At 40.4% G+C, this 50,822-nt stretch overlaps 1 pseudogene; it reads right to left on the bottom strand.

Annotated features, from left to right (window-relative positions):
• Positions 1 to 1,934: 1,934 nt before the first annotated feature.
• Positions 1,935 to 45,970, bottom strand: LOC127490050 (vomeronasal type-2 receptor 116-like; annotated as a pseudogene).
• Between the last annotated feature and the right edge of the window lie 4,852 nt (positions 45,971 to 50,822).

The following is a 50,822-nucleotide window of genomic DNA, read 5'->3' as shown; positions in this document are numbered from 1 at the left end:
GGTGAACTCAGGGGGCTTCCATAGCCTTGGCAGCTCATGACAAGAGCCTAGGGTGATCACTGATGCCATAAACAAGAGTGTCAATTTGTTAAGTCAACAACAAGAGTCACTGTGCACTTACTCCTCATGTAGGATCTCTGTCCTTAGTGTGCTGTACTGTATCTTTGTAATATGCTTTGAAATCAAGTATTGTGAAGCCTCCAACTTGATTTTTTTTTCCTCAAGATCATTTTGGCTATTCTGGATCTTTTGTGATTCCATATGAATTTTAAGATTGCCCTTTCTACCTGAAGAATACCCTTAGTACTTTGGCAGGTTTTGTACAGAATGTGTAGATTTATTTAGTTACTATAGATATTTTAAAGATACTGATTTCATGAACAAGGAATATCTTTCTATATTTTTGTGTCCTTGATGATTTCTTTCATCAATGTTTCATAACTTTCATTGTAGAGATCTTGCATTTCTTTGGTTAAATTTATTTCAAAGTATTGGATTGTTTTGTGGATATTATGAATGAGATTTCTTTCTTGATTTCTTTATCGATGAGTTCATCATTAGGGTGTTAAAGAGCCCATGGGCTTTTTGGTGTTTATTTGTAACCTGCAACTTTACTGAACTGGTTTATCAGTTCTACAGCTTTCTGGTGGAGTATTTAGGATTTTCCATGTACAATGTCATGTCATTTGCAAACAGATGGTTTGACCTCCTCCTTTCCAATTTTTTTAAAGATTCATTCATTCATTCATTCATTTTAAAGAGGTATTTAATTTATTTGAAAGTTAGAGTTACACAGAAAGAGGAGAGGTGGGGGTGAGGGGGTCTTCCACTCGATGGTTCACGCCCCAGTTGGCCACAATGGCCAGAGTTGTGCCTATATGAAGCCAGGAGCAAGGATCTTCTTCTGGGTCTCCCATGTGGGTGCAGGGGCCCAAGGACTTCTGCTTTTCCAGTCCATAGCAGAGAGCTTTATAGGAAGTAGAATAGCTGGGACTCAAACAGGTGCCCATATGGGATGCTAGCACTTCAGGCCAGGGTGTTAACCTACTGAGCCACAGCACCGGCCCCAAGATTTATTTATTTATTTTAAAGTCAGAGTCACACAAAGAAAGAAGGAGAGTCAGAAAGAGAAAGATCTTCCACCCGCTGGTTCACTCCCCAAATGGCATCAATGACCAGAGCTACACCAATCTGAAGCCAGGAGCCAGGAGATTCTTCCAAGTCTCCCACATGGGTGCAAGGGCCCAACAACTTAGGCCATCTTCCACTGCTTTCCCAGGCCATAGCAGAGAGCTGGATAGGAAGAAGAGCAGCCAGATCTCAAACCAGTGCCATATGGGAATGCCAGTACTGCAGGGGGTGGCTTTACCTGCTATGCCACAGTGCTGGCCCCTTCCTTTCCAATTTTGATGCCCTTTACTTCTTCCTCCTCCCTAATTGCTCCTGCCAACATTTCAAGTTGTGTACTGAATAAGAATGTTGAAAGTAGACATGCCTATTGTGTTCAAGATCTGAGGGGAAATGCTTTCAGCTTCCCTCCATTCAGTATGATACTGGCTGCCAGAACATTAGTGACTACTGAGGCATAGACACCTCTCATTCTATACCTCATGCTTCTACACCCCAAATGCCTATACTTAGGCTGTGGCTAGACCCAAAACAGGGAGTAAAACCAGGATTCTCATATGGGTGGACAGAACCAAGTTCCATAATCCATCACCACTTCCTTCCAGGGTCCCCAAGAGTCAAAAGTACAGGCCAGGTGTCAGAGCCAGAAACTGATCCCATGTAATCTGCTAGGCTAAGTGTCTTACCTAGAAGTCATTTTCAAAGGAAAAGTTAATTTTAGTTATTTTATATATATGGAATGTTATATCAGTTTGGTTTTTGGCACCAAACTCTGAAAATGTGACAACAAAACAAGCAGAAAAATATTAGAATCCCTTAGAACTTGCTCTTTTCTTTAAGCCTTTCAGAGAATTCTTTTCAGGCCTTATAAGAATAATGTAGCACTTGGGGACAAAAATGCACCCCAGGAGTCCCGCACTGGAGGCCAAGATGGAGAAGACCTCCACGGCCACCATGACCTTCCCCTTGGTGCTATGGTAGACAGGCAGGAAGGTCACCCAGACACTGCAGAACACCAGCATGCTGAACGTCAGGAACTTGGCTTCATTGAATGTGTCAGGCAGATTCCTGGCTAGGAAAGCTACAGTGAAGCTCGCTAGGGCCAAGGAACCCAGGTAGCCCAGGACACAGTAGAAGGCAGTGACTGAGCCCTTGTTGCACACCAGGATGATGTGGTCAGGCTCAGCATATGCATCTAACTCAATAAAGGGAGGAGAGATTCCCAACCAGATGCCACATAGAGCTAGTTGGATCAAGGAACAGATGGGAATGATGAAGTTAGAAGCTCCAGATACAAGCAATCGCCTGATAGTTCTTCCAGGTTTCATAACCTTGAAAGCCAGAATCACAGTGATGGTCTTGGCCAGCACAGCAGAAATAGCCACTGTGAACACAAGACCAAATGTTATTTGTCGGAGGAGGCAGGTGGCTGTGTTGGGACGGCCAATGAAGAGTAAGGAGCACAGGAAGCACAGGAGGAGGGCGATGAGCAGGATGTAGCTGAGAGACCGGTTATTGGCCTTGACGATGGGAGTGTCTCGGTGCTTCACAAAGACTCCCAAAACTGCAGCTGTGGTTACAGAGAAGCACAGAGCCATGCAAACCAGAGCCATCCCCAGGGCATCCTCAAAGGCTAAGAAGGTCATCATCTTGGGGAGGCAGTGACTTCTCTCCATGTTCGGATACTCATGCTCTGCACACTGGATACACTGTTCTGCATCTGTGGAAGAAGAAAGGCTGAGTTTCCATTACTGAAATTCTGAAATTTTTCCTGTTGGGAGAAATGGTCACTTTGCAATACCATTTTGAGTATAAAATACTCTGATGTAATATGAGGCCACACCCAGATAACCATGCCATCTTACCAGTTAAAGTGATCAGTTTAACTTCAAAATTGATCATAAAGATAGGATTAAACATCAAAGGGAACACATAAATAAGACCATTGTCTGCGAATAATAATTGATAGCATTAAACAGGAGAGAATGATCCAACATTAGAAGTGGGATACACAGCAGACTCATAGAATGGCAAATGCCATAAACAGCACTCTGGCCTCAGATTCATTCCTTAAGGCATTCCAATCTGAATAAAAAGCCCATGAGAGTTTCTCAGGCATGGAAACCCAAGACACACTGTGGTAAAAAATGACCTAAATGAAGTATCTCTGTGAGTGAGATCCCAGCAGAAAGAACAGGCCATCAAAGGAGGTATCTTTCTCTGAAGGGAGGCATTTCCATTATGACTACGGCCTTGTCTAAATAAGGTCGGAGTTTGTGAACTCAAGAGGCTTCCATAGCCTTGGCTGCTCATGACAAGAGCCTCGGTTGATCACTGACATTATAAATAAGAGTGTCAATTATTAAATCAACAACAGGAGTCACTGTGCACTTACTCCCCACATAGGATCTCTGTCCTAATGAGTTGTACTATGATAATTAATGGTAAAATTAGTCTTCAAACAGTACTTTAAATTTGTGTGTCTGCGTGGGTGCAATCTGTTGAAATCTTTAGTTAGTTTATACTAAATTGATCTTCTGCATATAAAGATAATTAAAAATGAATCAATGAAGAATGGGATGGAAGAGTAGGAGATGGGATTGTTTGTGCATGGGGTAGCAGTTATGGGCTGGGAAAAACTGCTATAATCCAAAAGTTGTACTTTCAAAATTTGTATTTATTAAATAAAAGTTTTCTTAAAAATATGAGGCCACACCAGAGCAAGTTTCTACATTCCTGTCCCAGGGAGAATTCTCATCTACAAATGGGAACAAACTATTTCAAATGGCATCTTTAGCAAATGAGTGGTTAGGGTGGCTCATCCTGTGGCACAGTGATGTCCATTTGCATTCTTCTGAATTCCTCCCCCTGCTGTCTCCAGTCTTTCTCGTGCTCAATCCTGCATCATCATGGCTTAGAACATTTGCCTAGGATAATCAGCTTTAGAGCTTTACTTCTCTTGCAGAGAAATAAAAATGCAAAATGCCTATGAAATCCTTACAACAATCAATATCTAGCATTTCTTCATTGATACTATTTGATATCTGGTAAAAAAAAAGTCTTTCCTTGTTTTATATTTTCATAACTCTAGGACAATTTTTGTCAGTTATTCAATGCAAAGGTTGAAATATATTTTATCAAATCAAAAACATTTGGATTTTATGGAGGAGTTTGACTTTATTATAAGTCATTTGGGTATAACTGATATTTTCAACAAAATTTTCAAGGAGAAATTAGGTTTTTGAAACTTTCCAATTTCACCTGAAATAAGGGCTTATTACCCTTCTGCCTCATGGAAGGAATGGAATACTTTGAGCTCTGCACACCACATTGTCCCTCATGAAAAAACTCTTGTGCCATTACACAAGAAAGAAGTCCTAAATAGAGGTCAATGAATGGGTATTTCTCTGCTTCAATGACATTTCAGTTAAATACAGAAAATGGTATTGATTTGGCTACCTTTATCATAAAGGTATTATACAATTTTTGCAGGTGGTACTCATTCAATCATAAAATATTCAGAAACATTTTAAAATAATTCTCCCTGGCAATTTTTATCTGGAGATACTCATTCTTCATATATTCAACAGGTGTGATCTCAGAGACATTCTGAGGGCACACAAGCAAATGCTGCTGCACAATGGGCTTCAAGTGTATGTTCATTCATTTTTCATACATTTTTATACATTAGTGGGTATTCCCAAACCCATTATGGATAAGTTAAGTCATTGTTTCTTTACCTTTCTATTGACTAACAATATAAATTTCCTCTTGGGAAAGATTGAAACCAAATGGTTGCTACTGATAACATCATTGAATCAAATGACCTCAAGGTCTATCTCTTAATATTGTGAACAATGGAAATAGTTCTTATTGAGACCTAGTATATTTTTATACTTCTCAGTACATTCATTTTGATTCATAATTTTGAAAGGTAATTTCTTGTCTTGTTCAAAAGTTTTTATAGGGATACTAAATTGTGTGCTTAATTAGGTTGTGGTATTCATATATCACTTGGAACATTTCTCTTAATAAATTCCATAGACCTGAGAGAAAGTGTTGTGGTTTTAATTAGTCATCCTTAGTCTCACATATAATATTAAAGATACAGTATTAAAAGGAATGCACAGAAATAAGACTGGAAGATGGCGGAATAGTGAGGGCGCACACCGATAGTCCGGGAAAAGATAGTTTAATAAAAGTGAAGCTACGGTAGCCTCAGGAAAAGGATCAGGGAAAAACTGCAGAGGGAACTCTTCCAGATGTAGTGGCTGTGACTCTGAGGACCTACAGGGAGAGCAAGGTCACCCACCGCGTGGAAGCCAAGCTACAGGAGCCTCTGGAGCCACCAGACCCCCCAGACCGGCTGGACCCGCCTAACCTGCCGGAGCTGCAGTCTTCGTGCCAGCACAGGAAGGGGAGGTGAGAAAAAAAAAAACCTCTCAGTAACCTGAGACATTGGTGGGGAAAGCCAGAAATACCCTGCAGAGAACGAGGCCTGAAACCCCATTGGGGAAAGTTCACCAGGATGGCTGGAGGAGAGAAAAAAATCAAATAAATAAGGGGAACTGGCATGGACATTTAGCCTCTCTCTACACTCACCTTACAAAGCCGAGCAAGACAAAGGGCAGGCGCCATTTTACGTCAGTAAAGTGGTGCGTACCATTTTGCATATGCAAAGTGGGTGCGCCTCATTAGCCAAGCAGAAAAACCTGACTCTGGTAAGCAAACGAATAGCCACAGGGGCCACATTTCATACATCAACTACTCTCAATTCCACTCAGATGTGTGGAATTACTTCCCAACTGAGTCAAAAAAGAGAGAGAGAGAGAGAGAGAGAGAGAGAGGGCAAGAAAACAATCAGGGTGAATCACCTTTGGCACACCCTTAACCCTGTAGATCCAGAGCTCTCTGGCCACACCCATCACAGCCTCTAAGGATCCATCAAAAGCAGACAGTCCTCTTAATCTAGAGTCACAGTATAATGAGAAAAAAAACAAAGAATATCTCCAATATGACAAACAAACGCAAAAGCCGAGGTAACAAAAACAAGGAAGACACTATGACACCCCCAAATGAAATAGACACCCCAATTCAAGATTATGAAGATAATGGGATAGAAGAAATGCAAGAAGCAGATCTCAAAAAATTGATAAGAACATTAAGAAGTTCTCAAAAACAAATTCTCGAACTACAGAAATCCTTAATGGACAAGATAGAAAATCTCTCTCATGAAAATGAAATATTAAGGAGGAATCAAAATGAAATGAAAAAACTAGTAGAGCCTCAAAAACAGAATGGGTGAAACAGAAGAGAGAATATCAGACTTAGAAGACAGAGCACAGGAAAATATACAATCAAACCAAAGAAAAGGAGATGAAAGTAGAAATCTAAAAAATATTGTCAGGAATTTTAAGGATACTATTAAAAAACCCAACATTCAGGTTCTAGGAGTTCCTGAAGGCATGGAGAGGGAGAAAGGATTAGAAGGCCTTCTTAGTGAGATATTAGCAGAAAATTTCCCAGGTTTGGAGAAGGACAGAGACATCCTAATACAGGAAGCTCACAGAACCCCTAATAAACGTGACCAAAAGGATCGTCACCACGACACGTTGTAATCAAACTCACCACAGTGAAACAGAAAGAAAAGATCCTAAAATGTGCAAGAGAGAAATGTCAGATTACTCTCAGAGAATCTCCAATCAGACTCACAGCTGACTTCTCATCAGAAACCCTTCAAGCTAGGAGGGAATGGCGAGATATAGCCCAGGTACTAAGAGAGAAAAAGTGCCAGCCCAGAATATTATATCCTGGTAAGCTCTCATTTGTGAATGAAGGTGAAATAAAGACCTTACACAATAAACAGAAATTGAAAGAATTTGTAGCCACTCGTCCAGCCCTGCAAAAGATGCTTAAAGACATGTTACACACAGAAACACAGAAACACGGTCTTCAGTATGAAAGAAGGTAAATGAAGGAAATCTACACACCAAATGATCACAGGAAGTTCAAAACATATATCAGAAAATATCTTTGGCAAATTGCAGGGCAAAGCTACTACTTATCAATAGTCACATTGAACGTGAATGGCCTGAACTGTCCAGTTAAAAGACACCGAGTGGCTGATTGGGTTAAGGAACGAAACCCATCTATTTGCTGCTTACAAGAAACACATCTTTCCAAAAAAGATCCATACAGACTGAAAGTGAAAGGCTGGAAAAAGATATACCATGCCAACAGAAATGAAAAAAGAGTGGGCATAGCCATCTTAATATCGGACAACATAAACTTTACCACAAAAACTGTTAGGAGAGACGAAGAGGGGCACTATATAATGATTAAGGGATCAATTCAACAGGAAGATATAATGATTATCAATGTATATGCACCTAATTACAGGGCACTGGTTTATTTCAAAGATTTGTTGAGGGACTTAAGGGGAGACTTAGACCCCAATACAATAGTACTGGGGGACTTCAATACCCCACTCTCAGAAATAGACACATCAACAGGACAGAAGATCAACAAGGAGACAATAGATTTAAATGACACTATAGCCCAAATGGACCTAACAGATATCTACAGAACTTTTCATCCTACACAGAAAGCATTTACATTCTTCTCAGCAGTACATGGAACCTTCTCTAGGATTGACTACATACTAGGCCATAAAACGAGTCTCAGCAAATTCAAAAGAATTAGAATCATCCCATGAGGCTTCTCAGGACATAAAGGAATGAAGTTGGAAATTAGCAACTCAGGAATCCCTAGAGCATATGCAAACTCATGGAGATTAAACAACATGCTCCTGAATGATACACCACATTGACAGACGGCAGAAGAAAAACCATATGATTATCTTAATAGATGCCAAGAAAGCATTTGATAAAATACAACACCCTATCATGATGAAAACTCTAAGCAAACTGGGTATGGAAGGAACATTCCTCAATACAATCAAAGCAATTTATGAAAAACCCACAGCCAACATCATATAGAATGGGGAAAAGTTAGAAGCATTTCCACTGAGATCTGGTACCAGACAGGGATGCCCACTCTCACCAATGCTATTTAATATAGTTCTGGAAGTTTTAGCCAGAGCTATTAGGCAAGAAAAAGAAATTGAAGGGATACAAATTGGGAAGCAAGAACTCAAACAATCCCTCTTTGCAGATGATATGATTCTTTACTTACGGAATCCAAAGAACTCTACTAAGAGACTATTGGAACTCATAGAAGAGTTTGGCAAAGTAGCAGGATATAAAATCAATGCACAAAAATCAACAGCCTTTGTATATACAGGCAATACCACGGCAGAGAAAGAACTTGTAAGATCAATCCCATTCACAATAGCTACAAAAACAATCAAATACCTTGGAATAAACTTAACCAAGGATGTTAAAGATCTCTATGATGAAAATTACAAAATCTTAAAGAAAGAAATAAAAAAGGATACCAAAAAATGGAAAAATCTTCCATGCTCATGGATTGGAAGAATCAATATCATCAAAATGTCCATTCTCCCAACACCAATTTACAGATTCAATGCGATACCAATCATGATACTGGAGACCTTCTTCTCAGATCTGGAAAAACGATGCTGAAATTCATATGGAGGCACAGGAGACCTCGAATAGCTAAAGCAATCTTGTAAAACAAAACAAAGCTGGAGGCATCATAATACCAGATTTCAGGACATAATACAGGCAGGTGTTATCAAACCAGCATGGTACTGGTACAGAAACAGATGGATAGACCAAGGGAACAGAATTGAAACACCAGAAATCAACCCAAACATCTACAGCCAACTTATATTTGATCAAGGATCCAAAACCAATCCCTGGAGTAAGGACAGTCTATTCAATAAATGGTGCTAGGAAAACTGGATTTCCACATGCAGAATCATGAAGCAAGACCCCTACTTTTCACCTTACACAAAAATTCCCTCAACATGCAATAAAGACTTAAATCTATGACCTGACACCATCAAATTATTAGCATTGGAAAAACCCTGCAAGATTTAGGTACCGGCAAAGACTTCTTGGAAAACACCCCAGAAGCACAGGCAGTCAAAACCAAAATTCACATTTGGGATTGCATCAAATTGAGAAGTTTCTGTACTGCAAAAGAAACAGGAAAGTGAAGAGGCAACTGACAGAATGGGAAAATATATTTGCAAACTATGCAACTGATAAAGGGTTGATAACCAGAATCTACAAAGAAATCAAGAAACTCCACCACATCAAAACAAAAAACCCACCCATCTCTTAGATGGGCCAAGGACCTCAATAGACATTTTTCAAAAGAGGAAGTCCAGGCCGGCGCCGCCGCTCACTAGGCTAATCCTCCACCTAGCGGCGCCGGCACACCGGGTTCTAGTCCCGCTCGGGGCGCCGGATTCTGTCCCGGTTGCCCCTCTTCCAGGCCAGCCCTCTGCTGTGCCCAGGGAGTGCAGTGGAGGATGGCCCAGGTGCTTGGGCCCTGCACCCCATGGGAGACCAGGAAAAGCACCTGGCTCCTGGCTCCTGCCATCGGATCAGCGCGGTGCGCCGGCCGCAGCGCGCTGGCCCCGGCAGCCATTGGAGGGTGAACCAACGGCAAAGGAAGACCTTTCTCTCTGTCTCTCTCTCTCACTGTCCACTCTGCCTGTCAAAAAAAAAAAAAAGAGGAAGTCTAAATGGCCAACAGGCACATGAAAAAAATGTTCAAGATCACTAGCAATCAGGGAAATGCAAATCAAAACCACATTGAGGTTTCACCTCACCCCGGTTAGAATGGCTCACATGCAGAAATCTACCAAAAATACATGCTGGAGAGCATGTGGGGAAAAAGGGACACTAACCCACTGTTGGTGGGAATGCAAACTGGTCAAGTCACTATGGAAGTCAGTCTGGAGATTCCTCAGAAAGCTGAATATAACGCTACCATTCAACCCAGCCATCCCACTCCTTAGAATTTACCCAAAGGAAATTCAATTGGCAACAAACAAGCTGTCTGCACATTAATGTTTATTGCAGCTCAATTCACAATAGCAAAGACCTGGAACCAACCCAAATGCCAATCAACACTAGACTGGATAAAGAAATTATGGGACATGTACTCTATAGAATACTATACCGCAGTAAGAAACAACGAAATCCAGTCAGTTGCAACAAAATGGAGGAATCTGGAACACATCATGCTGAGTGAAATAAGCCAGTCCCAAAGGAACAAATACCATATGTTCTCCCTGATCGGCGACAACTAACTGAGCAGCAAAGGGGAAACTTGTTGAAGTGAAATGGACACTATGAGAAACAGTGACCTGATCAGCTCTTGTCCTGATGGTTGATATACAATGTAATACTTTATCCATTTTAGTATTTTTTTGTTCTAGTACTATTGGTTTAACTCTGTAATTAACACACAATTATTCTTGGGTGTTTAAATTTTAATTGAAAAGTGATCCCTGTTTGGAATTTGGAAGGCATTATGCTGAGTGAAATAAGCCAGTCCCAAAGAGATAAATACCATATGTTCTCCCTGATTGGTGACAACTGAGCGCCAAAAAGGAAAACTCCTGAAGTGAAATGGACACAATGAGAAACGGTGACCTGATCAGCCCTCACCCTGACTGTTGATGAACAACTTAATACGTTATCCCTCTTAGTATTTTCTTTTGTTCTACTTAATACTTTTGGTTGAATACGGTAATCAATACACAGTTATTTTCAAGTGTTGAAACGTAACTGAAATGTGATCGATGTTAAATATAAGAGCGGGAATAAGAGAGGGAAGAGATGTGCAATTCGGGACATGCTCAAGCTGACTTACCTCAAACGGAGAGTTAGAAACATACCAGGCGATTCCAATTCAACCCCATCAAGGTGGCATATACCAAGGCCATGTCACTAGTCCCGGTGATCAATTTCTGTGCACAATTGATCATAATGATAGGACTAAGAGCCAAAGGGAGCACATAAACAAGTCTAGTGTCTGCAAATACTAGCTATAGAATAAAAAAGGGAGAGAATGATCCAACATGGGAAGTGAGATACACAGCAGACCCATAGAATGGCAGATGTCCTAAACAGCACTCTGGCCTCAGAATCAGCCTTTAAGGCACTCGGATCTGGCTGTAAAGCCCATGAGGGTATTGCATGCATGGAAAGCCAAAACACTCTGGCAAAAAAAAAAAACTAAATGAAAGATCTCCACAAGTGAGATCCCAGTGAAAAGAACAGGTCATCAAAGAAGGAGGTACCTTTCTCTGAAGGGAGGAGAGAACTTCCACTTTGACTATGACCTTGTCTAAATAAGATAAGAGTCAGTGAACTCAGGGGGCTTCCATAGCCTTGGAAACTCATGACAAGAGCCTAGGGTGATTACTGATGCCATAAACAAGAGTGTCAATTGGTAAAGTCAACAACAGGAGTCACTGTGCACTTACTCCTCATGTAGGATCTCTGTCCTTAATGTGCTGTACATTGTGATTTACTGCTATAACTAGTACTGAAACAGTATTTTACACTTTGTGTTTCTGTGTGGGTGCAAACTGTTGAAATATTTACTTAATATATGCTAAGCTGCTCTTCTGTATATAAAGAGAATGGAAAATGAATCTTGATGTGAATGGAAGGGGGGAGGGAGAAGGAAAGGGGGTTGCAGATGGGAGGGAAGTTATGGGGGGGAGCCATTGTAATCCATAAGCTGTACTTTGGAAATTTATATTCATTAAATAAAAGTTTAAAAAAGGAATGCAATAATTATATAATGAAATATGTGCAATAGCTTTGTGCTTATCATGTGTGTATAAAAATGTATTCATTTCAAGACTTCTAGGCACCAACAGGAAGCCTAGGTGTTTACACATCTTATATGTCTTAGAATATAATGTGTTTGGCTGGCGCCATGGCTCACTAGGCTAATCATCTGCCTTGCAGCACCAGCACACCAGGTTCTAGTCCCAGTCGGGTGCCGGATTCTGCCTGGTTGCCCCTCTTCCAGGCCAGCTCTCTGCTGTGGCCAAGGAGTGCAGTGGAGGATGGCCCAAGTACTTGGGCCCTGCACCCTATGGGAGACCAGGATAAGTATCTGACTCCTAACATCGGATCAGCGTGGTGCGCTGGCCGCAGCGCGCCAGCCGTGGCAGCCATTGGAGGGTGAACCAGCGGCAAAGGAAGACCTTTCTCTCTGTCTCTCTCTCTCACTGTCCACTCTGCATGTCAAAAAATTTAAAAAAAAGAATATAATGTGTTCTACCTGCAAATCAGAGTAGAATACTGTCTTATCTAGCACTTTCAGATATATTTTAGAAGGAATATCACTAGACAACAGCTTACACATAAAGAAGTAGCAGTAATAATCATGCATGGATATACTGAATGAATGAGAATAAGCTGGCATTGAGAACCGTGGTGCAGTATGAAGTCACTGCAAATCTCTTTGGTTTCTTTTTTATTGAGAAATAATTAGGACAGTAAAGCTGTCAATCTGAAATTCTGTATTTTCTACCTGTCTGATTGGAAACATCTCTCTCTGGACAAAAAACACAAGTATAGCAACAGACAGGTCTTCCTTCCTGTGACATTTTCCGAAATCCTGGACCACAGCTCTGGCTACACACAGATTGAGGAGTCTGAAGGAAAAAGAAAAGCATTGATCATGGTTTTCCACATTATCAGCCATTATAATGGGTGTCAATACTATCCCCCTTACAGCATAACACTGACCTTCAACTGAAGGCCATGACTATGACATTTAATGCAGGTTTCTATGATCATCATTCCCACCTCATCATTTATTTATCAAGTATTACAAAAATACATGATCAGTTTTATTTCATATAGTATCAGTTAGATCCCTTGGGCATTTGTCATGCATATCAAGTGCTTTATCTAAAATCTTTAAAATGCATTATTCTATGTGGTAAAGGAATATGGGAATAGTATCTGCAAGAAGATGAATAAGTCAACCCATTATGTATTTCTACTTATCATGCATGAAAATATAACAAGGGCAGGGCCGGCGCTGCAGCTCAATAGGCTAATCCTCCGCCTAGCGGTGCCAGCACACTGGGTTCTAGTCCCGGTCAGGGCACCGGATTCTGTCCCGGTTGCCCCTCTTCCAGGCCAGCTCTCTGCTGTGGCCAGGGAGTGCAGTGGAGGATGGCCCAAGTGCTTGGGCCCTGCACCCCATGGGAGACCAGGAAAAGCACCTGGCTCCTGCCTTCAGATCAGCATGGTGCACTGGCCACGGTGGCCATTGGAGGGTGAACCAACGGCAAAGGAAGACTTTCTCTATCTCTCTCTCTCACTGTCCACTCTGCCTGTTAAATATATATATATATATATATATATACATATATATATATATATATACATATAAAACAAGGGGGACAGTGTTGTGGTGTGCCAGATTAAATCACCTCCTGCTGCACCAGCATCCCATATGGGCACCATTTCTAATCCCAGCTGCTCCACTTCCAATCCAGCTCCCTGCTAACATGCCTTGGAAAGCAGCAGAGAATGGACCAAGTGTTTGGACCCCTGACCCACATGAGTGACCCAGAAGAAGTCCCTGGCTCTTGACTTTGGACCTGCCCAGCCCTGCCTGTTGTCCATTGATGGAATAAACCAGCAGACAGAAGATATCTCCCCCCACTTCATCCTCTCTCTAACTCTGCCATTGAAATAAAAAATTTAAAAAAAAATAAGAAAGATTGTGACTTATGAGATTAAAAAGTTAAGATTATATACAGAGATATATTAAAGATCTGTATATCTATACCTGGGTCTCTGCCTCTATTCATTAACTTTGTCTAGTTTTAACTCAACTGCTACCCCAATAATTATGACAAAAATGAAAAGGTAAGGCTATGCACTCATGCTCTTCTGATAGGTGTTAGCTCAGGATATGTGTAAGGAACACCATCAGTTAAGTGCCAAGATGGGAAATGGGAATCACATGGTCACTTCACACTTAATCTCCCAAGGCTCTACTCAGATCTCTCTGTAGTTATCCAACATAAAAAGAAAACTGCACCTTTTTGAATCCAACAGGCCATTCTATAATGTCTTCATTGATCAGCAAATCTTGGTCATGTGGACTCTTAGAGGAAAATTCTCCAATTTTAACCAGCAACCGAAATCCAGCAGGAAAATTTACAATGTTCTGAATATCATAATGTACCACATGGTGTCTTGTTTCATGGAAACACATCATCTCCAGCACGGTTTGTAAACTGGATTTTCCTCAGGATTGGATGAAGCTGGAGAACAGGAATAAGTGGTAACAGGGAGACCTTTCAAATTAGAGGGAGATGTATATGCACTGAACAAGCCTTTTCTACCCTCCTCTCTATGTTCCAGGTTTAATTCTTTGGATGGTCAACAACTTCTAGTGAAGAGAACATTTGTTCCCCGCCCCCCAAATATAAAAGTAGAATGGTTGTATCCAGTCAGAAAAATTGTAGTTTGTGGGGTTCAGAGGGGAACTATTGCAAGGCTCTGCTGCAGCCAGAAGGTTTAGGTGGGGCTTTATGGAAGCTAACCCTAATATAACCAATTGAGTACAACATGGTTGGTCTTTTAAATACCTTGACAGTTGTGATATGTCACAGTTATGTGCATACACAGGGTCTTCATGAGGTTCAAGAACAGAATGAAATATCAGTTATTTTGATTGAAAAATTAGATATCTATGTATGCTAATTTCATCATATACATTTTCCATGAACTGACTCAAGACCCCTCTTAGCACTGAGATCCATATTTATAAAAATGTGTGCATGTCTTCTATATATGCAATGATACATAGATATATGCATTTATATCTTAGAGCTTGAAATAATACATGAGTGTTTTTTCTCTAAATATTTTGGGTCACTTTTTATGGTAAGTGTGGTTATCTTTGACATTGCAGGTAGGACTGTATGGCCAAAAACAAATATACTGATGGTCCTGAGGTTACTGATAGTATATGTTAACCCTTGACATTCTGGGTACAACACACCTGCTGCAGGATAAAACTAAGTTTTTATATTTAAATAGCTATCAATTAATTCTTAAATAATTTTCAGAAGATTTCCAAATAATCCATAGTTATTTCTGGGGAAGAATTCTGTTTACTTTTCTAAAGTGTGAATCTAATCACAAATAAAAAAAATCACTCGGCCGGCACCGTGGTTCAATAGGCTAATCCTCCACCTTGTGGCGCCAGCACACCAGGTTCTAGTCCCGGTCGGGGCACTGGATTCTGTCCCGGTTGCCCCTCTTCCAGTCCATCTCTCAGCTGTGGCCCGGGAGTACAGTGGAGGATGGTACAAGTGATTGGGCCCTGCACCCACATGGGAGACCAGGAGAAGCACCCTGCTCCTGCCTTCAGATTAGCGTGGTGCACTGGCCGCAGGACGCTGGCCACAGTGGACATTGGAGGTGGACCAACAGTGAAGGAAGTGCTTTCTCTCTGTCTCTCACTCTCTCACTGTCCACTCTGCCTGTTCAAAAAATAAAAAATAAAATAAAAAATAAAACACTCCTATAAGTAATATAGAAGATAGATTATGAAGTGAACTTTCTGAAGTTATTTTTTACATATACATATTTGTCTTCTACATAACACACCTATTTGTTCAACAAATTTATTCATCTATTTGTAATTTTCACATGCAAACAGAACTTCCTAAATATATTCTATATATGGGGAAACAGTAGATTCAAATAAGCTGTGAGGAAATCTAGGCAAAACCATCTGTAACCCAGAGGACATATCCTGTGCTAACTAATGTGCATCCTCAATAGTCTCATATATAAGAAATATGACCACAATTTCTGCTCCTTGATTCTTGCAGATTTTGTAACACACTGTATTTCCCAGAGTCATCTTAGGATATTATGTAGAACTCATTTCTACTTTCAAAAAATGTATCTCCTAAGCACATGGGCCACAGTGTATACAGAAATACAAATGTAATAACTACTATCCAATATGTCCATATATTCTGGTTTTTGCATAATTTCAAAAAATTTGACCCATTTGTTTATCTTTGTTTTCTCATGAGTTGCATTCGAATTCTTGAAGCACTTTGTCCTGTGTAACATATCAGATGAAGTTCAACAGAAATCCCTGAAAAAGTAAGTCAGCAAACAGAAGAGAATAAATGTAATGGGCTCTTAACTCCAGAAATCGATCCCTGCATCCACAACCAACTTATATTTGACAAAAGAACTAAAATAAATCCCTGAAGAAGGCACAATCTCCTCAACAAATTGTGCTGGGGAAACTGGATCTCCACTTACAGAAGTGTAAAATTAGACCCATACCTTACAACGTACACAAAAACACACTCAAAATGGATCAAAGGCCTAAATCTATGACCCAATACCATCAAATTACGAGAGAACATTGGGGAAATTCTGCAAGACTTCGGCATAGGCAAAGACTCTTGAAAAGACCCAAGAAGCACAGGCAATCAAAGCCAAGATTAACAAATGAGATTACATCAAGCCGAAAAGCTACTGCACCACAAAAGAAACACACAGCAAAATGGAGAGACTATCAACAGATGGAAGAAAGTATTTGCAAACTATGCAACTGATAAAGGGTTAACATGCAGTATCTATAAAGAGCTTAAGAAATTCAACAACAAAAAATACAACCCCATTAAGAAAGAAATGGGCAAAGGACTTGAATAGGCATTTTTCAAAAGAGGAAATTCAAATTGCTAACAGACACTTAAAAATATGCTCAGGATCACTAGCCATCAGGGAAATGCAAATCAAAACCACAATGAGGTTTCACTTCACTCCTGTTAGAATGGCTCTCTTAAGAAATCCACCAGCAACAAAATCTGTAATTAAAATTAGAGAAGAAATCAACAAATTTGAATCTAAAAAACATTACCAAATATCAGCAATATGAAGAGGTACCTTAAAAAAATAAACAAAATTGACACCCCATTGGCCCAACTAACCAAAAAAAGGAGAGAGAAGACCAAAATCAATAAAAATAGAGATGAAAAAGGGAATGTAACAACAGACACCACAGAAATTAAAAGAGGTAGCAGAAATTACTACAAAGAGTTGTATGCCAACAAACTGGGAAATCTAGCAGAAATGGATAGATTCCTGGACACCTAAGACCTACCTTGAACCATGAAGATATAGAAAACCTAAACAGACACATAATCAAGACAGAAATTGAATCAGTAATAAAGGCCCTCACAACAAAGAAAAGCCCAGGACCAGATGCATTCACTGCTGAATTCTACCAGAAATGTAAAGAACCAACTCCAATCCTTCTCAAGCTATTCAAAACAATTGAAACAGAGGAATCCTCCCAAATTCTTTCTATGAAGCCAGCATCACCTTAATTCCTAAACTTAAACATGATGCAACATTGAAAGAGAATTACAGAACAATTCCCTTATGAACATGGACACAAAATCCTCAATAAGATTCTAGCCAATAGAATGCAACACCACATCAGAAATATTATCCACCCAGATCACCTGGGATTTATCTTTGGTATGCAGGGATGGTTCAACATTCACAAATAAAACAATGTGATATACCACATTAACAACCTGCAGAAGAAAACCATATGATTATCTCAATAGATGCAGAGAAAGCATTTGAAAAAATACGACACCCTATCATGGTGAAAAACTCTAAGTAAACTGTGTATAGAAGGAACACTCCTCAACACAATAAAGGAAATTTATGACAAACACACGGCCAGCATTCTACTCAGTGGAGAAAAGTTGCAAGCATTCCCACTGAGATCCAGTACCAGACAGAGATGCCCATTCTCATCATTGCTATTTCATACAGTACTAGAAGTTTTAGCCAGAGCCATTAGGCAAAAGAAAAGAAAAGAAATCAAGGGAATCAAATTGGAAAGGAAGAAGTCAAACTATCCCTCTTTGCAGATGATATGATTCTTTATTTAGAGGATCCAAAGAACTCTACTAAGAGATTATTGGAACTCATAGAAGAGTTTGGCTATATACCAGGTTATAAAATAAATGTAGAAAAATCAACAGCCTTTGTATACACAGGAAATGCCACAGCTAAAAAAGAACTTCTAAGATCAATACCACTCACAATAGCTAAAAAAAATCAAATATCTTGGAGTAAACTTAACCAAGGATGTCAAAGAACGCTATGATGAGAATTACAAAACTTTACAGAAATAGAAGAAGATACCAAAAAATGAAGAAATTTTACATGGTTGTGGATTGGAATCATCAATATCATCAAAATGGCCATTCTTCCAAAATCAATTTATAGATTTAATGTGATACCAATCAAAATATCAAAGATGTTCTTCTCAGATTTGGAAAAAAGAAATGCTGAAATTCATATGGAGGCACAGGAGACCTCGAATAGCCAAAGCAATCTTATACAACAAAAACAGAGCTAGAGGCATCCCAATAAAAGATTCAAGACATACTACAGGGCAGTTATAATCAAAATCGCCTAGTACTGGTACAAAAACAGATGGATAGACCAATGGAACAGAACAGAAACACCTGAAATCAATCCAAACATCTATAACCAACTTCTATTTTATAAGATTTATTTAATTTATATGAAATGCAGAGTTACAGAGAGAGTCAGAGACAATAGAGAGAGGTCTTCCATCTGCTGGTTCACGCCCCAGATGGCCGCAAATCCTAGAGCAGCGCCGATCCGCAGCCAGGAGCAGGAGCTTCTTCCAGATCTCCAACATAGAGGCAGAAGCCCAAAGACTTGAGCCATCTTCTACTGCTTTCCCAGGACATAGCAGAGAGCTGGATCAGAAGAGGAGCAGCTGAGACTAGAAACAGTGCCCATATAAGATGCCAGTGCTTCGGGCTAGGGCTTTAACCCACTGTGCCACAGCACCGGCCCCCCAACTTATTTTTGATCAAGGAGTTAAAACCAATTCCTGGAGCAAGAACAGTCTATTCAACAAATGGTGCTGCGGAAACTGAATTTCCACACTTTACATCTTACACAAAAATCCCTCTAACATGGATTAAAGATCTAAATTTATGACCTGACACCATCAAATTATTAGAGAACTTTGGAGAAAACCTGCAAGACGTAGGCACAGGCCAAGACTTCTTGGAAAAGACCCCAGAAGCACAGGAAGTCAAAGCCAAAATTAACAACTGGGATTACATCAAATTGAGAAGTTTATGTAATGCAAAAACAAAAAAGTCAGGAAACTGAAGAGGCAACCAACAGAATGGGAAAAAAATGTTTGCAAACTATGCAACTGATAAAGAATCAATAGCCAGAATCTACAAAGAGATAAACTAACTCCACCACAATAAAACAACAACCCACTTAAGACATGGGCCAAGGGCCTAAACAGACATTCTTCAAAAGAGGAAATCAAAATGGTCAACAGACACATGAAAAAATGTTCAGGATCACTAGCCATCAGGGAAACGCAAATCAAATCCAGAATGTGGTTTCGCCTCACCCAGTTTAGAATGGATTTCATAGAGAAATCAATGAACAACAGATGCTGGTGAGGATATGAGGAAAAAGGCACACTAATGCACTTTTGGTGAGAATGCAAACTGGAAAAGTCACTATAGGGGTTGGTGCTGTGGCATGGCAGGTTAACACCCTGGCCTAAAGCACCAGCAACCCATATGGGTGCCAGTTGGAGACTAGCTCCTCCACTTCTGATCCAGCTCTCTGCTATGGCCTGGGAAAGCAGTAGAAGATGGTCTAAGTCCTTGGACCTCTGCACCCATGTGGCAGACCTGGAAGAAGCTCCTGGCTCCTGGCTTCAAAACAGTGCGGCTCTACCCTTGTGGCCTACCATTGGATGTAAGACCCTCTCTCTCTCTCTCTCTCTCTCTAAATATAGCCCTACCCTATGACCAAGCCATCCTACTCCTCGAAATTTACCCTAGGGAATTTAAATTGGCAAAAAAAAAGAGCTCAATGTTTATCTCAGCTCAATTAACAATAGCTAAGACTTAGAATCAACCTAGTTGCCCATCAATGGAAGAATGCTTAAAGAAATTATTGGATATTTACTCTATAGAATACTAACAGCAGTTAAAAAAAAGAATAAAAGTGAAATCCGGTCATTTGAAACAAAATGGAGGAATCTGGAAAACCTCATGCTGAGTGAAATAAGCCATTCCCAAATGGATAAATATCATAGGTTCTCCCTGATCCGTGACAACTAACAGCACCAAAGGGGAAACCTGTTGAAGTGAAATGGACACTATGAGAAACAGTGACTTGATCAGCTCCTGTCCTGACTGTTGAGGTACAATGTCATACTTTATCCATTTTAGTATTTTTTGTTCTAGTACTATTGGTTGAACTCTGTAATTAACACACAATTATTCTTAGGTGTTTAAATTTTAACTGAAAAGTGATCATGTTAAATATAAGAGTGGGAATAAGAGAGAGAGGAGATGTACAAGTAGGGACATGCTCAATCGGACGTGCCCCAAATGGTGGAGTTAGAAACATACCAGGTATTCCAATTCAATCCCATCAAGGTGGCATGTACCAATGCCATCTCACTAGTCCAAGTGATCAATTTCAGTTCAAAATTGATCACACTGATAGGTCTAAGAGTCAAAGGGATCACACAAACAAGACTAGTGTCTGCTAATACTAACTGATAGAATAAAAAAGGGAGAGAACGATCCTTCATGGGAAGTGGGATACACAGCAGACTCAGAATGGCAGATGTCCTAAGTAGCACTCTGGCCTCAGAATCAGCCCTTAAGGCATTTGGATATGGCTGAAGAGCCCATGAGAGTATTTCAGGCATGGAAAGCCAAGACACTCTGGAAAAAAAAAAAAACCTAAATCAAAGATCTCTGCGAGTGATATCCCAGTAAAAAGAACAGGCCATCAAAGAAGGAGGTACCTTTCTCTGAAGGGAGGAGAGAACTTCCACTTTGACTATGACCTTGTCTAAACAAGATCGAAGCCTGTGAACTCAAAAGGCTTCCATAGCCTTGGAAATTCATGACTGGAGCATGGGGAGATTACTGATGCCATAAACAAGAGTGTCAAATTGTTAAGTCAACAACAGGAGTCACTGTGTACTTACTTCTCATGTGGGATCTGTCCTTAATATGTTGTCCAATGTGAAGTAATGCTATAACTAGTACTGAAACAGTATTTTACACTTTGTGTTTCTGTGTGGGTGCAAACTGATGAAATATTTACTTAATATATACTAAATCGATCTTCTGTATATAAAGATAATTGAAAAATGAATCTTGATGTGAATGGAATGGGAGAAGGAACGGGAGATGGGAGGGGTGCAAGTGGGAGGGAAATTATTGGGGGGAAAGCCATTGTAATCCATAAACTGTACTTTGGAAATTTATATTTACTAAATAAAAAAAAATTTGCACCTAGAAAAATAAATAAATTATTGGATATATACTCTATAGAATACTAACAGCGGCAAAAAAATAAATAAATAAAAGTGAAATCTGGTCATTTGCAACAAAATGGAGGAATCTGGAAAACATCATGCTGAGTGAAATAAGCCAGTCCCAAATGGATAAATATCATAGGTTCTCCCTGACCTGTGACAACCAACTGAGCACCTAAAAGGAAACCTGTAGGAGTGAAACTGACACTATAAGAAGAAATGACTTGATCAGCGCTTTTCATGACTGTCAAGGAACAGCTTTCTATTTTATTCTTTTTAGTATTTTCTTTTTCTTCTTAATACCATTGGTTGAACACTTTACTTAACACACATTTATTCTTAGGTGGTTAAATCCAATTGAAAATTTATCCCTCTTTAAAATAGGAGTGGGAATATAGAGGGGGGAGATGGACAGTTCAGCACACGTTCCTTGGAGTTATCCCTAAGGGTAAAGCTAAAAACTTCCCATGGGACTCCAAATCTCATTAAGTTGGCAGGTACCAATGCCACCTTATTAGTTAAAGTGATCAGTTTAAGTTCATAAATGATCATAAAGATAGGATTAAGTGCCAAAGAAAAATGTCTGCTAATAACAATTCATAGAATTAACAGGGAGAGAACGATTCAACATGGAAAGCAGGCCACATAGCAGACTCATAGAATGGCAAATGCCCTAAACAGCACTCTGGCCTCAGAATCAGCCCTTTAGGCATTCAGATCTGTCTAGAAAGCTCAGGAGAGCATTTCAGGCATGGAAATCCAAGTCACTGTGGCAAAAATATACCTTTCATGAAAGATCTTTGTGACTGAGATCCCGGTGGAAAGGAGGCCATCAAAAGAGCAGGTAACTTTCTCTGAAGGGAGAAGAGAATTTCCACTTTGACTATGGCCTTGTCTAAACTCAAGAAGCATCCATAGCCTTGGTAGCTCATGACAAGAGCCTCGGTTGATCACTGACATCATAAATAAGACTGTCAATTGTTAAATCAACAACAGGAATCACTCTACACTTGTTCCCCATGTAGGGTCTCTGTCCTTAATGTATTGTGCTATGAGAATTAACAGTAAAACTAGTCTTCAAACAGTACTTTATCCTCTGTGTGTTTGTGTGGGTGCAAACTGTTGAAATCTTTACTTTTAGTACAGAGTTGATCTTCTGTATATAAAGATAATTAAAAATAAATCAATGAAGAGGGGATGGGAGCACTAGTAAGTGGTGGGATTGTTTGGGATTGTTTGGGATTGTAGGAGGGTGGGTATGGGGGGAAGAACCACAGAAGTTGTACTTTGAAAATTTATATTTATTAAATAAAAGCTTTCTATTTAAAAAAAAAACCTGAATACAGACCTACCATATGATCCAGCCATCCCACTCCTGGGAATTTACCCAAACCAAAAGAAATCAGCACCTGAAGGAGTTATCTGTACCCTCATGTTCATTACAGCACAATTTTCAATAGCTAAGATATGGATTCACCCCAGACATCCATCAACTGTTGACTGGATAAAGGAATTATGGCATATATACACTATGGCTTACTACTCAGCTGAAAAAAATGAAATCCTGCCTTGTGCAATGATGCAACTGGAAACCATTATACTTAGTGAAATAAGCCAGTCCCAAAAAGATAGATACCATATATTTTTTCTGAACCAAGGTAACTATTACAGTACCTGAAATATAATGTATTGGATTGAAACAAACATTTTGAGATTTAATAATGGTTTACAACCCTTGTCTCTTCTGCTGAAGAAGAGAGAGGTTTTTTCTTCACACTATTTGTTGAACTCTTTTACTTAGTGTAGGGTTAACCATACGATCATTAAGTAAACTGGAAATAGATCTTTGCAAAAATTAAGAGTTGGAATTGGAGAGGGAGGAGGGGGATGAGTTGGAGTGTGAGCAGGAGAGAGGCTAGGAGGGGAATTATCACTATGTTCCTAAATTGTATACATGAAATACATGAAACCTATATAACATAAATAAAATTTCTTTTAAAATAATGGGTTCTGATAAAGATGAGAATTATTCACTAAAATATTTTCAGAGACTAAACTTAATAGTACAGATCTAATTATATGTTCATTTTACTTATTGTTTGTATGCATTTTTAAATATAAACATAAATGAGTGACATAGGTATCCTGAGATTTGATTCTTATCTATAGCCCACGTAGACTATACTCCTGAGAAAGTGATCCACTTACTACTGGTTAAATTCCTTCTTTAGTAGAGGTTTAAGCATATGATTATAAAGTAGGCTGAAAGTATGTTATCACAAAAATTAAAAGAAATATAAAAGAATGAGGATGAAGGGTGGGAGTGAGGGAGAAAGGGTGGGAAGTGTTGTTATTTTTCTTACATTGACATATAAATACATGAAATCTGTGCCCTTAAAATAAATAAATAAAATATGAAAGTCTTAGTTATGCAAAGTAAACAAACACTATTTTCTGAAACAATTTCTAATAGTATACATTCAAAATCTGTAATGACTGAAAACTCCAGCCAAAGTGAACAATCACAGATATAGCTGTAACCAATGGAAAGATCCCAGCTTCCAGGTCCAAGTGCTTGGGCCCCTGAACCCATTTCGGTGACCCAGAAGAAGATCCAGGTACCTGGCTTCGATCAGCCCAGCTCCAGCCATTGCAGTTATTTGGGAAGGGAACCAGCAGATGGAAGGCCTTTCTCTCTGTCTCTCCCTCTTATTGTAACTCTACCTCTCAAATAAAGAAATAATTTAAAAAAAAAACATCATCTATTGCAATCCTGTTGACCTTGAAATGAGAGCAGGGTCCTGATGCTGTACCTCAATAAAACATCTCTAGATTCCATCAAGTGGGCAGTGTCTGTTCTGTTCCAGGGGAGGTTTACCTGCCAGGGAAGAATCATGGGCTGGGATGCTTCTGCTAAGGATCTCATTTCTACTTTCTCCAAAATCATTTTATGGAGGACGTGGGCCACTGTGTAGACAGCATTGTAGACTAAATAGCTGGAGTCAGATATGGTCAGCAAGTCAATGTGTCCTGGAAGAAACTCTAAGGAAGTATTTGGTGAGCAGGTTCCAATATGTCCACAAAATGATCCTGCAAGTGAGCAGTCCAGATGAAAAAGCCATAATTTACTGAAGTAAAAGTCTTCTGGGTAGTGAGAAGGCTTTGCCGTCTTGACAAAAAGTTTGAGGCCAGGAATTTCTTCCTTGTGGGGTGAAAAAGAGAAGCCTCCATGCAAAGAGTGCAGCATGTGGTTTGTCTCAGAAATGACAAGATCCCACTTTGATGTCATGATCCACACTTTCCCCATGGTTAAATATGACTGCACTGAAATGTCCACACTGATGAGACCTCTTACATCACCATAGAGAATATGCACATTTGCAGATGAAACTCTGATGCTACTCATGAAAGTGAGATCACTACCCGCATACAACTTCTTTGTGACAGGGAGCTTAACTGTAAAGGCCACACAGATTCCTTTCTTGAGCATCGCTGCTTCAAAGTACTGAAGGAACTGCTCTCCCTTCATGTCATCAGACACAAAGAGAGCCACCCAAGTCCAGCCAAAATGCAGCAACAAGGAGATCATTCCATGGCCCAAAGAGCTGTCACTGCTGGCCATCTGATAGAGTGAGGGAAACTGGTCCTTATCATTTAGCATGGGATCAAAAGGGCCATAGGTGAGCTAAAAGCAAAGAAAAACACAATCAAACTTTTGTGGGATTTGGGTTGTTTCTCGGAACAAGGGATTCCTTCTGCAGTATGCTACTGAGTAAAGACAAAGTGCATGGCAGGAATGGAAAAATCCTGCTATCTTGGCCACAGAGAAGACCATGCTTCACATGCTATTGCTTTAGGTTAATAAATGTACATTTAAAGAAAATCTGTCAGTTTCTGTATGCTCTTCCTGTGCTGCAGTGGGGACTGAGGAAGAAGGAACTTTGGATGCTACTTCACCCAGCCAGTGGTCTTTCCCCATCCTTTCCCAGGGTGGCTGGTGGAGCAGAGCCACCTCCTCCAGCAGCCACCATTGTAGATAACTCTGAGACAGAAATCTCTACTGTGTTGATCTCTTTGTATCTGGAGTGCACTGATTACCACAGGAATCCTGCATTATCTCCAAGGATACAATCACCAACCCTCTTTGATTTGGGGCAAAATAATTTTTCCAAACCAGAATCCTCTAATCACCAGGTGGCCTATGTTTGGCATATACATGTCCTGATTTTTGTTTGTGTAGCAGGTCCCTGGTGAAGTATCTCTAAGTTGCTAGTGCAGACTCTGGGAGACAATAATTATAGCTCAAGTAATTTGATTTATTACATTCATATGGGGTTTCATTCCTGGCTCTATGCTTCTGCTGTGGCAGATTAAGTCCAACATCATGGGAGGTATTGGTGAGTGAACCAGCGGATGGGAATTCTGTGTCTGTGTGTGTGTCTATGTGTGTATTTCCCTGGCCCTCAAATAAAAACAGCAAGACATGAGGACTAGTAAGCACAATTATCACTAGGAATGCTGCAAAGAAATCAATTTGTGTGCCTGGGAAAAAGGGATGATTGGGCACAGGGATTAGGTGAATTCTATTCTAACTTGAATTGAGCCTCAACATTCTGGGTGTAGCCAGTTTGGGTCAGATGAGTTAAGTTCCAACTTGTAACACCAGCATCCCATTTCAGAACTTCATCCAGTTCAAGGCTTGGCTACACCACTTCTTATCCACCTTCCTGCAAACATGCCTGAAAAGGCAGCAGAACATGACACAAGTGCTTGACCACAGCCACTTAACTGGGAGATCTGCATTCAGTTCCTAGCTCCTGGCTTCTACCTGACTCATATATGGCTATTGTGAGCATTTATGGAGTAAACCTGTGAATAGAAGCTCTCTCTCTCCCATTCTCTCTCTCCCTTCCGCTCTCTCTCTCCCACTCCATGTCGGGGTGGTGGTTGTAACTTTCCCAATCCCTCTGTGCTTTCAAATAAATCAATCATCTTAAAAACCTGCCTTGGAAATCTTTGGAACTCACATAGCCATCAGATTTGCCCAAACAGAAACCATATGAGCAATACTTCATATCTTAACATCTAATATTGCTGGGTCTCTGGATCCCTCCCAAGACAGTGCTGTGCTAGGACAGGATACCTCTGTGTGCTGTGGACATTTCTGATGCAGTATGGAGCTGTATTTGCCAATGTCTCCAGCTGGTGGGGGATGGATACACAGGCCCTAGACAGTCATCTGGGGGGAGGCTCTCAGCATTCCCTGCTAATTCCTTTTGTTTCTTCTCCCTCCACTATTAATCACCCCAGGAATTCCCATGGGGTCAGTCTTATACCACAGGGAGATGCCCCATTTCCCTTTCTTCAGAGGTGAGAGAATAGTGTTGGAGGAGATTCCACTATTGTCCTCCAGATTCACAGCTCATTACCTGTGGGGTTTTGTAGAGCTCCAAAAGCGTTCCAAATTCAACAGACAATGCTGATGTGGTTCCAGCAATGATGGCAACATGTCTGCCTTGTGTATGGCAGGTGTAGTTAGGTAAAGGTATAGTGGCCCCAAGCAACCAATACACTATGCTCAATAAGGTGTACTGTTCACTGGCAAAGGCATTGTAGAATTTGAAACCGAGGGTCAGGTTGGGGAGTAGCTGGGGGTTTTTATTGATCTCCTGGATGGCAAAGCGGAAGGCCAGCACATATTGGTAGTTCTTCCACAGCCACCTAAAGAGAGGAGCAGCATCAGGGAGAAGGGTGAGACTACGGAATTCAGAGCAACAACAATGCCACGCCCTGAGGCAGCAATGATCAGACTCAGGCTTCCACTCAGTGGTGCCTCAGCTCTGGCAAAAGGAGGAGGTGTGAGTGAAGTTCCAAGTACTTTAGAAGATTGTGGAATGGCCCTTGAACTCCTCTGAAATCAACCATGTCTGTTCTCACACTCACCTTCAGGAACCCTTTAGGAAAGCCTCGATGTGTCCCAACCTAAGGACAACACCCAGGAGCAAGCATTTCTGTTTTCAGTAATTTCTGGAGTAGGCTGAATACCACCTGACTCATCAGTTGTCCCAAATTTTAGAACTTTCTCCTCCTCAGCTAGGTCCATCTGAGCCATTTGACCCCTGTCCTTGCTATAATTTCCTAATACAATATTTCACTCTGTTCAAGTCAGCTTTAACTTCTTGTTTTCTTTCAAACATAAGAATTTATTCATAAACTCTGTTGGATAATTGGAGATGTTCACTTGGTTTTCATTTTTCTCTGTATTGAATTATCATTTCATATTTTATATTTGCATGTTCTCTCCATTTTTCTATGTAACTTAAGTGAAAATTTGATTTCTTAGAATTTAAGAAGAGCTTTCCTGTTTTATGTACCTAAAAGGGTATATGTTCTGTTATCTCACTATGCATTCCTTTGGAATTCTGGATTTTTCTAATTTCTTACATTTCTTCCATAATTTGAATGCTAAGAAAATTCCTTTCTGGTAATAAGTTACATGGGACTCAATATATTTATCCAGTCATTCCTTTAGTCCTTTGCACTTGGATATGTTTCTATTTGGGGCATAACTAAGAATTTGTCCTTTTCCTCAATATTACAATATATATTCATACAGTTTGTAATTGGCAATGCTTTGCTTATAGTTGAAAGGTATTTCTCTATTATGTCACACAGTGTTGTACATGTTACTCTTATTTGTGGAGTTTGAAATTTAATTGTATCTGATAGGTAAAAATCACCCTTCTATATACATATAATCCCAGGAGGTTTTCAGATCATACAGAGGACTTACTTACTTGTTAACAATGAAGTTGACCCGGGAAATAAATTGTGTTCCTGGCATGTGTCCATAGCTTAGCTCTATTTATTTGAATGATAAATTAAAACCATTGAATAAACTTTTTTCTTTTATACATTTGGCCTTCGTAGTATAATATTTCTTTTCGAAGGGCATAACGCATTCACCCCAGGATATTTATAGCACTTGCTATCAGCTTAAAGTTGGCTAGCTTAATTCTTTGTCCCTGAAGACAATGTTGTCAGTTTTTTTTAGCAGAGATATAATTTTGAGTAAACAGGAGTGGCTGACACAAAGGCAGACTTAGATATTAATATATTTTGAGAAAAGTATACTAAATATTGCTGCAAGCCACAGCATGGATAAAACAGGAAAACATGGTGCACTGCAAGATGTCATCACAAAAGACCACAAAGGATATGAATCAATTCACATGAAGTGTCCATAACAAGCTGATCCTTACAGACACAAGACAAATGAGTGGTATGCAGGAGAGAAAGAATGAAGGATGTGGAGACACTGAAAAGGAGTATGGGGATTTGTAAGCGGGTGATGAACATCTGCAGTTTTATCAGCAATGATTTGGTAACTATTTTAAAGAATCTTGATAAAAAAACTTTATCTCATTATTCAATGATTTATCCCCATCATCTCAGAGAAATATACAGTTTATTAAATAATAATTATCATCAGAGTGTTACAGTCACACAAAATGAATGCCAAGTCAAAGGCCAAATACTGGGCAAACAAGTATGGGATATGCACATAAAATAATTCCTGTCAGTCAGGCAAATAACAACATATCTTCCATCAGCTGTAGGGAAGTTATTTCCCTGTATTGAAGCTGGAGCTTGAAGTCAAACTCCAGAAAGCATCAATCATCTGAGCCCATCAAGGGGATTGAAGCATATGCAATTTTAGACTGTGACAAGCACAAGAGGGCTGCCAGGTCTGCACAAAAAAGAGTGGCCAGACACTTTTCTACCTGGGGAAGAGAAGGCAGAGAGAAATGCCTGGCCTCCTCTTCATGGCATGATCTAAAGCTTTCATCCTAAGATTACCACAAGGCAGGTCCTCCCTGTCTCCCACACAGCATCCCTGAGATGAGAGATTAACTCACCTTCAGATAATCACATCCTATCTCCCTATATCAGACAGAGTACAATCCGTAGCTGCCGCACAACCAGAAGATTCACATGCTTAAAATGTTTACCATAAATGTCCCATTAGGCATCTTGGCTAAGAATATACAAATTAAGAACAGACAAAATCAATGAAACATTGAGAAGGGACAGAACACTGTGAAAACACAGACTAGGAGAGAGCACACAGTAACACTGTGCCTCAAAGGTCACCAGCCACATTATCAGTTGCCCCCAGTGCTTGGCAACCTGCTGAACTGATAAGCATTAAATTCCAAAAGGCACTGACAAGCACCAACACACACCATTTAAACCAACATCTCTCCACCTCACCCTCTTCTGAACACATGAGCATATGGTTCTCTGCAGTGAGTCAGAAGCACACCCCACTGTCACCACCACCAAGGGTGTAGAGACAGGATGTCTTGTTTCTAATCCTCACCACACATTAATGTTAACAGTTACTAAAACACATGCTGCTCAGGTGCGTCAAGCCCAGAATTAATGCAGTTTCTGTGTGGTTCCTGGAGAAGAACCTTCAGGATCCAAGTGACAGAATTGGAGAAGATAAACCCCTTTCTCCTTATGACTTTCAGGGACTTGATGCCTGCAGTCTGTTGGGGCTCAGTTACTGACATGTGGTTAGACACCATCTGTTATGGTGGCACATCTCAGACACAGATGGACTCACTCTCGGGTGCATTTTGACTATGCTCTTGTCAGTACTGACACTCAGAGTGACCCCTTAATCCTAACGCTGACCCCAGACCAGGGTCTCAGTGTCTCAGGACACCTGTGCTCACTCCATGCAAGCAGGTAGGATGGGATCTGGAGTCCCCACATTATGACTCATTCCAAGATGCCCAGGGCTGCTTCTGAGATATCCAAGACAATGGATTGGGCACAGAGATATTAATGTCACTGCTCTGTCCTTAAAGAACTAAGAAGCAAATAGAAAAATGAACAGGAAGACATGGAAGGAACAAGAAAGGAGGGATCCTGTGCCCTTCTTTATTGGCATTTCTGCCACTTTCTGCATACCTTCTAGAATTCTCAGAAAGGATTAAAGAAAGACATAGTGACATACACTCACATTCAATCATAACCACACTTAACATATGCATACAATCTCGAACTTACCAAGACACAACAGTTCTACGCTGGGGACCATGTATAAAAGACATCTGGAGCTTTTCAGTTTCTGGTTCTGGGTAGTAGAGAGGGAAAAATCCACCCAGGATCAGGTCTCCATCTTGGTTGATACTTGGCTTAAAGTAATGATGGCATTGGCTGTAACTCATGCCCTGTGAAGTGTGTATAGTGTGCAGGAGTAGGCACAGAAGGCTCATAGACAACATCTTGCCAGGGTTATCACAATGCAGAGATGAAGCCCAAAATGTCAGTTGAGAGAAGGGAACAAGGAGCTGGCAGGTGGTGGCTGGCTCAAAAACCTGTAGAGAATTGCTCTCTGTGCAGGGCGCAGCTGATTCCCAGTATTGCTGTGTGCCAATCTAGTGAGTCAGAAAGGGGCACATCTAGCAACTACAGGGAGTCATTTCTAAGGAAGTGAGACATGCAGTGAGACATTGCCCTTAGTGTCCCTGTGATCAGCACAGCACTTGGAACTCGGCCTTTTCATTGCTTCACTGTGTCCCATACAGAAACTCAAGGGATCACCCTGCCCTGGGGCCCTGCACCTGTCACCCTCCATTCTGGGGGAAAACACATTTGAAAAACATGTTTTGGACTCTCATTCCTCTCCTCCTTGTGTGATTTCATCATGGCCCAACAAGGCACTGGGGACCACTGAATGATTGGACAGCGCACAAATGGCTGTTAGTCCAGTGCCCTTCTTGGTGTGTTTGGCTAGTTCTGAAAGAGTTGGTGCTGGGATCAACAAAACATCCAGTTGCATCATTCCACGTATCTGCAGGATAGAAGTCAAGGGCTGATATTCATCACTGATGACTCTGTGCTCCCCACCCAGTCTCTTCAGTGCTGTATCTAACTAATATCACTCTCAAGTCTACAGAACTCTGCTGGGAAAAAATGGGCTTTGTGATTGTAAATGTGTAGGCATATCCAGAAAAGGGTACAAGTTCACTCCCACATGTACCTCTGCACACTATTAATCCAGTTTCCCACTTCACTGATGCTCTCCCCATTCAAAATTCTGGAAGCCCCGTCAGCATTACATGGTTTCCATGTGACAAATGAAAGGAACTATGCTCTGCTCCAAACACTGACTTCCTCATCACACTTATTTTCCCTCACTTTTCAGAGAAAACATCCTCAACAGTATTTCCTTGCATGTTTTTAATGGATTACTTTAAATTTCATTGATTTTGCTTCCAAGGAAATGATTCAATTTGATATCTATATACATTGCAGTTAGCTCCATTCAAGTATTTGCTGTGTATTTTACTTCACATGCTTCTCATCTGTATATGTTGACTGCACTTAAAGTCTACTGACTAAGCACTTTGCAAGTGGACAAAATGGTGTCCCTGTTTTCCTATGATGACGTGCAAGACAGCACTTGACCTCACTGGTCTTGTCTAACTGAAATTCTGATTCCTTTGTCCAATATCTCCCTGGGTCTCTAAACTCCCAGCCTGGCAACCTTGGTTCTTTTCTACTTCTGTGAAAAATGACATAAGAATTTTGTCAGGATTGCACTACATCACTTTATGGCTTTCAGTATTATGTACATTTTAACACTATTAGTCCTTCCAGGCCATGAACATGGGATTTCTTTCTATTTATTTCTGTGTTCTAAAGTTTATCTCAAGATTTTACAGTTTTCAGTTTACAGATATTTCACTTCCTTCCTCAGTTACTATCTAGCTTCTTTCTTTAAGATTTATTTCTTTATTTGGAAGTTAGAGTTACACAGAGAGAAAAGCAGAGGCAGAGAGAGAAGTCTTCCATCCGCTGGTTCACTCCCCAACTGGCCGCAATAGTTGAAGCTGTGCCAATCCAAAGCCTGGAGCCAGGAGCTTCTACCAGATCTCCAATGTGAGTTCAGGGGCCCAAGCTCTTGGGCCATCTTCTACTGCAGAGAGCTGGATTGGAAGTGGAGCAGCCAGGACTCAAACCAGCACCCATATGGGATGCCACTGGCAGATTTACGCACTGCACTGCAGTGCTGGCCCCTATCTATAGCTTCTTCATCATGCTTGTGCCCTTGATGATTGTTATTCTTCACTGTCAGAAATGCAGTGGCAGCCCCATGGCCTTCATCAATAGACCAGATCTCCATTCCACAAGACTCACTCACCTGCTCATGATGTGGAACAAAAAGTGCTTACTCAATAAACACCTGAAAGATAAGTAACTGATGGAATAATGGTGCAATGCAACACAAGTCAGAGGGGACAAGTGTTCCTTAGGTCAGGAAGGTATAGGACTAATTAGGTGTGAAAAGATGTCACATTTTCTAGATTCCCTTCAAGAACTTTTAACAGGATTTAAAATAGTGGCGTTACTGAAATCTTGGTCTTTTAACAGAGGATTTGAAGTAGTGGCATTACTGAAAACTAGGTCCTTGTTCCTGGTGGTATATCAAAATGATGAGGACAAGGTTTGTGGGTAAAAGAAAGGCACAGTTTAACCTATCAACAGATTAGGAGGTAGTAGACTTCTGAGTCTCAAGAACGACCATCCTGCACAGTAAGGAGGTTCTGAGGTCTTCAAGGAGGCTGCAAAGGAGTTGGGCTGCTAAGAAAGGTGCGGAAGCTGGCTGGCTGTCTGATCACAGGGTATCTCAGATGTCAGCACAGCTCTGGGAAACTTACTTGATGGCTTGACTTTATCATGAGGAGGACATAGCAGGATATCTTATACAACTATCACAAAACACTACTTGATCTCTGGTAAGCCAGACATCAAGCTCATCACAAGATTGCCACTCAGTCCTTGAAATATGCATTCAGTCCTTGTGAAGGCTTGCAAGTGGAAAGATTAACCCTATCCTGATTAGACTGATTATATTAAAACACTGATTGGTGTGGGTGGGGGGCAGCGCTATAGCATAGCAGTTAAAGCCACCACCTGCAGTGCCAGAATCCCTTATGGGCACCAGTTCCAAGTCCCAGCTGTTCCACTTCTGATCCAGCTCTCTGTTCTGACCCAGGAAAGCAGTAGAAGATGGCCCAAGTGCTTGGGCCGCTGCACCTGTGTGGGAAACCTGGAGGAAGCTCTGGATCCTGGCTTCAGATCATCTCAGCTCTGACCATTGCAGCCAGTTTTAGAGTGAACCAGTGGATGGAAAACCTCCCTCTCCCTCTCCCTCTCCATCTCCCTCTCCCTCTCCCTCTCCCTCTCCCTCTTCCTCTCTCACTCTGCCTCTCCCTCTCCCTCTTTCCCTCTCCCTCTCCCTCTCTCCCTCTCCCTCTCCCTCTCTGTATAACTCCAACTTTCAAATAAATCCTTAAAAAATAATTCAGGTATATCTGTACCCACATCTGAGAGCCAATAGCCACTGAATGACTCCTCAGGTAGACATTTCCTGCTACAGGATAGTCCCTCTATTATGGACACTACTTTCATACAGAGATGTGAACAGTCAGCAGCCAACATTCTCAGTGTTTAGGGGAAGTACACACTGGCTCTAGACAGGAATATTGTGGGAGGTTCTGCACATCCAGTGCTGATTACATCTTCCTTCTCATGACCACTATCAAAAATCTCACAACCCAGGAAAATTTCTTCGGATATGTTTCAAACCATGGAAATTGTGTAGTCTACATCCACACTTCCCTCTCATCAGATATGAGGGAATGGTTTGTGGTAGAATCAAAGATTTCTCCAGAATTCACAACACATTTACCTGTGGGCTTTTGAAGAGATCCAAATGGGTTTCTATTTCAGCAGAAAATGCTACTATGGTTCCACCTATTATGGTAACAGATTTGTCTTGTGCCTGGCAGCTGTAGTTGATGATAACTCAATGCTTTCCAGACCACCAATACAGAGTATTCCACAAGGGGAACTGACCACTGGACAAGGCACTATAGATTTGGAAACCCAAGGACAGACTGGGGGATAGGTGGAGGAACCTCACTGATCCTGTGGATGGCAAAATGAAACACCAGAAATTATCAGAAGTTCTTCTGCAACTACCTAAAGACAGGAGCAGCATTTGAGAGAGGAGTCAGATCATGTAATTTAGGGAGCTCCTTAACAATACCCTGAAGTACTGTCAGACCCAGGCTGTCATTCAGTGGTTCTCCTGCACTTGCTCATGAAGCTGGGGTGACTGAGGTTACCAGGGTAGTAGAAGATCTTGGAACAGCTCTTCTGTCACTGTTATGTAACAGTGTCCAAATCACTGAGAGAGGTTTGCAGGGTGAGTGGGGTGAGGTGACATTATGCTGAGTGATACAGCTGTTAACCAGATTGATTTGTCTTTTCTAAGGTCCTATAAATGCATGACACATCAATGAATTGATGAGATAGCAAGATATCCTCCAGGGGCACGAATTAGGAGTATACGCATTAACCTCCATGAATACTTAGAAAATCTTGATGCTTCCACCATGGACTCTCATTTTTATCCTAAGCAGAAACAAATGTTCACTTAAATATTCATAGTCTAGTTGAATGATCAAAGTTAAGGGTGATTCAGCTAGTCAAACAAAAGTTAAGCCTTTTTAGCTACCTGAGGAATTTAGTGTGGAAAGTTGGCACAATTTCTTCTCTAATATATCAAATCTGAGGAAAGTAGTTGTGTTCAATCATGTTTTCCTGGAAAAATAAGCATTTGATTCATGACTTCTAATTTATTGTCATAGATATGAGCTGTTCATTCAGTTTTCTTACATGTTTATCTCAGTAATAAACAATTCTTTATCATTTCAGCTTTAATACTTAAACATCCTCAACTTTTTCTAAATACCTTAACCAAAAATATGAGTTCATGGATTTAAAAATAATTATCACATGTTATTTCTCAAAGATTTAATGTTCTATATTCTCATTACAAATTCATTTTTTTCTTCCCTTAGAATTAGGCCCTATTTTTGTTAGCTGTTTCAATCCATTCATACTTTCAACATTTGTTGAACCATTCCTTATTGGACCTGGAATTGTGGTACAGCCACTTAAGCCACCATCTGACATAACAGCATCCCATATCGGAGCAATGGTTTGAGTCACAGCTGCTCTTATATCATTCACCTTCTTACTAATTTACCTGGGAAGGCGGTAGAAGATGACCCAAGTACTTGGGCCCATGCCACCATGTGGGAGGACCAGAGTTCCAGATATCAGCCTTTAGCCTAACCCATCCTCAGCCACTGCTGCCATTTGGGGAGTGATCCAGCAGATAAAAGATCTCTTATTCTCCCTGTCTATCCATCACTCTGTATCACTCTGCCTTTCAAGGAGAAGGAGGCTGGGAGGGAGGGTAGAGTGGGAAGCATCATTAAGCTCTTTTTTTAAAGAATTATTTTTATCGATTTGAGAGAATTACAGAAAGAGGTACAGTCAGAGAAAGAGAGAGTTCTTCCATTCTGCTGGTTCATTCCCCAAGTAATCCAATGGCCACAGCACTGGGCCCCCATTATGTCTTAAAACCACATATGTGGGGGTCAGCATTGTGCCATAGTGGGTATAGCCATTGCCTTCAGTGCTGGCATCCCAAATGGGTGCCAGTTTGAGTCTCAACTGCTCCATTTCAAATCCAGCACTCTTGTCCCACATGGAAGACTTGGAAGAAGCTCCTGGCTCTTGCCTTCATATCAGCTCACCTCCAGCGATTGCGACCATCTGGGGAGTGAACCAGCAGACGGATCTCTCTCTCTCTCTGCCTCTGCCTCTCTGAAACTCCTCTTTTCAAATAAATAATCTTTTTTAAAATGTGTATATATAACATTTGTTCTCTTTATAAAAACATTTTTCAAAAGAGGAAATCCAAATGGCCAAAGGCACATGAAAAAATGTTCAAGATCACTAGCAATCAGGGAAATGCAAATCAAAAGCACAATGAGGTTTCACCTCACCCCAGTTAGAATGGCTCACATACAGAAATCTACCAACAACAGATGCTGGTGAGGATGTGGGGGAAAAGGGACATTAACCCACTGTTGGTGGGAATGCAAACTGGTCAAGCCACTATGCAAGTCAGTCTGGAGATTCCTCAGAAACCTGAAGATAACCCTACCGTTTGACCCAGCCATCTCACTCCTTGGAATTTACCCAAAGGAGTTAAAATTGGCAAACAAAAGAGCGGTCTGCACCCTAATGTTTATTACAGCACAATTCACAATAGCCAAGACCTGGAACCAACCTGCATGCCCATCAACGGTAGACTGGATAAAGAAATTATGGGATATGTACTCTTTAGAATACTATACCGCAGTAAGAAACAACGAAATCCAGTCATTTGCAACAAAATGGAGGAATCTGGAACACATCATGCTGAGTGAAGTAAGCCAGTCCCAAAGGGACAAATACCATATGTTCTCCCTCATCAGTGACAACTGACTGAACACCAAAAAGGAAACCTCCTGAAGTGAAATGGACACTATGAGAAATGGTGACTTGATCAGCATAGCCCTGACTGTTAATGAACAACTTAATACATTATCCCTCTTAGTATTTTTTTGTCTGTTCTACTTAATATGACTGGTTTAATTCTGTAATTATCACACAGTTATTCTTAAGTGTTAAAAATTAACTGAAATGTGATGCCTGTTAAACATAAAAGTGGGAATAAGAGAGGGAAGAGATGTATAATTTGGGACATGCTCAAGCTGACTTGCCCCAAATGGTAGAGTTAGAAACATACCAGGGGATTCCAATTCAATCGCATCAAGGTGGCATGTACCAATGCCATCTCACTATTCCAAGTGATCAATTTCAGTTCACAATTGATCATAATGAAAGGACTAAGAGTCAAAGGGAGCACATAAACAAGTCTAGTACCTGCTAACACTAACCGATAGAATAAATAAAGGGGAGAGTGATCCAACATGGGAAGTGAGATACTCAGCAGACTCATAGAAGGGCAGATGTCCTAAATAGCACTCTGGCCTCAGAATTAGCCCTAAAGGCATTCGGATCTGGCTGAAAAGCCCATGAGAGTATTTCAGGCATGGAAAGCCAAGACACTCTGGCAAAAGATCTCTGTGAGTGAGATCCCAGTGGAAAGAACAGGTCTTCAAAGAAGGAGGTACCTTTCTCTGAAGGGACGAGAGAACCTCCACTTTGACTATGACCTTGTCTAAACAAGATAAGAATCGGAGAACTCAGAGGGCTTCCATAGCCTTGGAAACTCATGACTGGTGCATAGGGAGACTACTGATGGCATAGACAGGAGTGTCAATTGGTAAAGTCAACAACAGGAGTCACTGTGCACTTACTCCTCATGTAGGATCTCTGTCCCTAATGTGCTGTGCATTGAGATTTAATGCTATAACGAGTACTCAAACAATATATTTCACTTTGTGTTTCTATGGGGGTGCAAACTGTTGAAAGATTTACTTAATGTATACTAAACTGATCCTCTGTAAAAAAAAAAAAAAAAGAAATTATCAACTCCCAACTTGACTCTCACTGGGATTAAACATGACAATAGGTCTGATCTGATTTCATCATCATTTAAAAAATCATCTATTATTTTTCACTTTATGTTTCTGTGTGGGAGCAAACTGTTGAAATCCTTACTTAATGTATACTAAGCTGATCTTCTGTATATTAAGATAATCAAAAATGAATCTTGATGTGAATGGAAGGGGAGAGGGAGTGGGAAAGGGCAGGGTTGTGGGTCGGAGGGACAGTATGTGGGGGAAGCCATTGTAATCCATAAATCATACTTTGGAAATTTATATTCATTAAATAAAAGTTAAAAAAAAAGTTCTCTGTGAGTGAGATCCCAGTGGAAAGAACAGGTCTTCAAAGAAGGAGGTACCTTTCTCTGAAGGGACGAGAGAACCTCCACTTTGACTATGACCTTGTCTAAACAAGATAAGAGTCGGAGAACTCAAGGGGCTTCCATAGCCTTGGATACTCATGACTGGTGCATAGGGAAATTACTGATGCCATAAACAGGAGTGTCAATTTGTAAAGTCAACAACAGGAGTCACGGTGCACTTACTCCTCATGTAGGATCTCTGTCCTTAATGTGCTGTGCATTGAGGCTTAATGCTATAACGAGTATTCAAACAGTATATTTCACTTTGTGTTTCTATGTGGGTGCAAACTGTTGAAATCTTTACTTAATGTATACTAAACTGATCTTCTGTAAAAAAAAAAAAAAAAGAAAAGAAAAGAAAAGAAATTATCAATTCCCAACTTGACCCTCACTGTGATTAAATATGACAATAGGTCTGATCTGATTTCATCATCATTTAAAAAAAATCATCTATTATTTTTCACTTTATGTTTCTGTGTGGGAGCAAACTGTTGAAATCCTTACTTAATGTATACTAAGCTGATCTTCTGTATATTAAGATAATCGAAAATGAATCTTGATGTGAATGGAAGGGGAGAGGGAGTGGGAAAGGGGAGGGTTGTGGGTGGGAGGGACGGTTTGGGGGGGAAGTCATTGTAATGCATAAGTCGTACTTTGGAAATTTATATTCATTAAATAAAAGTTAAAAAAAATACTCTACCTGCAGCGCCAGTACTCTGGTTCTAGTCACAGTTGGGGCACCAGCTTATCCTCGTTGCTCCTCTTCCAGCCCCGCTCTCTGCTGTAGCCAGGGAAGGCATTGGAGGATGGTGGAGGATGGTCCAAGTGCTTGGGCCCTGCACCCGCATGGGAGACCAGCAGGAAGCACCTGGCTGCTGGCTTCAGATCAGTGCAGCACGCTGGCCATAGCAGCCATTTGGAGGGTGAACATATGAAAGGAAGACATTTCTCTCTGTCTCTCTCTCTCACTATCTAACTCTGCCTGTCAAAAAATAAAGGCACAAAGAAGACATTATGACACCCCCAAATGAACATGACATTCCAATACAAGATTATGAAGATGATGAAATAGAAGAAATGAAAGATACAGATGTCAAAAAATTTATGATAAGAACATTTAGAAGTTATCAAAAACAAATGCATGGGTGGATGTCACACAGACACAAGCAGGGAGAGCACAGACACCCAGGGCTCCGAGTCCACACATCAGCGCAGGAAGGGGAAGTGAGCTCAGTAACCAGAGACATTGGCGGGGAAATGGTGGACAGAATCTAGAGCGAAGCGGGCTTTGAGGCGGGAAAGTTCATCAGACTGACTACAGGAGAGAAGGAAAAAAAAGGGGGGGGTACTGGTACAAACAAGTTTTTCTCTCTCTGCCAACCTTACAAAGGTGAGCAAGAGACAAAGAGCAGGCCCCACGCAGGATATAAATAGCAAAAGGGGAGAGCTAAGGCTACAATTCAGTAGCCTAGGCAACCCAGTGGGAGTCTGCAGCAGAAACTGAACTGGCACAGACTCTTTGGGTAGAAGCCAGAAATCAGAAGCTAAATACCATCAATTCTGCTCAGCCGTGCGGTATTACTTACCTCCTAAATAAAAAAATAAAATAAAATAAATAAATATATAGAGAGAGATTTACCACACATAACCTAAGGGTGTCACCTTTGCACACCTGTAACACTGAAGAACCAAGCAGAGCTCTCAGGCCACACCCATCTCAAGCCTCCAAGGCTCCTCCAACAGCAGGCAGTCCATTTAACACAGACATAGTATAAATAAAAACAAAAACTCACAGTGAGGGAAGAAGAATTAACAATGCCAACCAACAACCACAAAAATCGAGGGAACAAGATCAACGATGACACTATGATGCCTGCAAATAAAAAAAACACACACACACACACACACCAAGCCAAGATTATGAAGATGATGAGATAGAAGAAATGCAAGATACGGATTTCAAAAAATTCATGATAAGAACATTTAGCACTTTTCAAAAGCAAATCCTTGAACTACAGAAATCCTTATTGGACAGGATTGAAAATCTCTCTTGTGAAAATGCAATCTTAAGGAAGAATCAAAATGAAATGCAGAAACTAGTAGAACAGGAAAGTGTGATAGTGAAGAGAAAACAAAATGAAATGAAGAGCTCAATAGATCAAATGACAAACACATTAGAAAGTCTAAAAAACAGTGTCAGTGAAACAAAAGAGAGAATATCGGACTTAGAAAACAGAGCACAGGCAGAGTTAGAGAGAGAGACAGAGAGAAAGGTCTTCCTTCTGTTGGTTCACCCCCAAAATGGCCACTATGGCCTGCGTGCTGTGCCAATCTGAAGCCAGGAGCCAGGTGCTTCCTCCTGCTCTCCCATGAGGGTGCAGGGTCCACACACTTGGGCCATGCTCCACTGCCTTTCTGGGCCACAGCAGAGAGCTGGACTGGAAGAGGAGAAACCGGGACAGAATCTGGAAGCCCAACCGGGACTAGAACCTGGGGTGCCGGCACCGCAGGTGGAAGATTAGCCTAGTAAGCCACAACGCTGGCCACTATCTTCACTTTTCTTAATCTGTCTTCTCCCGGATTCAGTAAGCTCCCTCCCTATTCTGTCATCTTAGCTCCTCCTGGAGGGCGTATTCTTTAAACAACTATCATCATTTCTTCATTAATTTGAACCAAGAAAATCATAAATATTCTATAATCTTATCTTCCAAAGCCTTTTTTGACAACATACTTATTTTTCTAATATTGAGGCTACCAACTCAAAAATAGTATGGCAACTATTATTGTAATAAACATGGAAATTACACAGTGAAGTAAACTGTGTAAATTTAAACATATATAATGTACTATATATATATACATTTTCCTTCTGTGACACATTAAATTTGATTTCCTCAAATAATTTGATTAGTGGATTTTCATGTATACGTATGGCGAAGTTCCTGATACTGTTCTACATATGGGTAATAGATCCAAGCAAGCCAGGTTTAAAATCCAGGCAAATCCATCTATAACCAGCAGATGTACCCTGTGCTTACATGCAAGCTCTGTGATCTTGTATTTAACAATAGGCTCACAGACTGTCCTCACTAGTTGTGGCAGGCTTTCTTTGTGACATTGCTTCATTTTTCAGAGTCATTTTATGATATAAAGTGGACCCAATTTTATTTTCCCCAACAATGTCTCACAAAGCACATGAGCTATAGCACACATATATACAACATTATAGCAGACATAGCTGCTATGAGATATATCAATAATCCACATTTCTTAGCTTTGCATACATTCCCAAAAAAAAGAATATGTTTGGGCAATTTTTTTCCTTCCTATTCTTTGTAATGAGCTATATTAGGATATTTTATAGCATTTCATCCTACAGTGAGAAATATTATTATTCTATGACCTCTCATTATTAAATTATAATTCAAAATGCTACACAGAGCCAAACTCACTCTCTTCAGAAAGAACAGTCTCTTCAACAAGTAGTATTGGCAAACTGATTTCCACATGCAGACTCTTGAAATCATTCTGCTACCTTAAAGCCTATATAAATATCAATTCATAATTGATCAAAGATCTAAACCTAAGCCCTGAAAACATCAAATTACTAGAGGAAAACACTGGGGAAACACTGCAAGACATTGACTTAGGCAAAGACTTCTTGGATAAGACCCCAGAACTACAGGCAATAAAGGAAAAGATAAGCACATGAGATTACATCAAACTAACTAACTTCTACTTAGCAAAGGACATACTCATCAAGGTAAACACGGCTTACAGAATGAGGGAAAATATCTACAAAATATACATCCAATATCCAATAAAGTATTAATATCCAGAATAGGAAAGGAAGAGGGAGGAGAAGGAAGGATTGGAGGGCAGAAATGTTGGGCAGAATCCCTACATTCCTAAAGTTGTACTTGTGAAATGCATGGAGTTTGTATTCCTTAAATATAAGGTTTCTTTGGGGGGAAAAGGACCTCAAGAAACTTAACAACAACAAAACAAACAATCCAGTAAAGAAATGGAGTAAGGAATATGAACAGGCATTTTTCAAAGGATGAAATACAAATGGCCAACAAACACATGAAAAGATGCTCTGGATCACAAGACATTAGGGAAATGGAAATAAAACGCAGAGTGTGGTTTCACCACACCCCAGCTAGAATGGCTATCATCCAAACTTCGAGCAATAACAAGTTCTGGAGACTGTGTGGCGGGAAAAGTACTACAATAAACTCTTGGTGGGAATGAATGAAAAATGCTACAATCATTATGGAAGATGGTATGGGGATTCCTCAGAAAAACAATACTAGTTCTAAGATACATTCCAGCTATCCCACACGTAGGCAAACAAAGATATAGAAAGGAAATTAAATCAGCACATGAAAGTCACTTGCACTCTCATATTAGTAGCAGCTCAATGCACAATAGCTAAGCTGTGAAATCAATCTACATGTCCATCAACTGATGAATGGATGAAGGAAACACAAGATGTATATGTATATATATATATATATATATATACACAAATATATGGTGAAATATTAATTATCAGCCATGAGAAAGAATGAAATGTGCACACTTGGAACTGGAAGTCATTAAGCTAAATGAAATAACCATACTCCCCAATCCAAAATGTCATAATTTCTTTTACATGTGTTAGTAAATATATACAGAGAGGATAAAAATTGTGTGGATCTCAGATCATTTGCTATATAGTTAAAAATATTGCTTCACTGAATCATCAAGTTAATAAAAAACATACCGCACTTTCACATGTTACAAAAGAAATTGAGGGGCGGTGCTGTGGTGCAGCAGGTTAAAGCCCTGGCCTGAAGCACCAGCATCCCCTATGGATGCCAGTTTTACTCCTGGCTGCTCCTCTTCCAATCCAGCTCTCACTATGGCTACGGCCGGCATGCTCCGCCAATCTGAAGCCAGGAGCCAGGTGCTTCTTCCTGGTCTCCCATGTGGGTGCAGGGCCCAAGCACTTGGGCCATCCTCCACTGCCCTCCCGGGCCACAGCAGAGAGCTGGACTGGAAGAGGAGCAGCCGAGACTAGAACCCAGTGCCCATATGAGATGCCAGCACCGCAGGCGGAGGATTAACCAAGTGAGTCATGGCGCCGGCCCATGTCCACTGTCTTGATAATATATTCGAGGCCAGGAGTTTCTCCCTTGTGGTGTGAAAATGAGAAGCCTCCATGGACAAAATGCAGCACGTGTTGTGTCTCAAGCACAACAATATCCCACTTTGCATCTATGATCCACACCTTCTCCAGTGTTAAATAGAATTCACTTAGGAATTCGATGGTATAGAGACTCCTTACATCACCATATAGAATATGCACATTTGCTGATGAAATGTTTATCACCTCTAGGCAAGAGATTTCAGTTTCTGCATACCTTGACTTAGTGTCAGGGAGCTTTTCTGAATAGGCCAAACAGACACCTTTCTTTACCATCTCAGCTTCAATATTCTGAAGGAACTGCTCTCCTTTCATATCATTAGATACAAAGAGTACCACCCAAATCCAGCCAAACTGTGGTAGTAACGAGTGCATTCCACAGACCAGAGAGTTATCACTGTTGGCCATCTGAGAGTGATAGAAACTTGTCTCGCTCATTTAGCATGGGATCAACAGGATGATATGTGATTTGAAAGGAAAGAAAACCATCATGATCTGATGAAGGTGGGTTACGAGTTGTCAATCTTGGGAAGTGAGAAAAAAAAAAACACTGCTCTCCAACAGCACATCTGAACACAATGATATTGGGAAGACAATGTCCAGCATAGACACAGCCAAGTTCTATTACCTGGGATCAGAGAAAACAATGCTTCAATGCCTATTGCTTTTAGAAGAAATGTAGATCTTCATTCATAGCATGAAAGTGAGTAAGATACCCATGTATCTTCATGGCAAGCCATGGAGAGAAGGAGATATGATTTCTGGTTGCAGAATCACCAGGACATTGGTGTTTCCCACTTCTCACTGCATGTCACAAGAGGTTAACAGCCCCACTACAACTGGGATTACATGTTACCTCTGAGACAAACAACTCTTTACTGTGCTGATCTCCTGAGGGTTTGAATCCTCCTATGCTATTCCAGTCTGAGCCTGATGGTAATGGGTGCACAATGCTACCTGTTTCCCGTGGGTCTCCTTTAAGAATCTCTGAAATGTGAATGCAGATCCAGGGAGGCAGCTCAATTGGATCATGTAATTGGGTTCCTGACACCTACTTGGGAGATTTGTATTGAATGCTAGGCTCCTGGCTGCACCACAGCCAATCTGCACCAGCACCATGGTGGGTATTTGGTGACTAAACCAGTGAATAGGTGTATACTGTCTGCCTGAATTGTTTCTCAGTCCCTCAAACACACAAAAAGATTTAAATCTCTGAGTTGGACATGGAAAGTAAACTGGGAACCCTGTGAATGAATCTGCTACATGTGACAAAGTCAGGACTGGGCATAGGGAGAGAGTGAAATCTCATCTAACTGTAACCAAACCCCAAATATTCATTAATGATCTTTGGGATTGTCATCGTCTTCAGTGGGGTCCTAAATGGAAAATACAAGCCCAGGTCTTTATATCCCCACAACTAACATAGAGTCATCTTAGGACATCTCTGTGCTGCGGGTATTTCCTATGAAGAGTCAACAATCAACATTCCTAACAGGTGGGGATGGATACATTGGCCCTAGACAGAGATCTGGGCTGAGGCTCTCAGCATCCACTGCTCCTTCCCTTTCTCACAGCCTAACGAATTCCCCAGAATTTGTTTCAACTAAGAGTAGTATATGTGTAACTGGCTTCCACATGACCCTTGCATCAGATGTGACAGATCTGGTGGGAGATGGAAACATTTCTCACCAGAAGTCACAACCCATTTACCTGTGGGGTTTTGTACAGCTCCAGTACCATTCAAGTTTCAGCTGAAAATGCTGATGTGGTTCCAGCAATGATGGCAACCGTCTTGCCTTGTGTCTGGCAGATGTAGATAGGGATGAGATGATGCTTTCCAGTCAACCAGTACACAGTACTCCTCAGCGTGTCACTGGTAACAGAATTGTAGAGTTGGAAACTGAAGGTCATGCAGGGGAGTAGCTGGGGGTCCTTATTGATCTCCTACATGGCAAAGTGGAAGGCCAGCCCATGTTGGTAGTTCTTCCACAGCCACCTAAAGAGAGGGGCAGCATCAGGGAGAAGGGAGAGACTATGGAATTTAGAGCAACAACACAGCCATGCCCTGATGCAACAATGGTCAGACTCAGACTTCCACTCAGTGGTTCCTCAGCTCTGGCACATGGAGGAGGTGTGAGTGAGGTTCCAAGGGCTCTAGAAGATCGCAGAAGGAACCTGAGACTCCTCTGAAGCAAACTGTCCCCATGATCACACTCACCTTCCCAAGCCCTTCAGGAAAGCCTTGATGTGTTCCAACATGCGATTTCACTTCTACTTAGGGATGGAACCCAAGAGGCAAGCATCTCTCTTTTCAGTACCTTCTGAAATGGTTGAATACCATCTGACTTGTCAGTTACCCAAGCATTCAGGAGCATCTCTAATCTATTCACCAAAGCCATTTTCTTGAGACCTCTCTGTAATTTTCCAGTAATGTATCAACTCTTATAGAAGCAATTTCATTCAATTATATTTGCCTTGAAAATAAGCATTTGGTTTAGAACATCTAATTGTCAGAATATTCACAATGTTCACTCAATTTTTATTCACTCTTTTCCTATTGCTCAGGATTCTATTTTATCATTTCACATTTTATTGTTGAACATTCTCTGCATTTTTCTATCTTAAGCAAAAATAAGAGTTCTTGGGATTTGATAATGGCTCTCAAATGTTACATGCCCAAGAGAGTGGATGTTTTGTTTTCTCACAATGGATAACATTGCTCCTCTTTCTAGGAAATTTTTCTTATTTCTATATTTCATCCATAATTTGAGTGTTAAATTCATACCTGTTAAAATTATGTGGGATTAAATAAATTTATGCAATCATCTGTTGGTTGCTTTTCATTGATTCATGTGTTTGAAGGTTAAGATTAACAGACTGTCATTTCAAGTTGTGTCAAATTCATGAAATATTTTACACAATTTCTACTTGCAGTGTTTTATTTTTAGGATAAGTGCATTTTTTCTCAGTTCATATAATTGATTGCATTTGGCACACAGTTTAAAAATTCACCAACACACCAACAGTATGAAACTAGACAGCATTATAAGTTATTCCTCCCTCAGAAAAATAAAACATAAAAATAGCTACAAAAAATAGATACCTTGGAATAAATTTAACCAAGGAGGCCAAAGATCTCTATGATAAAAATTATAAAACATTTAAAAAAAGAGTAGAAAACCTTAAAAATGGAAAATTCTCCCAGGTTCATGGATTAGAAGAATCAATATCTTCAGAATTTCCACACTACTGAAAGCAATTTACAGGTTCAATGTAATCCCAATCAAAATAACAATGACATTCTTCTCAGATCTAGAAAAGAAATGCTGCTAAAAGTTATAAGGAAATACAAGATACCCCAAATAGCTAAAGCAAACCTATACAACAAAAACAAAGCACAAGACATTGCAATACCAGATTTCAAGAATTAACACAGGGGATTTATAATCAAAACAGCCTGGTATTGGGCTGGAGCTGTGCCACAGCAGGTTAAAGCCCTAGCCTGTAGCACTGCCATCCTACATGGGTGCTGGTTCTAGTCCTGGCTGCTCCTCTTCCAATCTAGCTCTCTGCTATGGCCTGGGAAAGCAGTAGAAGATGGCCCAACTTGTTGGGCCCCTGCACCCATGTGGGAGACCTGGAAGAAGCTCCTGGCTTCTGGCTTCAGATCAGCACAACTGCAGCTATTGTGGCCATCTAGGGAGTGAACCAGCAGATGGAAACCTCTCGCTCAGTCTCTACATCTCTCATAACTTTGTCTTTCCAATAAATCTTTAAAACAGCCTGGTACTGGCACAAAAACAGACATGTAGACCAATGGAACAAAACAGAAACCCTAGAAATCAATCCACGCATCTACAAACTATGTATCTTTGACAAAGGAGCTAAAATCAATCCCTGGAGCAAGCTCAGACTCTTCAACAAATGGTTCTGGGGAAACTGGATCTCCACTTGCAGAAGTATAAAACTAGACCCATACCATACAAGTTACAAAAAAATCCACTCAAAATGGATCAAAGACTTAAATCTATGACCCAATACCATCAAATTACTAGATAATATTAGGGAAACTCTACAAGACTTTGGCATAGGCAGAGACTTTTTTGAATAGACTTCAGAAACACAGGCAATCAAAGCCAAGATGGACAAATGGGGTTACATCAAGCTGAAAAGCTACTGCACCACAAAAGAAACACGCAGCAAAATGGAGCGGCAATCGACAGATGAAAAAGTATTTGAAACCTATGCCACTGATAAAGGGTTAACATGCAGAATCTAAAAAGAGCTTTACATCCAACAACAACAAAAAATACAATCCTATTAAGAAAGAAATGGGGAAAGGACTTGAATAGGCATTTTTCAAAAGAGGAAATCCAAATGGCCAGCAGACACATGAAAAAATGTTCAGGATCACTAGCCATCAGGGAAATGCAAATCAAAACCACAATGAGGTTTCACCTCACTCCAGTTAGAATGGCTCTCTTACAGAAATCAACAAACAACAAATGCTGGCATGGATGTGGTGGAAAGGGTTCCCTAATCCACTGTCAGTGGGCATGTAAATTGGTGCAGCCATTGTGGAAAACAATAGAGATACCTCAGACATCTGAATATAGACCTAGATATGATCCAGCCATCCCACTCCTGGGAATTTACCCAAACCAAAAGAAATCAGCACCTGAAGGAGTTATCTATACCCTCATGTTCATTGCATCACTATTCTTAATAGCTAAGATACGGAAACAAGCTATGTGTCCATCAACTGTTGACTGGATAAAGAAATTATAGAATATATACACTATGGAGTACTACTCAGCTGTTAAAAAAAGGAAATCCTGTCTTTTGCAACAAGATGGATGCAACTGGAAAACATTATACTTAGTGAAATAAGCCAGTCCCAAAAAGACAGATATCATATTTTCTCTGACCCAAGGTAATTAACACCGTACCTGAAATATAATGTATTGGGGTAAAATAGACATTTTGAGGTTCAATGATCGTTTACAGTCTTTGTCTCTTCTGTTGCAGAAGAGTGGTTATTGTTTCACACAATTTGTTGAACGCTTTTACTGAGTGTAGGGTTAACTATATGATCACCAAGTACATTGAAAATAGATATTTGTAAAAATTAAAAGTAGGAATGGGAGAGGTAGGAAGAAGCAGTGTTGGAGTGTGGGCATGAAGGAGGGTACGAGGAGAAGTATCACTATGTTCCTAAATCTGTATACATGAAACACATGAAACTTGTAAGTAAAATTAAAAAATATTTCCCATTCTGTTGAATGTCTCTTCACTCTATTGATTGTATCCTTTGCTGTACTGAAGCTTCTGAGTTTATAGCAAACCCATTTCTCTAGTTCTTCTTTTGTTGCCTATGATTTAGGGGTTTTTATCCAAAAAGTCATCACCTAACCCAATGTCTCAAGATGCTTACCCCAATTTTCTTCCAGCTACTGTATACTCTCAGGTCTTCAACTTGGGTCTTTGATCCATCTTGAGTTGATTTTTGCATATGGTGAGAGGTAAGGAACCTGGTTCATTCTTCTGCATATATACATCCAATTTTGCCAGCACCATTCTTGAATAGATTATCCTTTCAACAATGTGTGGTTTGAATACTTATGTCAAAAATACGTTTGTAATATATTCATTGATTAATTTCTAGGCCCTCTAATTTGCTCTAGTTATCTATGTGTCAGTTTTCATGCTAGTACCACGATGTTTTCATTACTATATCTTTGGTTTTTGTTAACTTTTATTTAATGAATATAAATTTCCAAAGTACAGCTTATGGATTAAAATGGCTTCCCCCCATAACGTCCATCACACCGCAACCCTCCCCGTTCCCACTCCAATTCCACTTCCATTCACATCAAGATTCATTTCGATTCTCTTTATATACAGAAGATCAGTCACTCTGGCCTCCGAATCAGTCCTTAAGGCATGCGGATCTGGCTGAAAAGCCCATGAGAGTATTACAGGCATGGAAAGCCAAGACACTGGGGAAAAAAAAAACTAAATGAAAGATCTCTACAAGTGAGATCCCAGTGGAAAGAATGGGTCATCAAAGAAGGAGGTACCTTTCTATGAAGGGAAGAGAGAACTTCCACTTTGACCATGGCCTTGTCTAAATATGATCAGAGTCGGTGAACTCAGGGGGCTTCCATAGCCTTGGCAGCTCATGACAAGAGCCTAGGGTGATTACTGATGCCATAAACAAGAGTGTCAATTTGTTGAGTCAACAACAAGAGTCACTGTGCACTTAATCCTCATGTAGGATCTCTGTCCTTAGTGTGCTGTACTGTATCTTTGTAATATGCTTTGAAATCAAGTATTGTGAAGCCTCCAACTTGATTTTTTTTCCTCAAGATCATTTTGGCTATTCTGGATCTTTTGTGATTCCATATGAATTTTAAGATTGCCCTTTCTACCTGAAGAATACCCTTAGTACTTTGGCAGGTTTTGTACAGAATGTGTAGATTTATTTAGTTACTATAGATATTTTAAAGATACTGATTTCATGAACAAGGAATATCTTTCTATATTTTTGTGTCCTTGATGATTTCTTTCATCAATGTTTCATAACTTTCATTGTAGAGATCTTGCATTTCTTTGGTTAAATTTATTCCAAAGTATTGGATTGTTTTGTGGATATTATGAATGAGATTTCTTTCTTGATTTCTTTATCGATGAGTTCATCATTAGGGTGTTAAAGAGCCCATGGGCTTTTTGGTGTTTATTTGTAACCTGCTACTTTACTGAATTGGTTTATCAGTTCTACAGCTTTCTGGCGGAGCATTTAGGATTTTTCATGTAAAATGTCATGTCATTTGAAAACAGATGGTTTGACCTCCTTTCCAATTTTTTTAAAGATTCATTCATTCATTCATTTTAAAGATGTATTTAATTTATTTAAAACTTAGAGTTACAGAGAGAGGAGAGGTGGGGGTGAGGGGGTCTTCCACTCGATGATTCACTCCCCAGTTGGCCACAATGGCCAGAGTTGTGCCTATATGAAGCCAGGAGCCAGGATCTTCTTCTGGGTCTCCCTTGTGGGTGCAGGGGCCCAAGGACTTCTGCTTTTCCAGTCCATAGCAGAGAGCTGGATAGGAAGTAGAATAGCTGGGACTCAAACAGGTGCCCATATGGGATGCTAGCACTTCAGACCAGGGTGTTAACCTAGTGAACCACAGCAAATGGCCCCAAGATTTATTTATTTATTTTAAAGTCAGAGTCACACAAAGAAAGAAG

Source organism: Oryctolagus cuniculus, chromosome 16 (genome assembly GCF_051225735.1).
Source record: "Oryctolagus cuniculus isolate XC-2025 breed Fujian yellow rabbit chromosome 16, ASM5122573v1, whole genome shotgun sequence".
Lineage (NCBI taxonomy): Eukaryota > Metazoa > Chordata > Mammalia > Lagomorpha > Leporidae > Oryctolagus > Oryctolagus cuniculus.
This window is presented reverse-complemented; position numbering and strand designations above follow the sequence as displayed.